Source organism: Taudactylus pleione, unplaced genomic scaffold (assembly GCF_031769625.1).
Source record: "Taudactylus pleione unplaced genomic scaffold, aTauple2 ptg000136l, whole genome shotgun sequence".
Taxonomy (NCBI): Eukaryota; Metazoa; Chordata; class Amphibia; order Anura; family Myobatrachidae; genus Taudactylus; species Taudactylus pleione.
The window spans coordinates 4,652,755-4,724,843 of NW_028284538.1; the positions used below are offsets into that span (position 1 = coordinate 4,652,755).

General features: G+C 46.6%; 1 long non-coding RNA gene across 1 annotated transcript; it reads left to right on the forward strand.

The window, feature by feature from the left end:
- The first annotated feature begins 319 nt into the window (after window positions 1-319).
- LOC148522931 (uncharacterized) lies at window positions 320-42,105 on the forward strand. The gene is made up of 4 exons (XR_015878484.1): window positions 320-378; window positions 14,555-14,710; window positions 34,956-35,070; window positions 40,768-42,105. It is a non-coding gene; the product is annotated as an uncharacterized LOC148522931 (long non-coding RNA).
- The last annotated feature ends 29,984 nt before the right edge of the window (window positions 42,106-72,089 follow it).

The window sequence follows — 72,089 nt, forward strand, 5'->3', positions numbered from 1 at the left end:
CTGTAACATGACAGTTGTGAGCTGACTGGTTGATTGTTTATCACTCTGCACTGTATCACTTTCCAGAGCTTCATACATCTGCCCCATTATATGATATGGGGGAGATGTATCAACCCTTTTTAAGAGGACAAGAGAAGTTGACCATAGCAACCAATTAGCTTCTAGCTATATTTTATTTAGTACATTCTATAAAATGACAGCTAGAAGCTGATTAGTTGCTATGAGAAATGTCTCCATTTGTTTAGAAGGTTTGATACAGCTCCCCTGTAATGTTTGTCCATAATGCATGATTTCAATTATATATTTTTTCTTTTTTTGCAGTACATAATTGCAGGAGCTGTTACAATTGCAGCTGAATGTAAGCCCAGCACCTGCTTGGTGAGTTAAATGGATCTATCAACAGCTTTAAAAATCTTTGTTAACAGATGTGTCCTTTTACACTGTCTGCCTGATTCAGAGAGATAGCACTTAACTGTGTACCTGGACAAACAATGTTGCAATGCAAGGAGTGTAAATACATAATTTGTTTTTGCATGTAGGGTAAATACTGTCTGCTTATACATGTAGCCCACAAATACTGCACAGCTTTATTATTACTCTACAATTTAGATGTCAGTTTGGACACACTACTCCCAAATCTAAATCTCTCTGCACATTTTACATCTGCCCCACCTGCAGTGCAGCATGGTTTCACCAAGATGATCAGTTGAGAGAGATCTCTCTCTTGGTCTCATTCAGACCCGCTCACGAGCAGAGGACGCTCGCAAACGGGTCGATGGTACCCAAATGCGCATGCGTACGATGGAGGGAGCTCCGTCGTGCGCATGCGCGAGACCCGTATAGCGACAGCCAAGCTGTCGCTCCGGGTCTCGCACCAAAGGGGGCGTGCTGTCAATGATGAGTGACAGCACGCCCCCTTTGGTGGGCGTGCTGGGGGCGGGGCTGCCAGACGGAGGCATTCCCATGGGAACGCCTACCGTCTGGGGCCGGCCCCACTGACATCACTAGTGATGTCAGTGGGAGTAATTTTGGCTCTGATAGAGGCAAAATCACTCCAGGGCTTGCGGCAGCGAGACCCTACCGCAGGGTCTCATCGCAAGCCCGATGGATGCTGTGGTAACCCACAGCTATGCGAGCATCCAAAAGGCCGCTCAAAATTTAAATAGGACTGCCCTGATGCAGAGCGAGCTCTCTGGTCAGAGAGTCCGGCTCTGAATCAGGGCCTCTATTCCCAACTCTGAATCAGGTCCTGTGTCTTCAAATATCCCCTTTTGGAGGGAACACAGAATTACCGCAGCTGTAATCAGCACTTTTGTGAACGTAACGACACATGCACAGCACTGATTACAGCTGCGGTAAGTTAGAGTAGAGAGGGAAAAGTATCTATTTTTTGAAAAGCTGTCATTGCAAAAATGGCAACTTTTCTAAATAAATACTTATAGATAGGAGCAATGATGAATTCCTCCAGTCCATGCGAGTTCTAACCCTAATTATCTCCATCAATTTTTTAGTAATGCTGAGGGGTCTATTCATCATCACTTAATATATACAACAGCATGTGAAAATGAACACTTTGTATAAATTAAGTGTCAAAGCCATTCATCAAGCTCATAAAAAGGTTTGTTTTTGTTTTCCCAAACTTGATGATGTTACTGAACTCCATCCTGAGATGCCATTCAGCCCCTGATAATCTTCACAGGCTGCTGATTACACAGCAGCCTGTGAAGATTTACAAGGCAGCCACTGCAGCCAGCAGAGGAATATATACAGATCCCTCCCTGCTGTGTTGACACTGCAGTGCCCCAGTAGCTGAGAGCTCTGGGACACTGCAGACCTGTGAGAGACTCACCTGGCTGCCTGTGAACCTCCTCCTTTCAATTGTACCGCTCTGGCAAGAGAGAAGACAGATGAGTGGAAGTGGGGAGGAGGAGAATGGGGGAGCAGGGGGCGAGGACAGACCGGACACCAGATTAAGCTAAGGGACACAGCAGTAGGGGAAGGGGGGTGGGGGCAAGGAGAGCCCACATCAGGGAAAGCATATGGGGCACAGCAGCAGTGGGAGGAGAGAGGATACAGGCAGGTGGCTGACAGACTGGACACTGGGGAGGGGAACACAGCAGCAGGGGGAGAGATGGGGCATTTACACACAGCAGTTGAGGTCATAGACATCATTGGCTGTGGCGTGGGGGGTACAGACTCCAGTGGTGGTAGGGAGATCAATAGGGCATGGCAGGTGTAGGGGGAAAAGTATCACTTTTCGAAAAAGCCAACTCCACAAAAAAAGCAGCTTTTCGGCAGTGATACTTTAGGCAGTGATACTTTAGGCAGTGAGGCATGATGAAGGCCTCCAAGCTGTTTTTTAAACTTACAGCGAGTTTAAAACATAATCACAAAAGTAATAATTATGTAATGAATAGACCCCTGAGCGACTGAGTCTGAATATGTGTAAAAAGGACTGCAATGTGAGTCACCGCTGCTTTTCCTCATGCCATTGTACTTAATCTGTGACTTTGTACATGTGTACAATTTATTCCTGTGCAGTTAATGTCACAGCCCAGCATCTCTAGTACACTATGAATGGCTTTTTGCTGAAATTGTGATGCGTATAAAATGCAAAATGTAAAGTACGGTACAATGCTCCTCTCTGAGTGTATCAGTTGCATCAGATGTCACGTGCCATATGGCGTATAGATGCTACAGATGGGCCCAGCTAGTTTGTTGCTCATAGCGTGCCATTCAGGCCTCTGTGTCCCGCAAAGGAACGTTACGTGATGGCTGGACTTCTTCAAGGAAAGATGAGCCACGGCATACAGCACTTAACTGCTGGGTGGAGAGTGCTCCACTGTTGTAATTTGTATTGAATACCATACTGTTAAATTGGATGGATATCACATTCATGCACTGTGGGCCTGATTCAGACTCGCTCGCGAGCGCTATGCGCTCGCAAGAGGGTCGATGGTGGCCCAGTGCACATGACAGAGCCGGCTCCGTCGTGCGCATGCGCGAGACCTGGATAGCGACGGACAAACCGTCGCTCCGGGTCTCGTACCAAAGGGCGCGTGCTGTCAATGTTGAGTGACAGCACGCCCCCTTTGGTGGGTGGGCTGGGTGCGTGGCTGCCCAGACTGAGGTGTTCCCATGGGAACGCCTACCGTCTGGGGCCGGCCCCATTGACATCACAAGTGATGTCAGTGGGAGTGCTTCCAGCTCTGTTAGAGCTGAAAGCACTCTGGGGCTTGCTGCAACGAGACCCTACCGCAAGGAGAGGTCTCTGTATTACAAACTGATTGTGAATTTAAAACCGCTTACGAAATTGTGTGGCGCAACTCATGGTGTAGTGTGTGGCGTGCCATGCATGGCATGCTACATGGCGTATGGAGCAACAAACTATCTGGGCACATCTGTATGTTGATAAGGACACATGTATATAGAGATTTATGTTCAGCATACTGTACAGTACATCTTATTTGTGTTCATCTTATATTTATGTATTACTTGTTATTTATATAGTGCACACATATTCTGCAGCTATAAAATATATGCCTTGTAGCTTGACTAGATTTCCAAACTTCCTTCCTTGTGGTGAGGAAAAAGATGAGTGGGACTTCATGATGTAATATGCTTCACCAAGTGAGAGGGGCATCCACATAAACCCCATCCACCTCAGTACAGGCTTAGAGTGGCAGGGGTGTAATGTTACAATACACACCATCACTTTTACTTGGTGTTTTTTGAAGGATCTCTGCCATGGGATTTCACTATATTTGAGCTTTCCGCCTCTCTGTATGGGTCACACCATCATTGTTTTCAATGGTGAGCACCGCGTGGTAACTTAAGGCTACTTTTGTGGTTCTCATCATTGAAGGCTCGCCTCTCTCAGCCAATGAAAGCTCAGCACTAGGATTTCTATAGTGAAATCCTGTGGCAGAGCGGTCATTCGGGTAGTACTGTCCTTAGAGGACAGTACCAAGTTAGTGGGTCCACGATTTTAAATTTTTTGTTTTGCCAAGACCCTGGATGCCTACATGGAACAAAGAGGACCCGATCCATGCATAGGAGGAGGTGAGTATAGATTTGTTATTACAAGTACCATATGGATTCCTACTGGACAAGGGGACATGCTGGCTTGTGGGATACATAGGTGAGTATGTGAGATAGTGAGAGTGAGTGTTCATGTGTATTTGCATGTATGTTTAAATAAACTTTTACCGTCACAGTGTGTGTGTTCTCCAAGTACCAGCATGCGGGGAATGCTTGCTGGGACCTGTAGTTCCACTGCAAATAACAATATTAGCTCATCTATTTTTATACACCACATTACACTATCAACCTGGCATCGACCCGCCAGGGGTGCTGGGGATAGCCCCGGGCTATAAGCCAAAGGCCTGCGGTGCCCTGGAGAGGGGGACCCCTTTATTGGGGGATCCCCAGCCTGGGCTGACTAGCGCTTTGGCTGGGGGACCCGGTGAAAGGGTTTCCCTGGCTGTGGCATTAGCCCCTGCTAGAAAATGTTTGGTGCTGGTTCTGGAAATTACAGGGGTACCCTATGCATTTTTTCTCCCTGTATTTCCAGAACCAGGACCGGCTCAGAGCCCAGCACTGGCTGTGCTAAATACAGGGGACCCCTACGTCATTTGTCCCCTTTATTTTGGCAACCAGGGCTGGTTCTCAATAGCCTATTGCTGGTTATTCTTTTGGGGAAGGGGCCTCGCAGTTTTTTTTTCATATTTTATCCCGTCCGTGCTTCTTATTTTATTTATTTACACTAGGGGTGTGCACCGGCCACTTTTCGTGTTTTGGTTTTGGATCTGGATCTTTCTTCGTGTTTTGGATCTGGATTGGTTTTGCCAAAACCACCCTTCCGTGTTTTGGGTTCTGGGTTTTGTGTTTTGGATCTGTATTTTTTTTTTAAAAAAGCATAAAAACAGCTAAAATCACAGAATTTGTTGGTTTTTCTGCTCCTATGCTATTATTAACCTCAATAACCTTAATTTCCACTCATTTCCAGTCTATTCTGAACACCTCACACCTCACAATAGTGATTTTATGTCCAAAAGGTTGCACCGAGGTAGCTGGATGACTATGCTAAGCGACACGAGTGGGCAGCACAAACACGTGGTCCATCTAGGAGTGACACTGCAGTGGCAGACAGGATGGCAGTTTGAAAAACTAGGCCCCAAACTGTACATAATGCAAAGAAAAAAAAGAGGTGCAAGATGGAATTTTCCTTGGGCCCTCCCACCCACCCTTATGTTGTATAAACAGGACATGCACACTTTAACAAAGCAATCATTTCAGCGCCAGGGTCAGCCACACAACTGTGGCTGAAATGATTGGTTCGTTTGGGCCCCCACAAAACAAGCTGGCAATTAATCTGTCCCTGCACAAACTGGCTCTATGGAGGCAAGATGCCGTCCTCATCCACCGATTCCTCACCCTCTTCAGTGTTGTGTACATCCTCATCCTCACAGAGTATTAACTCGTCCCCACTGGAATCCACCACCACAGGTCCCTCTGTACGTTCTGGAGGCTGGTCTCCCTGGAAGAGCTGATAATTCATTTTTATGAACATCATCTTCTCCACATTTTGTGTAAGCAACCTCCTATGCCTTTCGCTGACAAGGTTCCCGGCTGCACTAAACACTCTTTCGGAGAACACACTGGAGGGGGGGCAACTCAGGTAAAATAGAGCCAGTTTGTACAGGGGCCTCCAAATTGCCTATTTTTCCTGCCAGTACAGGTATGGAGTGTCTGACATGCCTACTTGGATGCTGTCACCGATGTAATCCTCCACCATTCTGTCAATGGTGACAGAATCATATGTAGTGACAGTAGACATGTCAGAAATTGTTGCCAGGTCCTGGCAACAATGAAGAAGGAGCTGTTGATGTGTCACGTTCTGCTTCAGCTGACAGTGTTTTCACCAGCAGGTCTTTGCACCTCTGCAGGCTTGTGTCGGCCGGAAAGAGAGACACAACATAGGCTTTAAACCTAGGATCGAGCACGGTGGCCAAAATGTAGTGGTCTGATTTCAACATATTGACCACCCTGGAATCCTGGCAAAGCGAATGAAGGGCTTCATCCACAAGTCCCACATGCCGAGCGGAATCGCTCCGTCTTAGCTCCTCCTTCACTTTCTCCAGCTGCTTCTGCAAAGCCTGATGAGGGGAATGACCTGACTCAACCTGGCAGTGTCTGAACTGACTTCACGTGTGGCAAGTTCGAAGGGCTGGAGAACCTTGCACAACACGGAAATCATTCTCCACTGCGCTTGAGACAGGTGCATACCCCCTCCTTTGCCTATGTCATAGGTGGATGTATAGGCTTGAATAGCCTTTTGCTGCTCCTCCATCCTCTGAAGCATATAGAGGGTTGAGTTCCACCGCGTCACAACCTCTTGCTTCAGGTGATGGTGGGGCAGGTTCAAGAGTGTTTGCTGGCACTCCAGTCTTCGGCACGCAGTCGATGAATGGAGAAAGTGGCCAGAAATTTTTCAGGCCACCCAAAGCATCTCCTGCACGCCCCTGTCGCTTTTCAGAAAATTCTGCACCACCAAGTTTATTGTGTGAGCAAAACATGGGACGTGCTGGAATTTGCCCAGATGTAATGCCTGCACAATATTGGTGGCATTGTCAGATATCACAAATCCCCAGGAGAGTCTAAGTGGGGTAAGCCACTGGGCGATGATTTCCCTCAGTTTCTCTAAGAGGTTGTCGGCGGTGTGCCTCTTACTGAAACCGGTGATACACAGCGTAGACTGCCTTGGAACGAGCTGGTGTTTCTGAGATGCTGCTACTGGTGACGCTGCTGCTGTTGCTGGGTAAGGTGATACATCTACCCAGTGGGCTGTCACAGTCATATAGTCCTTAGTCTGCCCTGTTCCACTTGTCCACATGTCCGTGGTTAAGTGGACATTGGGTACAACTGCATTTTTCAGGACAATGAGGACACTTTTTCTGACGTTTCTGTACAGTCTCGGTATCGCCTGCCTAGTGAAGTGGAATCTAGATGGGATTTGGAACCGGGGACACACTACCTCCATCAATTGTCTAAATCCCACTGCACTAATGGTGGATACCGGACGCACGTCTAACACCAACATAGCAGTCAAGGCCTCAGTTATACGTTTTGCTTCAGGATGACTGCTGTCGTACTTCATCCTCCTCGCTAAGGACTGTTGGAGGGTCAATTGTTTAGTAAAAGTAGTGGTGTTCCTACTTCCTCTCTGGGATGATGAACGACTCCCAGCAGCAGCAACAGCAGCAGCGGCAGCAGGAGGCGTAGCAATGCAGGATCCTCCGGAGGAATCCCGGATAGGAGAGTCAGTCATGCCAGTGACATGGCCTGCAGGACTACTTCCGATCCTGACTAAGAAGGAAATTGACGAGGAGGGAGTTGATGGTGTGGTTTGCAGGCGCTTGGCTACAACAGGACAACAGGATTTAGGTGTCCCTGGACTGCTTACGGTCTTAGCCAAAGTTTCTGAACTTGACAGTAACTTTTTATGAACGCGCTGCAAGGGAGGATGTTCCTAAGTGGTTAACGTCCCTACCCCTACTTATTTCACCTTTACATATGGTACATATGGCAAGACAGTTGTTGTCCGGATTTGGATAGAAATATTGCCAGACCAAAGAGGTGGAATGTTTGGTCTTCTGCCCAGGCATGACCGTGATGGGCTTTTTCATCCCACGGACAACAACTGTCTCCCCCGGAGCCTGATTTAAACAAACCACATCACCATCAGAATCCTTCTCGCCAACTTCCTCCTCAGCGCCAGCTACACCAGTATCCTCATCCTGTTGTACTTCAACAGTGACATCTTCAATTTGCATATCAGCAAGTGGACTGTGGGTGCTCCTTTCAGCACTTGCAGGGGGCGTGCAAATGGTGGAAAGAGCCACCTCTTCCCGTCCAGTGCTGGGAAGGTCAGGCATCGCAACCACCACCACACTTGGACTCTCCTTGGGGATTTGTGATATCTTCTTAGAAAGCACAGTTCTTCGCTGTGCTTTTGCCAGCTTAACTCTTTTGAACATAGGGATAGACCTTAGCCGTTCCTTGCCGTTATTGGCAAGTTTACGTTTCTCTTCAGATGATTTAAATGTTTTTTTCAAGGTCATTTTCCTGAACTTTGTCATTTGGGATTGTATGTGCCCTCTACTATGACATTGGGCATCGGCCTTGGCAGACGACGTTGATGGCATGTTATCGTCTATGTCATGACTAGTGGCAGCAGCTTCAGCACTAGGAGGAAGTGGTTCTTGATCTTTCCCTATTTTATTTTTATCGGAGAAAGTTTGGTCCTCCATTTATGTTATATTGATATATACGTGCGGCTAAGGCGCACACTTACACAGAAAATAATTTTTTATTTTTGGTGGAGACTAGTGCACTTTGTGGGTTACACCACACTTTAAGAAATGAGCCAGCCGGCCCTTTACTTATGGGACACAGGCGCACGCTTGGCGCTGCTCCTTTGTTGATGCACGTGCAGCCACAGTGCACACAATTCACAAACACAGAAATATATTTTTTTATTTTGTTTGGAGTGCCCTTTGGGGGTTACAGCACCCTTTAGTGGTCAATCCAGCCGGCCTTTACATATGACACAGGCGCACGCTTGGCACTACTTTGTTGATGCACGTGCGGCCACAGTGCACACAATTCACAAACACAGAAATATATTTTTTTATTTTGTTTGGAGTGCCCTTTGGGGGTTACAGCACTCTTTAGCGGTCAATCTAGCCGGCCCTTTACATATGACACATGCGCACGCTTGGCACTACTTTGTTGATGCACGTGCGGCTACTGCGCACACAATTCACAAACACAGAAAATATTTTTCTATTTTGTTTGGAGTGCCCTTTGGGGGTTACAGCACCCTTTAGCGGTCAATCCAGCCGGCCCTTTATTTATGGGACACAGGCGCACGCTTGGCACTACTTTGTTGATGCACGTGCGGCTAATGCGCACACAATTCACAAACACAAAAAAATATATTTTTTTATTTTGTTTGGAGTTCCCTTTGGGGGTTACAGCACCCTTTAACGGACAAGCCAGTCGGCCTTTTACTTATGGGACACAGGCGCACGCTTGGCACTGCTCCTTTGTTGATGCACGTGCAGCCACAGTGCACACAATTCACAAACACAGAAAAAGTATTATTTTTTTTTGCACTTGGGAGGGAGCACCCCTGACGGACAGAGCACCCCCTGGACAACACTACAGCACCCCTTTAGGACTGGGACACTGCACAGGACTTTGGAGTGGACACAGCAGCTATGGACAACTGACTGCACAACACAGTCCAGCCAGCCCCTATGGACTCTGAAGTAGTGGACACAGCCCCTATGGACAACAGCAGCACAGCACAACACTACACTGCACTACACTACACTACACTACACATCCCAGTCAGCCCTAACTCCCACCCTCCCTCTTCACTGTCCACAGCCGAGTGAGAAAATGGCGCCGACGCGGGTACTTTATATAGGATCCAAAACCCGCGAGACCCGGAAGGCGGGATGATGAAATTTTGCCTCGATTTCAGATCCGAGTCAGGCGGGAAAAGTCGAGCCTGACTCGGATCCGCCTCGGACCGGGGGGGGCCTCGGTGGGGTTCGGATTTCAGAAATCCAAACCTGCTCACCCCTAATTTACACACAGATGCATGTATCATGGATCTCCTGCATGCATCTGTTCATTCGAGCAAGTCAAAACTGAACGCTAAATTTAGATGAATAAAACGAATAATTACACCATCAAACAACACGAATGGCAGTGCCTCAGAAGCTTAGTAGATTCAGTAACCTGTTCAAAAAATTAAACACAGGAATCCAGATGATATCATCCAAGATCTTCGAGGACATTGAATAGAAATCATCATCATCTTAGTAACTTTACCCCTAACAGCCTTTTTACAGGCTGTACTCAACAGTGGTGTAACTATGGCCTTTGGTGTCAAGGGCAAGATAAAAAATAGCGCCCGCCCAACTGCGTGCGAGCACCAAAAAAATGGGCACAGCCGCATGCCACAAGGGGCATGACCACTGAAAATGGGGGCATGTCAACATGGACGCACCACCATTTCTAGTCACTCAGGGAACATTCCTTTCCATTCCATATGCACCTTAATGCCCCCCAGTAGTGCCCTTTATGCAGTGCCCCTAGTACTGTAGTAGTGCCCCTTATGCAATGCCCCCTGTAGTAGTAACCCTTATGCAGTGCCCCCCCAGCAGTAGAGCCCCTTATGCAATGTCCCCTGCAGTAGTGCCCCTTATGCAATGCCCACTGTAGTAGTGTCCCTTATGCAATGTCTCCAGTAGTAGTGCCCCTTATGCAATTACCCTTATACAGTGCCCCCAGTAGTGCCCCTTATGCAGTGCCCACAATAGTGCCACTTATGCAGTGCCCACAATAGTGCCCTTTATGCTGTGACCCTTATATAGTCTCCCCAGTAGTGCCACTTATGCATTGCCCCCAGAAGTGCTCCTTATGCAGTGCCCCTTATGCAGTACTCCCAGTAGTGTCCATTATACAGTGCCCCTAGTAGTGCCCCTAATGCAGTACCACCAGTAGTGCCAGACCCTCCAACATGAATCGTTCCATCAGGTACAAAATACTCTGCTCCTGGACTTCCCATCAAATTTATGATAGCAGCCACCTGTGGTGAAACACCTGTCTCATCAAATAACTAGATCAACATAGGAGTCTGCAATCATAAATTAGGTGGGAAGTCCAAGAGCATAGCATTTTGTACCTGATGGAATGGGTCATGTTGGAGGGTAGGTAGTGCCCAGTAAACAGGGCCCACAGTAGTGCCCCTTATTCAGTGCCCACAGTAATTCCCCTTATACAGGGCCCCCAGTAGTGCCCCCAGTAGTAGTACCCCTTAAACATAAAACACACAGGTACACAACAAAAAAAATTATACTTACCTGAATCCCCACTCCTGCCCCTGCAGTCGTCTGCTCTTCCCGTCCTGCTCGGCACTATGGGAGAGACGTCATGACTGCTAAAACAAACACACCACCGCCAAGTAGTAATACCCAGCACATGTTTTAGTTAGTGTGTAGTGCAACGGACTGCACTGCCCTTGACTGCTTGAATATGCAGATAGTGACTGTGCTTACTAAAAAACAATAAAGTTGTTTTTGTTTTAAAAACAGCCTGGGTGCCTTTGGGGATTTCTGACCTATGCATGTTCAGATTCATTACCGGTGATGGAGAGTGCGGTGAATCACACTCTCCATCACCGGTCAGATGGAGAGTGTGATTCACCGCACTCTTCGGCAAACCAATTACTTGGATCTGTTTCACCATGATAAAAGGCAAATCAGGTCCAGACATTTACTGCCCATTAGCCACCTCAGGGCCTGATTAAGGCTTGTGGGGGCCCCAGGGCAACTAAGTTTGCGGGGGGCCCCTTCAAGCCACTCAGAGTTGAGAACAGCCCAGCCGTGCCCCCAGTAGCAGTCTGCCCCAGCAGTGCCCCCAGTAGCAGTCCCCCTCAACATTAGTCCCCCCAGGAGTACCCCTAGTAGTAAACCCCTTCTAGGCTGTGTCCCCCAGTAGTGGTCCCACCAGTGTGCAGTGCCCCCAGTAGTAGTCCCCCAAGCAGTGCCCCTAGTAGTACCCCCCAGCAGTGCCCTTTGTAGTACCCCCTGCATTGCCCCTAGTAGTAGTAGATCCATCCCCAGCAGTGTCCTTAGTAGTATTAGTACCCCCCCCAGACACACAAGAAAAAAAACAACTTCCACTTACCTTAATCCCTGCTCTGTCGTCTGTTCTTCCGTAAGGTGTCCTCTCGGGCCGGCACGCTCTGCATGATGGGAAATCTCCCATCAGCCACTGCGGGAGCCAGAAGACTGAGGCTTTGGCAGTGGGAGCAGCAGCCAATGAAAGTCTGACTGACTCTCATCGGCTGCTAAAACAAACACACAGCTGCCGGCGCCAGCAGCTGTGTGTTTGTGCTGTGTAGTGCGGACGGCACTTATGTGCTGTCCGCACTACCGCCCTGCCCCAAGCTGATGCAGCAGCACTGATGCAGCAGCCGCCGGCACCTGTTCTCGGCAGGGTCACAACGACCCTGTGTGGGGGCCCAGGGACGACCGCCAGGGGCTGGCTGGCAGCTTTTAGCCTGGGGGGCAAATGCATGCATGCGGCCCTGGCAGAGGAGTAGCGTGTAGCCAGGGTGCCCGAAGAACATGCGTGCTACGGCGCCTCCCCACCTCAAGTGTTTCAGGGAGGAGGCGGGTCCATATGAGATTAATGTAAGGTAAAAATAAAGATTAGGGGCAGCCCCCTGTCGTGGTGCCCATATGCAGTGCCCCCGTGTGCCCCAGAAGAGAACACCCTTATGCAGGCCTCCAGTAGTGCCCCCAGTAGTGATCCCCCCTATGCATTGCCCCTTGTGCCCCCAGTAGTAAGCCCCTTTATTTAGTGCCCCCAGTAGTGGTCCCCCCTGTGCAGTGCCCCTTGTGCCCCCAGTAGTAAGCCCCTTATATAGTGCCCCAATAGTGGTACCCCCTATGCAGTGCCCCTTATATAGTGCCCCCAGTAGCAGTCCACCCCCCATGCAGTGCCCCCAATAGTGGTAACCCTTATGCAATGCCCCTTAAATAGTGGCCCCAGTTGTAGTCTCCCCCTATGCAGTACCCCCAGTATTGCCCTTTATATAGAGCCCCCAGCAGTCCCTTGATGCAGTGCCCCAGGGGTAGTCCCCTCCTATGTAGTGCCCCTAGTAGTAGTCCCCTCCCCTTGTAGTGCCCTTAGTAGTAGTCCCCCCCTTGTAGTGCCCCCAGTAGTAGTAGTACCCCCTTGTAGTGCCCCCAGTAGTAGTCCCCACCTTGTAGTGCCCCCAGTAGTAGTCTCCCCCTTATAGTGCCCCCAGTAGTAGTAGTAATCCCCCCCCATTGTAGTGTCCCCAGTAGTAATCCACCCCCCTGGTAGTGCCCCCAGTAGTAATCCCCCCCTGGTAGTGCCCCCATAGTAATCCTCCCCTGGTAGTGCCCCCAGTAGTCCCCCCCAGTAGAGAGAGACTTAATAAAAAAAAAAAACACTTACCTGAAACTCCCGCTCCTGGTCCCGACGCTTCTACCGGCTCCTCCGGCCGCTTTGCATTATGGGAGAGATGTCGTCATGATCAAGACGACGGCTCTCCCGTTACCCACTGCGGGAGCCGGAAGATGGCTCCCACAGTGGGAGCAGCAGCAGCCGATGAGAGTCTGAAAGACTTTCAGCGGCTGCTGATTACAGCAAACACACAGCTGTCGGAGCCGGCGGCTGTGTGTTTGTGCTGTGTAGCGCTGACCGAACTCCGTCCGGTCAGCGCTACACACGCGGGGCAGTCTGTGTCACAGAGACAGACTGCCCCGGCCCGCGGCCCGCATGACGCTGCGGCCCGGGGGGCACATGGCACCCTGCCCCCCGGCCCAGCCCACCACTGACGACCGCCCCTGTCGCCCCCCCCTTACCCTTAATCCGGCCCTGCACCCCATCATACAGTATATCTCCCCTATATCTCTCCAAGGTTTGATAAATCTTGAGAAAATGTAGGATGAATAAGTAGCAGGGGGCCATCCCATAGTCCAGTTTAAAAAATAAATACAAATTTCACTAAAACCACTTTCACACAGAAATTTTCCCAAAAAACGGCTTTTACCTGGCATTTGAGTGCTGGGTCGTTTTGTCGGTCCCAGCCTAAACCTCCTCTCAGATAGAAAAGTTAATTATGGGGTCAAGCATTTCTACCTGGTAATTGCTGATCAACACAGGTATTTTTTCTGTGTGAAAGGGTCAAACTGGGTCAAATATGCCTGGTCTCCGACCTGGTAAAAACCAGCATTGAATTCCTAGGAAGTTCGACCCAGATTGACCCTTTCACACAGAAAGAGGTCCCGTGTCGATCAGCAAATTACCAGGTAAAAGTGCTTTACCCAGTAATTTGCTTTTGTGAAAAGGGTAAGAGAAAATGAAATATTTTATATATTTCACTCACTTATAAATACAATTTTATCTGAAATATTAAAGAACTGAGAACTTTTTGCCAGGGCATCCACTGATGAAGTCCTGCATGATGAAACATCAGACAGATTATGGCTGTGAATGTACGGGGACTCTGCCGGGGCTGAACCCAGATGTAAAGTGATCTCTTGTCAGAATCCCTGCAAGAAAATATTGATAAATTGCCCTGATACAGTATTTCAGGGGTTCCCAACCACGGTCCTCAAGGCAAAGTAACAGTCCAGATTTTAGGGACAGCCATACTTGAGCACAAGTGACTTAATTAGTACCTCAGTTATTTTGATTTAACCATCTGTGCACAATCATGGATATCACTAAAGCCAGGACTGATAGTATGCCTTGAGGACCGAGGTTGGGAATCACTGCAGTATATAATGTCTTATTGCTGTGATATGTTTAAAAAGCAAATTATAAATATAGGGGCAAAAACTGTAATTAATAATAAATAGGCCCGTTGGAGCTATGACAAATAATAATGTAATATATATTTGCGTAACACATTGATTTTACCTTTTTCTTTGTACAGCTGAATGGATTGCTCTGGTTGAACATCATTAGCGCAATTTTCAGCATGTTTGCCTTCACCCTAAACTCAGTTGAGCTAGGAACACTTTATTGTAATTACTACGACAATAACAGTTATTATTATAAGGACTACTATATAAGATGCCAGCAACAACTTGTAAGTATAAATTCTTATTCAACACAATCTAAGTAATGAAGTAATAATGTGCTATTTAATGACATATTATATCCTTGAAAATAGTGTTAATCAGAGATTATATTACAGTTTGTAGAAAGTATATTTATATTTAAACTTAACGATAACTCCTTATATGCAGGGTCAGTGCCGGATTAAGATCCACATGGGCCTGGACCTGAAATTTATGAAGGGCCTATTGTATGTCGCCACAGGGGGTGTGACTAACACCGTGGGGGTGTGACTAATTATGTGAGGTTATGACCGGTATTTTGGGTGGTTGTCTGCAAATGGGGTGTGGCAGGTGCCGTCGGAAATGGGGTAAGCATGGGACGGATCAGAGCGTGGGGACGTGATGAAGCTGGGGTACAGGATGGGATGGAGCGTGGAGGGGTGGGCAGAGCAGCATAGAGGGGGGCAGAGCGAGACAAAGCTGCAGTTAGAGTGGGTGGGCGAGATGAGGCAGAGTGGGCAGTACTATGTGCAAAGCCAGCACTCATAGGAACAGTCGCACTGATCTTACCGGGTGCATTCCAAAATTTCAGCATCTGCTGGAGGATATGTACAAGTCTGCTTTGGCTGCACTCTGGATTATATGACAAAGTTCAGTACAACATCACGTTATGTTCAACTTTTCAGTGCCCTTTATTAAGTGCTTCCATTTTCTTAAGAAAGGATGCTGAAACATTGACATAATGTGATGTTGTACTGAACTGTTGGCCTGATTTAGAGATGAGATGGATTGCGGCTCTGCAATTTCGTCCATCTCAGATGCAATTGCAGAAGGAGGTGTCAGACACCTCCTTACTGTATCTGCATGATCCCTGTGCTTTGACCGAGGCCACAGCCTGGGATCACCATTGGAACATTCGTGACATTGGTCGCAATTGTTGTCCCTTTGGCCGATGTTTCCTACTCTCTGAATCCATCTCTGATTTAGGCCCTCTGTCATTTAATCTGACAAAGCATAGATAGATATTATATGTGTGTGTATATAATATACAGTATGCATGCATATATATTAGGGATGTGCAGGCTCGGATAGGTTCGAGTTTGCACGTGGAGTTCGGATTTTTCCCTCCAAAAAAACGGAACTCAGAACGAGGCAAAACGTCATCTTACATGGACGAACATCATCATTCCTGGACAAAAGACCAGGAATGATGATGTTCGTCCATGTAAGATGACGTTTTGCCTCGTTCTGAGTTCCGTTTTTTTGGAGGGAAAAATCCGAACTCCACGTGCAAACTCGAACCTATCCGAGCCTGCACATCCCTAATATATATATATATATATATATATATATATATATATATACACACACACACACACACACTATAGATATTAGGGATGAGCGGGTTCGGATTTCTGAAATTTGAACCCCTCCGAGCCCCCCCGATCCGAGCCGGGAACCGAGTCTGGCTCGGGTTTTCCCGGCTGACTCAGAACTGAAATCGAGCCAAAACATCATCATCCCGCCTTCTGGATCTCGTGAGTTTTGGATTCTATAAAAGGTCCCCGTGTCGGCGCCATTTCTCACTCCGGCTGTGGACAGTGAAGAGGGTGGGAGCTAGGGCTGGCTGGGCTGTGTTGTGCTGCTGTTGTCCATAGGGGCTGTGTCCACTCAGTACATAGGGGCTGACTGGGCTGTGTTGTGCTGCTGTTGTCCATAGGGGCTGGCTGGGCTGTGTTGTGCTGCTGTCATAGGGGCTGGCTGGGCTGTGATGTGCAGTCAGTTGTCCATAGGGGCTGTGTCCACAGCAAAGTCTATAGGGGCTGGCTGGACTGTGTTGTGCAGTGTCCCATTAAGGCAGTAGTCCTAAAGGGGTGCTGTAGTGTTGTCCAGGGGGTGATCTGTCCATCAGGGGTGCTCCCCCAAAGTGCACTCCAAAAAAAAAAATAATTTTTTTTCTGTGTTTGTGAATTGTGTGCACAGTAGCCGCACGTGCATCAACAAAGTAGCGCCAAGCATGCGCCTGTGTCATAAATCAAGGGCCGGCTTATTTTCTGTGTTTGTGAATTGTGTGCACTGTGGCTGCACGTGCATCAACAAAGGAGCAGCACCAAGCATGCGCCTGTGTCCCATAAACAAAGGGACGGCTGCCTCATCTCTTAAAGGGTGGTGTAACCCCCAAAGTGCACTCCAACAAAAATAAAAAATTATTTTCTGTGTTTGTGAATTGTGTGCACTGTGGCTGCACGTGCATCAACAAAAGGGCATCGCCAAGCGTGCGTCTGTGTCCCATAAGTCTTTTAAAGGGTGGTGTAACCCCCAAAGTGCACTCCACAAAAAATAAACAATTCTTCTTTTTTTTCTGTGTTTGTGTGCGAAATGTATGCTCAGCAGCCACACGTGCATCAACAAAGGAGCAGCGCCAAGTGTGCATCAGTGTCATAAATCAAGGGCCAGCTGGCTCGTCTGTTGAAGGGTGGTGTAACCCCAAAGTACTCCAAAAAATAAAAAACAATTTTTTTTCTGTGTTTGTGACTTGTGTGCACTGTAGCCGCATGTGCATCAACACAGTAGCAGTGTCAAGCGTGCGACTGTGTCATAAGTGAAGGGCCGGTTTGGAAATCTGGTCCGGATTGAAGGACGTGCCAACAATTTCTGACATGTCTACTGTCACTGCATAAGATACTGTCACCACTGACGGAATGGTGGAGGATTACATCGGTGACAGCATCCAAGTAGGCATGTCAGACAGTCCATACCTGTACTGGCAGGAAAAAGAGGCAATTTGGAGGACCCCGTATAAACTGGCTCTATTTTACCTGAGTTGCCCCCCCTCCAGTGTGTACTCCGAAAGAGTGTTTAGTGCAGCCGGGAACCTTGTCAGCGAAAGGCGTAGAAGGTTGCTTCCAAAAAATGTGGAGATGATGTTCATAAAAATGAATTATCAACTCTTCCAGGGAGACCAGCCTCCAGAACGTACAGAGGAACCTGTGGTGGTGGATTCCAGTGTAGACGAATTAATACTCTGCGAGGATGAGGATGTACACAGGAGGATGAGGACGACCAGAGGCGTATCTACCCATTGGCCAGGATGGCACTCGCCAGGGGCGCCGGTCAGGGTGGGGGCTCCGCCCGGTGGTGCTATCCGCAGCCAGGGGGTAGATATGCCCTTGCTCATGTACACATCTGCAAAGCCGGATTAGCCTGTAACAAAGGCATCCCGGTGCCGACGAACCCTAATGATCCTGCCTGCTGCCACCATCGGCGAGTGGAGGAGAAATTCCGGCAGCAGGAGTATACTAGTTACCCAGGGCTCTACTTCCCCATGGCTAGCCCCTCCCCCGGGACCTTCCGCAATGTGTTGCACGTCGGATCAAAGATGTGACCCGAGGGTGCGGCCCATTTAGGGTGGCTGAGAGACATAAACGAAGTTCAGAACCTGTTTTCAGCACCATAGAGTTTGACTTTCTACCTACATTACATACGGGGTAGAACATCCACGTTACTCAAACTCACTGACAGAAGGAGGGCGCTTTAGACTCTCCTCTCTATGGTCGGGATGAATGTACCTGCGCAATTATGCCAAGGTGTGCCTGCCCGAGACAACATGGCGGCCATAATGTACAGCCAGCTGTCAATGACGCTAAGGAGCTGGGTGCCTTGCCCTTCACTGCATTGGAATCTGCAGTGTTAGGGCAAGCTGGAGATGAACAGGGAGCGATGGGGTGTTCCGGGTTCTCTGCCGAAGTCCAGGGGAGATGGGAAGCAGCCGGGGCAGATGAGTTTAATGTGCCTGGTATAAGGTGTAAGTGTCGTCCACCTGTTTAGAATAACCAGCACGTGTAATAGGTTGCTCTTGGTTTCCTAGCTAGTGTCTTAGCGTCAGTCCCAAGTTTGTACACAGCCTGGCATGGAAGGGTTAGTTGTGTAGCTGTCAGCGCAGGCACTGAGTACTGAACTCTTGCCGCACTTGCTCTCCTGCTTTGCACACCATTTATTCTCCTCTATATACATGCACAAGGGCTAATCGTTGCATGTAGTCTATTTCCAAGTAATGTGGATAGACACAGTGCATGAAGTAATTGGCCAGTTTGGGTCTGTGTGTTCACTTTGTTGTAGGTGCATATACATATGTAAATGCCCTGTATGGGTATCAATCACCTGCAGTCATATACAAACAAGCACCTGTAGTGCCATTGATGTCAATTCTCTGGTTTTATGTAAATTAATCAAGTGTTTTGGGGCATTAGGGACGGCCCTGGTCCCACCACCCTTTCCTTCTCAGCTACTGCTCAGGTGCTGGTCAAGGGAACTTCCTTCACATGCGCCCAGCGCCTCACTCAGCACATAGGATCCCCGGTGGCCTCCATCACAGCCACCCCTCATTGAGCCAATGGTATCTGCACCTTTATTTTCTCATGGTGAGATGATGACATCACACCACTGCCGCCTGTCCAAAGAGCGCAGCCGAAGTGAGGAAAGAAAGGTAAGTCAGCTACATTTTGCAGGGACTCTGGGGGAGCACAGAAGATAAAGTAGCCACACAAGGGGAGGGGGGAATAAAAGGCAAATCTGGGAAAAGGTAGCACAGTAAGGAGAGTGAGGTCATGGGTGCAATACAGTACATACAGTCAGGTGTATAAATATGGGGACATTGTGGGAGGCACATATAGAAACCGTTGTAATTCCTACACCGTTCACCTGATTTGGATGTAATTACCCTCAAATTAAATCTGAAAGTCTGCAGTTAAAGCACATCTTGTTTGTTTCATTTCAAAGCCATTGTGGTAGTGAATAGAGACCAAAATATGAAAATTTTAAAAGTCGTCCCTGTTAGCATATTGCGGCAAACACAAGGGATTAAACTGTTATGGTTATTGGAAAGAGGAAAGAGTATACCCATGCAGGAGATATTTTAAGTCTTTTTAATGTATATGCATTGGTGGTGGTAGCGTGCACATAGTATATGTTTTGTAACTCTTGTTCTAGTGACGTGGAACAGCCTGGACTGTGATAGTTTCTCTGAGTGCCGCCCGCTGCTGCTGTGTATTTGGATATATAAATATATATATAATTATATATATATATATATATATTTATTATTACACACACAAAATATCTGAATTTGGGGACCTCCATTTAATTTCATAGCAGTCCAAAACTATTAACATATAACTTAAAATCTTGACTCTGCAGTCTGCACATTATTTACCTTTTGCAGGGACAGTGCAGGACTGCAGTCAGCTTTAGTTGAAACTCCTGGCTATGGGGCAGCTGGACGAGGTCTCGACGAGAAAGAAGTCCAGGCAGCCTTCACGGAACTCAGCTGGGACTGAGCCACCTGAGCTGCACACCAGCTATTGTGGCCACGGCATGCTTGTCCCTTCGGGAGTAGTGAGCCGGCACCTAGGCAATGTTATGCTGTGCATAGGAGGCGCTGATACCCTATGTAAGTATGTGGCGCAGGGAGGGCTTGTGAAGCCTTCCACTATGCCGCCATTTCTATTTTCCCCCGGCTCCCTGACCCTTTGCAGTTTGGCGTGGCTTAAATGGAACCTCAGATGGCCATGGAGAGGCTGTATAATGGCAAAAATAAAAACTTCTGACTCCAGCGGATACTATGGGCTGTGGGCCTATTTTCATGGGTGGCCTGGAGCTGAAGCTCCTTCCATCCCATTGTTAATCTGGACCTGTGCAGGGTGTTTGCTTCTTGGTGACCAGACAAGTTTTATATTTTTGATTGCCTACTAGTTTTACCAGACATAACATACATATATTTAGAAGCATATTACAATAAATAATTGTTTTAATTATTTGAGGAAATATAAGGGAAAATTGGTTGGGTACGGGATCCCAGCATTTGGGATGCCGGCGGTCAGAATACTGACAGTAGCATCCCGACAGTCAGAATCTCAACATGTACAGTTAAGTACCCCTACCCAAACACTCTCCCCTAACCCTCACCCAACTTTCCCGCAGCCTAACCCTAACACTCCCCCACAGTCTAACCCTAATCCTCTCCCCTGGCAGCCTAACCCTAACCCTCTTCCTAGTGCCTAACCCAAACCACTAAACTTAACCCTCCCCCTAACCCTAATACTTACCGCTGGATTGTCAGCAGATAGGGATTCTGGACCTCATTCAGAGGAGGTCGTTAGATGCAAGTGGTCGCACAGAATCAGGGCGGCCGCTTGCATCCTGAACAGCCGCCTCCTTGTTGATCGTTAAGCTGTGGGTTACCACCCACAGCTTAACGACTGACCAGGTTGATGGTCACGATGTTGATCACCATCGCGACCATCGGGGCTTATGACCAGACCCTAGGGTAGGGTCTGGGCACTCGTAAGCCTCAGGGAGCTTTCTGCTCTGATGGAGCAGGAAGCTCCCCACTGACATCACTGATGATGTCAGTGCGGCCGCCCACAAAACGGTAGGCATTCGTAAAGGAACGCCTCCATTTTGGAAACCACCCCCCAGCCCGCCTACCAAATAGGGGCAGCTGTCGATCAACATCGACAGCCACCCCTTTGGTAACGAGCTCTGTCGCTCCATGGCTTGCGCGCGCGCAGTGCGGCTGCTGTGCGTGCGCAGGCAAAACCATCGAGTCTGTTACGAGCGCATCGGCGCTCGCGACCGACTCTGAATGAGGTCCACTGTACCCAGAATTCAGACTGCCGGGAGTACCATCATCTCCTCCCACTGCCAACAACAGCATCAAACCTTTGGGTTTGGCCACCCCTCTGCTCATTTGGATACTGTAACAGCTGCTACAGCAATGTTTATAAACTTTGTCCATGTTCTGCAATATTATGTACTGTTATGGGGCCCATACATCTTGACTGTATCGTTACAATTCCCAGTTCTGCTGACACCGGGTTGTACAATTTTGATTCCCCAATTCCAATCTGAAAATAGTCAGAATCTGAGAGTGGGGGATTTTTAACATCTTGAATTTCACCTATTCGGAGGTGGATTGCTGATAATCGATGTCCACCGATTAGTATTTTTTTCAACTACCAATTGGCGGATCGAATCAGCATCGGCAGAACGTGAATTTGGGTTGTAGACTTAAGTAGTAAGTAATTAATAAGTAACTTTTTAGTTTTGTTCATATTGTTTTTGTTTATGTACTTTGTAAGACGCTGTGGTGCGATATAAACATCTAAATAAGGATAATAATAATAATATTATTATTATTATTATTATTATCAGTAATAATAATTTTTCAAGGAGAGACTTTAAAATGACAGTAGTTGATTGTTTGGTACTTTATCTCTCTCCAAGGATTGATACATCTCCCCTAGAGTGTTATGCTGCGAACACACGCAGCGATAATACTGCCCGATTTGAACAGTAATGATGTAGTTCATATCATTATAGTTCAAATCGTTCAGCAACCATTAAGGTTTTGGCACCTTCCAACCCCTGAACGATCGGTTCGTGGGCACATATGGATGTTAGCAATATCATCCATCGCCCGTGCATGCTGCCCAACCTGCTCGATATCGAGCAGGTGGTTACTATAGGGACCCACTATCGCTGATCTCCTCCCTTACTTCTGCTCTTGATTCTGCTGCTCCAGCAATAACCACTCACCCTCGCAGATCCACACCACAACCCTGGCATTCCAAATGCACCAGATACCGACAAAAGTCTTCAAGAATTGCAGAGCGTCAGTGGAGAAAGTCACGCTCTAAGGCTGACTTCCTCCATTTCAAATTTATTCTCTCTTCCTACAGTGCTGCCCTGCCTCTCTCCAAACAAACATATTTCAAGAACCTCATCTCCTCCCAGTCCTCAAACCCCCGGTGTCTCTTTGCCACTTTCAACTCCCTACTCTGCCCTTCCCCTCCTTGCCTTCCCTCCTCGCTCTCTGCCCTCGACTTTGCCACCTACTTTACATCTAAAATTGACTCCATACGTGAGGACATCATATCCCATCAGACCCTCAGCACTCCTCCCCCTACTTGCCCTTACCACCCCTCCCCTTCTGTCTCACCAACTCTGACATCCTTCTCCCCTGCTTCTGGAGAGGAAGTCATGGCCCTCATCCGGTCCCCCCCTCCTTCCACCTCCCCTCTTGACCCTATCCCTTCCCGTCTCCTCTCCCACCTGTCTCCTTCTGCCTGTTCCCATCTGGCTCACCTCCTTAATCTCTCCCTATCATCTGGCACTGTCCCTTCTGCATTAAAACATGCTCTTGTCTCCCCCATTCTTAAAAAACCTACCCTTGATCCTAACATACTTTCCAACTATCGACCCATCTCTCTTCTCCCTTTTGCTTCCAAACTCCTTGAGCGTATTGTCTACAACCGCCTTACCACCTTTCTTTCCTCCCACTCCCTCCTTGACTCATTTCAATCTGGCTTCCGATCTCTCCACTCCACTGAAACTGCCCTCACGAAAGTCAGCAACGACCTCCTTGCTGCCAAATCCAAGGGCCACTACTCTCTGCTCATTCTCCTTGCCCTCTCTGCTGCATTTGACACTGTAGACCACCCTCTCCTCCTGCAAATCCTTTACTCTCTCGGTCTACGTGACACTGCCCTCTTCTGGCTTTCCTCCTACCTCTCTGATCGTTCCTTCGCTGTGTCCTCTCATGACTCCTCTTCCCCTCCACTTCCACTAAAGGTAGGAGTTCCCCAAGGTTCTGTTCTTGGACCTCTCCTTTTCTCCCTATATACATCCTCTTTAGGTGAACTCATTAACTCCTTTGACCTCCAATATCATCTCTATGCAGATGATACTCAAATTTACCTTTCCACCCCTGAGCTCACCCCTGAGCTCCTTACCCATATCTCCAACTGTCTCTCTGCTGTCTCTTCGTGGATGTCCCAGCGCTTTCTTAAACTTAACATGTCTAAGACTGAGCTGATCATCTTCCCACCCTCTTCCACTACATCACTTTCCACAATTTCATTATCTATTGATGGCACAACTATCTCCTCTAGCCCCAAAGTGCGCTGTCTTGGAGTTATCCTAGACTCCTCCCTCTCCTTTAAACCGCACATTCAGCACCTCTCGCAGTCCTGCCGTTTTTACCTAAAAAATATCTCCAGGATTAGACCCTTCCTCACCCAGGATGCCAATAAAACCCTCATTAACTCACTGGTCATATCCAGATTGGACTACTGTAACCTTCTCCTAGCTGGCCTCCCAGTCTCTCACCTCTCTCCACTACAATCTGTTCTTAATGCTGCTGCGGCTCATCTTCCTCCTCAGACGTTCTACATCTGCTTCCCCTCTCCTTCAAGCCCTACACTGGCTCCCCTTCCCCTTCAGATGCCAATTCATGGTTCTTACATTCGCCTACAAAGCCCTCACCAAATCCTCTCCCGCATACATTTCTGACCTTCTCTCCCTTCACACTCCCACCCACCCACTTCGCTCAACTAATGCATGCCGCCTCTCTTCCCAACTGATTACTTCCTCCCACTCCCGCATCTGAGATTTTGCCCGTGCTGCTCCCTTCCTTTGGAATGCTCTCCCTCTCCCCATCAGACTCTCCACCTCTCTATAAATCTTCAAACAGGCTCTCAAGACCCTCTACTTTATCAAGGCCTTACAGCACTCATCCTAACCCACCTCATGGTCTTTCCTTCCTATCTTCCCCTTCTGTGTCACGCCTGTCTGTCTGCCCCTCCCCTTAGAATGTAAGCTCTCATGAGCAGGGACCTCTTCCCTCATGTGCTTCTCTTTACATTTTCTTCTACTCTCTACTCCCCATTAGGGCACCTAACACGGGACCGCCAACTCCCGGCAGCTTATTGTGAGTGCTTTAATCACTATTTCAGCAATGTATATAAGTTGTGTCCTTGTCCTGCACTGTAATATACTGTAAGTTACTTGTTTCTTGTTCACCTATTAGTTCCATGTACTATGTAAGGCGCTGCGGAACACTTGTGGCACCATATAAATAAAGGATAATAATAATAATAATAATCTCGGGTCGCTATAGTTGGTAGGCAGTTGGTGGTGTAGATCATCTAACACACCAGGCACAGTGCAGGGCGATCAGCCAGCGATATCGCTGGCTGATTGCTCTGTGTGTGTACGGAGCATTAGTCATGCCAAATAACAGTGCTTTTTGCAATGTCTGACAAAAATATGGTGGTAAAAACAAAGAGTACTCATTAGCTCTTAGTAAACTCTTCTGATGGTATGTATAGATATAGCCGCACTCATCTACAGCACGATGCGAGTGCATCGTGCCATGGATGGCGTGACTAGTGTGCATGCGCACGCTATAGACTTCAATGGGGAGAATTCCATCTGTGCCTAGAAGCAAGCCCACAGAGAGCTGCGCTATGCCGCAATGTGTGTGCCCATGCGCACGTATCGCGGCAACGATGTAGATGGCTACTTCTGTAATATTCACATAACATACCCATGAGCTTAACAGAAAGGGAGTCAGGGCCTGATTCAGAGCCGGACGCTATTTGCACTCTCTCGTTCAGAAAAAGGGTCCGGCAATTTAAATTGAGCGCTCGCTCTTTGCAGTCTGTTGACGCCTCTATGTCTGAGCGAGTGAACGAAACATGCGCTCGCTATTTTGAAAAGATGCCCCCTGGCTGCTCGCATCATACATCATCTCCGCTATTTATTAGATTAATCGAGTACATCGAAAGGCGTCTGAACTGCTCGCAGTGCTTGTGGTTGGATTTTCCTACCGCAATCATGCGAGCAGTTCAGGCTAAGAAACAACCAAGTGGCGTGGTCGATGACGCTACTTTGTTAATTATGCACACTCTTAAAACGCCCGTTTTGACCGTTTGTCACGCCTGCGTTTGGATCTCCACTCCCCGTTTTCAAGCACCTTCCCCTGTTACCACCCACAAACGCCTCATCCTGTCACTCAAATTAGCAGGCACTCGCAATTTTGCGAACACACGTTTACCAACCGCACTGACTGGTTGGCGCATGCGCATTACGACCCATACGCATGCACAGATGTGCGAACATCGCTCGGAGCGAACGAGCGGCCGCTTACGAGCGGATCTGAATCAGGCCCTCAGTGTCATGATACCAGGACATGTACAAGCAATTTGCTTGTGCCAAGTACAGTTTGTAACCAGAATTAACTAGTTGTGACTTCCATACCAAAGGCCTGATACTGAGGGCCTGATTCAGATCCGTTCGCGATCGCACAGCGCTCGTAAGCGGGTCGATGGCCCCCCACCGCGCATGCCGGAGCCGGCTCCGGTGTGTGGATGCGCGAGACCCGGCCAGCGACGGGTGCTCTGTCGCTACGGGTCTCACACCAAAGCGGGGCTGTCGATTTTGATTGACAGCTTGTCCAGGTTTAGAGGCGGGCAGGGGCAGTGGCTAGCCAAATGGAGGCATTCCTGAAGGAACGCCTGCCCTTTTGGGGGCGGCCCCACTGACATGACGAGTGATGTCAGAGGTGATCTTCCGGCTCTATTAGAGCCGAAAGCTCACTGGGGCTTGCGGGAACGAGACCCTACCACAAGGGTCTCATCGCAAGCCTGATTGTCACGATGGTTGTGACCATCGCGACCATCAACTGGCTGCTCGCTAAAGCTGTGGGTGGTCACCCACAGCTTATCGAGCGGCCAGGAGGCCGTCTTAAAAAAAAACAGGGACGCCCTGATTCAGAGCGGGCGCTCTCAAAGAGCGTCCGGCTCTGAATCAGGCCCTGAGTCCATTGAGTCCAAGTATTTTACGATTTTCCCTCAGCTGCGCATGCAGAAAAAAACACCTCACTCTCACAGGGCCTAATGTGAAATGGATGTTTCTTGGGTGGCAACTGGCTGGCAACCATGCAGAAGCATGGAACATATTTGTCTCATAGGAGTGTCATGGAAATGTTGTGTGCTTGTACAGTAGTCTGACTTCCATGCTCGGTTGCAGCATGCAGATGGAGATGGGATGCCTGTTACAGACAGATTATTTTGCACCCAGCATGGGGTGCTAATGGCGATTCTAATGATGATGGATACCACTGTGGGGGCAAAAACAGGAAGAAGATGCACAGAAACTCGCATAGATGAGGTAATACCAGCCTGACACCTCCCCCCCAGTGGCAAATGCAGCATTTCTAAAGGGGGGTTTCCAAATGCTTGACTTTAGAGCGAGTGTGCCCAGTACATGAAGAGGGCATAATTAGCACTTAACCAGCTTTTATATCTGTCATATATAGTGTATTGTTTTGTGTGTCATAATACCAGCATATACAGAACCAGCGATCGCAGTAAGTCATTAAATACGACAGTAGGGCCATCCTGCCTGAGCTGAGTGTTTTTATTTCAGATGTGGGCTCCATTCCAGAGCAATGGAGCAAGTCTGAAAGTCTGGGGGAGCAGCAGAAGAACCTAGTACTGCCCTGGATATATATGTACATATTGGTCTCGTTATGCACTGGATAGTGCATTATTATATGGTATTAATAAATAACTCTATTGATAGTCTATAGCAGTGCACCCCTAACAGTGCATGTTTTCCAGATCTCCTAGTTGGTGCGCAAGTGTATGTTAAAAGATCCACAAGTGGTGCTAATTATTAAATTTGTGATACTGAGTAGGTCATGCAGCACTAGTAAAATTCTAAATTACTATTTCTATTGTGGTCATGGTGTGGGCTGGGGAGGGGGAGTTTCCAGGCAACCGGATCCCCACTGCATTTGCCTATGCCCCCCCCCCCCCCGCAGTGCCATTTATATGGGAGTGTATTTTCTCACCCAATTAAATATCTGAATAAATAATGCTTTATATTAATTTTGCACAAACCTTTGCCCACTACAGTATAGCATTTATAAAGGAATGGTTATTTATCACACTGTAACATTGTAAATATCATACAGAAAGTCAGCACATTACGTCTACCTGTTTCTTTAGCCAATCCCAAACTTATCCATCTCACACTAAGGACACGATGTGTCAAACCTCAGTCATACCTCTAAAAATGCAGTTTTCGGAGGTTTGCTGTATACCCCATATGCATGAAAGTGCTCCGCAGTAGATATTAGAGATATCTGCTGTGGCCCTGAAGCACCACAGTCCCCATATAATGCAATGGGGCTGCAGTGAGTCAATATGCAGCAAGCTTGTTCCCGATAGGCAACGCCTATGGCCTTCTTAATGCAAAGATCAACTGAAAGGGATTTGAAACATCTCTCACTGATGCCCATGGCTTGCACATGCTCAGACTGATGGCTGAACATGTGCAGTCTGACTCCAGGAATACAAATAGTGCAGTCCTCAGGCAAAGGACAGATCCTATAGGAACAGCTTTCATTCGCATTTTTTAGTCGCATTTATTTTAGGGGTGTGCACCGGCCACTTTTCGTGTTTTGGTTTTGGATCTGGATCTTTCTTCGTGTTTTGGATCTGGATTGGTTTTGCCAAAACCACCCTTCCGTGTTTTGGGTTCTGGGTTTTGTGTTTTGGATCTGTATTTTTTTGAAAAAAAGCCTAAAAACCGCTAAAATCACAGAATTTGTGGGTTTTTCTGCTCCTATGCTATTATTAACCTCAATAACTTTAATTTCCACTCATTTCCAGTCTATTCTGAACACCTCACACCTCACAATATTGTTTTTATCGCCAAAAGATTGCACCGAGGTAGCTGGATGACTATGCTAAGCGACACGAGTGGGCAGCACAAACACGTGACCCATCTAGGAGTGATACTGCAGTGGCAGACAGGATGGCAGTTTGAAAAACTAGGCCCCAAACTGTACATAATGCAAAGAAAAAAAAGAGGTGCAAGATGGAATTGTCCTTGGGCCCTCCCACCACCCTTATGTTGTATAAACAGGACATGCACACTTTAACAAACCAATCATTTCAGCGCCAGGGTCTGCCACACGACTGTGGCTGAAATGATTGGTTCGTTTGGGCCCCCACAAAACAAGCTGGCAATTAATCTGTCCCTGCACAAACTGGCTCTACGGAGGCAAGATGTCATCCTCATCCTCCTCATCCACCGATTCCTCACCCTCTTTAGTGTGTACATCCTCATCCTCACAAAGTATTAACTCGTCCCCACTTGAATCCACCACCACAGGTCCCTCTGTACGTTCTGGAGGCTGGTCTCCCTGGAAGAGCTGATAATTCATTTTGATGAACATCATCTTCTCCACATTCTGTGGAAGCAACCTCCTACGCCTTTCGCTGACAAGGTTCCCGGCTGCACTAAACACTCTTTTGGAGTACACACTGGAGGGGGGGCAACTCAGGTAAAATAGAGCCAGTTTGTACAGGGGCCTCCAAATTGCCTCTTTTTCCTGCCAGTACAGGTATGGACTGTCTGACATGCCTACTTGGATGCTGTCACCGATGTAATCCTCCACCATTCTGTCAATGGTGACAGTATCATATGCAGTGACAGTAGACATGTCAGAAATTGTTGCCAGGTCCTTCAGTCCGGACCAGATGTCCAAACTTGGTCCTGCCTGCCCTGCATCACTGCCAGTGGGTTGCTTAGGATACCTAAGTTTTTTCCTGGCAGCCCCAGTTGCGGGAGAAAATGAAGGAGCTGTTGACATGTCACGTTCCGCTTCAGCTGACAGTGTGTTCACCAGCAGGTCTTTGCACCTCTGCAGGCTTGTGTCGGCCGGAAAGAGAGATACCACATAGGCTTTAAACCTAGGATCGAGCACGGTGGCCAAAATGTAGTGGTCTGATTTCAACAGATTGACCACCCTGGAATCCTGGCAAAGCAAATGAAGGGCTTCATCCACAAGTCCCACATGCCGAGTGGAATCGCTCCGTCTTAGCTCCTCCTTCACTTTCTCCAGCTGCTTCTGCAAAAGCCTGATGAGGAGAATGACCTGACTCAAGCTGGCAGTGTCTGAACTGACTTCACGTGTGGCAAGTTCGAAGGGCTGGAGAACCTTGCACAACACGGAAATCATTCTCCACTGCGCTTGAGTCAGGTGCATACCCCCTCCTTTGCCTATGTCATAGGTGGATGTATAGGCTTGAATGGCCTTTTGCTGCTCCTCCATCCTCTGAAGCATATAGAGGGTTGAGTTCCACCACGTCACAACCTCTTGCTTCAGGTGATGGCGGGTCAGGTTCAAGAGTGTTTGCTGGCGCTCCAGTCTTCGGCACGCAGTCGCTGAATGGCGAAAGTGGGCAGAAATTTTTCGGGCCACCCAAAGCGTCTCCTGCACGCCCCTGTCGCTTTTCAGAAAATTCTGCACCACCAAGTTTATTGTGTGAGCAAAACATGGGACGTGCTGGAATTTGCCCAGATGTAATGCCCGCACAATATTGGTGGCGTTGTCAGATATCACAAATCCCCAGGAGAGTCTAAGTGGGGTAAGCCACTGGGCGATGATTTCCCTCAGTTTCTCTAAGAGGTTGTCGGCGGTGTGCCTCTTACTGAAACCGGTGATACACAGCGTAGCCTGCCTTGGAACGAGCTGGCGTTTCTGAGATGCTGCGACTGGTGATGCTGCTGCTGTTGCTGCGTAAGGTGATACATCTACCCAGTGGGCTGTCACAGTCATATAGTCCTTAGTCTGCCCTGTTCCACTTGTCCACATGTCCGTGGTTAAGTGGACATTGGGTACAACGGCATTTTTCAGGACACTGAGGACACTTTTTCTGACATTTCTGTACAGTCTCGGTATCGCCTGCCTAGTGAAGTGGAATCTAGACGGGATTTGGAACCGGGGACACACTACCTCCATCAATTGTCTAAATCCCACTGCACTAATGCCGGATACCGGACGCACGTCTAACACCAACATAGCAGTCAAGGCCTCAGTTATACGTTTTGCTTCAGGATGGCTGCTGTCGTACTTCATCCTCCTCGCTAAGGACTGTTGGAGGGTCAATTGTTTAGTAAAAGTAGTGGTGTTCCTACTTCCTCTCTGGGATGATGAACGACTCCCAGCAGCAGCAACAGCAGGAGGCGTAGCAATGCAGGATCCTCCGGAGGAATCCGGGATAGGAGAGTCAGTCATGCCAGTGACATGGCCTGCAGGACTACTTCCGATCCTGACTAAGGAGGAAATTGACGAGGAGGGAGTTGACGGTGTGGTCTGCAGGCGCTTGGATACAACAGGACAACGGGATTTAGGTGTCCCTGGACTGCTTACGGTCTTAGCCAAAGTTTCTGAACTTGACAGTAACTTATTATGAATGCGCTGCAGGTGCCGTATAAGGGAGGATGTTCCTAGGTGGTTAACGTCCCTACCCCTACTTATTCCACCTTTACATAAGGTACATACGGCAAGACAGTTGTTGTCCGGATTTGGATAGAAATATTGCCAGACCAAAGAGGTGGAATGTTTGGTCTTCTGCCCAGGCATGACCGTGATGGGCTTTTTCATCCCACGGACAACAACTGTCTCCCCCGGAGCCTGATTTAAACAAACCACATCACCATCAGAATCCTCCTCGCCAACTTCCTCCTCAGCGCCAGCTACACCAGTATCCTCATCCTGTTGTACTTCAACAGTGACATCTTCAATTTGCATATCAGCAAGTGGACTGTGGGTGCTCCTTTCAGCACTTTCAGGGTGTGTGCAAATGGTGGAAAGAGCCACCTCTTCCCGTCCAGTGCTGGGAAGGTCAGGCATCGCAACCACCACCACACTTGGACTCTCCTTGGGGATTTGTGATATCTTCTTAGAAAGCACAGTTCTTTGCTGTGCTTTTGCCAGCTTAACTCTTTTGATTTTTTTAGTGGGAGGAGGGCTTCCATCGTCATGTGAAGCTGAACCACTAGTCATGAACATACTAGGGATCGACCTTAGCCGTTCCTTGCCACTCCGTGTCGGAAATGGCATATTGGCAAGTTTACGTTTCTCTACAGCTGATTTAAATGTTTTTTTCAAGGTCATTTTCCTGAACTTTGTCATTTGGGATTGTATGTGCCCTCTATTATGACATTGGGCATCGGCCTTGGCAGACGACGTTGATGGCATGTTATCGTCTATGTCATGACTAGTGGCAGCAGCTTCAGCACTAGGAGGAAGTGGTTCTTGATCTTTCTCTATTTTATTTTTATCGGAGAAAGTTTGGTCCTCCATTTATGTTATATCGATTTGATATATACGTGCGGCTAAACACAGAAAATATTTTTTTATTTTTGCTGGAGAGTAGTGCACTTTGTGGGTTACACCAGCCTTTAAGAAATGAGCCAGCTGGCTCTTTACTTATGGGACACAGGCGCACGCTTGGCGCTGCTCCTTTGTTGATGCACGTGCGGCTACTGCACACACAATTCACAAACACAGAAAATATATATTTTTTTGGTTTGGACTGGAGTGTACTTTGGGGGTTACAGCACCCTTTAATGGTCAAGCCAGCCGGCCCTTTACTTATGGGACACAGGCGCACGCTTGGCACTACTCTGTTGATGCACGTGCGGCTACTGCTACTACACACACAATTCACAAACACACAAAAAATATAATTTTTTTAGCACTTGGGGGGAGCACCCCTGATGGACAGAGCACCCCCTGGACAACACTACAGCAACCCTTTAGGACTGGGACACTGCACAGGACTTTGGAGTGGACACAGCCCCTATGGAGAACTGACTGCACAACACAGTCCAGCCAGCCCCTATAGACTTTGAAGTAGTGGACACAGCCCCTATTAACAACAGCAGCACAGCACAACACTACTCTGCACTACACTACACTACACAGCCCAGCCAGCCCTAACTCCCACCCTCCCTCTTCACTGTCCACAGCCGAGTGACGCGGGTACCTTATATAGGTTCCAAAACCCGCGATACTCGGAAGGCGGGATGATGACGTTTTGCCTCGATTTCAGATCTGAGTCAGGCGGGAATAGTCGAGCCTGACTCGGATCTGCCTCGGATCGGGGGGGCTCGGGGGGGTTCAGATTTTAGAAATCCGAACCCGCTCACCCCTAATTTATTTATTACCAGTTTTTTATATAGCGCACACATATTCCACAGAGCTTTACAGAGAATATTTGGCCATTCACATCAGTCCCTGCGCCAGTGGTGCATACAATCCAAATCTTACAATCTGAATTCCCATACACACTTGGGATAATTTTGTTGGGAGCCAATTAACCAATGGTGTGAAATGTGAATAAATGTTGCTAAGCATGCGATAAATGGCAGGATATATCACATGCAATATGTGATGCATGGTACAATCCGCCTATAGCCTGGGGGACACATGGACTCCCTTCCTCTCACTGCTATCCTGCTTTCGACAGGCACTCACAATGACAAAATCCACAATTTTTAGGTAGCTCAGTAGCTTCCAAAGTGCTGGGCTCACCCCTATTGTGACGGAAAACTGACGGTCATGCCCTAAACTGTCTACAAACAGGGGGCCTGACCTGGTGGACTTGAGACAATGCCCCATTTTGAGTGTGTGCCTTCTGTGCACCCAAGGAGTCCCACTATGGAAATCTAACATTTTGGGAGGTGCTCATATGGCTCCCCATATGTATGAATAGGTATTTAGCCAGGCTCCGGGCAACAGAAAGTTGCCTGAACAACTTTGCTAGTGATTACTTGTTGTTGCAGCATTCCAGGTTCCATGCTCCTTTCTTCTAGTGTATAATTCCTTGTGTTATTCTACAGTGTGTGTACCCAGTACGTCACCTGACTGCTAAGTCCTAGTGCCATTCTCCTCTACCAGTCTTGCGTTTGGATCAACAGTCTGTGTACTCAGTACGTCATCTGAGTACTAACCCCTAGTGCCATTTTCCTGTACCAGTCCTGCTTCTGGATCAACAATCTGTGTACTCCATACGTCACCTGACTGCTAACTCCTAATGCCATTCACCTCTACCAGTCCTTCGTCTGGATCAACAGTCTGTGTACTCAGTACGTCATCCGAGTACTAACCCCTAGTGCCATTTTCCTGTACCAGTCCTGTGTCTGGATCAACAGTCTGTGCACTTTGTACGTTACCCGACTGCAAACTCCTAATGCCATTCTCCTCTACCAGTCCTGTGTCTGGATCAACAGTGTGTATACTCAGTATGTCACCAAGAATTGACTCCTAGTCCCAGTGAGAACTAGGTGGTGACAGGTTGCAGCCCAGGATCGGCCATGACTCACCTCAGCGCTGGCTTCCCCTGACCTCCTGGGCAGTCAGAAACTAGGTGCAGCAGTGAGTGACTCACTGAGGAGTATTCCTGGGGTCTGCTAGGACATCCATGTGTTGCTCCGTGGTTTGGTTCCTGCGGTTACTATCATGGATGCAGCCTTGACAGTCTACATCATCTGATTAGCCCTTTACCCAATGGTAACATTGGTTGCTGTCAGCTGACACCATCCTCCAATGGATCGCTAACTTAGGTTATTTAGCCCGGGGTCCGGGCAACAGGAAGTTGTCGGAACAACTTCACTACTTCAAGGGATTACTTGCTGTTGCAGCTTTCCAGGCTCCATGCTCCTTTGTTCTAGTCTATTATTCCTAAAGTTATTCTACAGTGTGTGTATTCAGTACGTCATCTGAGTACTGACTCCCAGTGCCATTCACCTGTACCGTTCCTGCATCTGGATCAACGTGTGTGTACTCAGTACGTCACCCAAGTATCAACTCTTAGTGCCATTCTCCTGTAGCAATCCTGCTTCTGGATCAACAGTGTGTGTACTCAGTACATCACCCAAGTATTGACTCCTAGTTTGATTCTCCTGTGCTTTCCCTGTGTTCTTCTGTTTCCCACTTGTACCGGATACCTGACTAAAGGGCTGTGACCTGCCTGCTGGGTGCAGCTTAAACCCATATCCCGATTGGAGGGGTCACTGGTGAACACCTCCCAGTAGGTTAGACTCTGCACCTTTGGTCAAGTCTAGCCAACATCCGGTATTCATGGATGAGGAAGACATATATCTGGGCCCCTCGCCTCCATTTCCTTCCCCAACCTAGCACCCCGACTTCTAAACCATCTGTGGAAGTTCTTCTGAGCCTAAACATGACAGGAGGGTTCTCACTATTATAGATTTGTGCTGGACAGACATCAGGGTTATACTATAGGTGACTAGCTTCAACCAAATAATTAAAATAATGATATAGAAATGATGTTCTTGCTCTCTTATGATGACAACTTACACCAGGTTTCAATGGTAATAACTCAGGGCTGGTTGAGAACAAATAACATATACTGTCTGTGACGGCTCAGGATACAACAGGGATCATATGTGTGGAACTCTAAATTAGAATTGTTGCATAAATTACAACTTGACCAATAAGCTGCACTGTTATATATATATATATATATATATATGTATATATATATATATATATATATATATATTTATTTACTGTAATTATTATTTGTATTTACTTTGTTTTTACAGGTCGTTGGATATGTTGTTGAATCACTTCTCCTTTTGATAAATCTGCTGCTGTTCTCTGTATTCTGTTATGTCTCCTGTTGTATATGTCCTTCTGTACCACAAACTGATCCCCCCGGTAAGAGAAGGATGGATGTGAATGCAAATGTAACATAAGTATTGTCAGAGGAGAATGTGCCTAGTGATGCCACTTGCTGGGGATGGCAGTGAAATGCTTATTCTTTTACTGTCAGTGCAAAATTTTCCCGTAACTACAAAATATTTCCATTATAAAGCACCGTATTCCATCTTGAGTGTGAATGTGGAAGGATAGGACAGGTTACCATACAGGGGACATATTCTGAATATACAGGAAAAAGGATAGACCAATCAGCTTGTGTCCACGCCTGGGGTCTGGCCAATCAGCAGATGTTCCTGCTAGGGGTGTGCACCGGCCACTTTTCGTGTTTTGTGTTTTGGTTTTGGATCTGGATCTTTCTTCGTGTTTTGGATCTGGATTGGTTTTGCCAAAACCACCCTTCCGTGTTTTGGGTTCTGGGTTTTGTGTTTTGGATCTGTATTTTTTTGAAAAAAAGCATAAAAACAGCTAAAATCACAGAATTTGTAGGTTTTTCTGCTCCTATGCTATTATTAACCTCAATAACCTTAATTTCCACTCATTTCCAGTCTATTCTGAATACCTCACACCTCACAATAGTGTTTTTATGTCCAAAAGGTTGCACCGAGGTAGCTGGATGACTATGCTAAGCGACACGAGTGGGCGGCACAAACACGTGACCCATCTAGGCATGAAACTGCAGTGGCAGACAGGATGGCATTGAAAAACTAGGCCCCAAACTGTACATAATGCAAAGAAAAAAAAGAGGTGCAAGATGGAATTGTCCTTGGGCCCTCCCACCCACCCTTATGTTGTATAAACAGGACATGCACACTTTAACAAACCAATCATTTCAGCGCCAGGGTCTGCCACACAACTGTGGCTGAAATGATTGGTTCGTTTGGGCCCCCACAAAACAAGCTGGCAATTTATCTGTCCCTGCACAAACTGGCTCTACGGAGGCAAGATGTTATCCTCATCCTCCTCATCCACCGATTCCTCACCCTCTTCAGTGTGTACATCCTCATCCTCACAGAGTATTAATTCGTCCCTGCTGGAACCACAGGTCCCTCTGTACGTTCTGGAGGCTGGTCTCCCTGGAAGAGTTGATAATTCATTTTATGAACATCATCTTCTCCACATTTTGTGGAAGCAACCTCCTACGCCTTTCGCTGACAAGGTTCCCGGCTGCACTAAACACTCTTTCGGAGTACACACTGGAGGGGGGGCAACTCAGGTAAAATAGAGCCAGTTTGTACAGGGACCTCCAAATTGCTTCTTTTTCCTGCCAGTACAGGTACGGACTGTCTGACATGCCTACTTGGATGCTGTCACCGATGTAATCCTTTAACAGACAGACGCACGCTTGTCGCTGCTGCTTTGAGGATTCAAGTGCGGCTACAGCCCACACAATTCACAAAGACAGAATAAAAAAAAGAATATTTTTATTGTTTGTGGAGCACACTTTGAGGGTTACACCACCCTTTAACAGACAGACGCACGCTTGTCGCTGCTGCTTTGAGGATGCAAGTGCGGCTACAGCCCACACAATTCACAAAGACAGAAAAAAGAAGAAGAATATTTTTATTGTTTGTGTAGCACACTTTGAGGGTGTCACCACCCTTTAACAGACAGACGCACGCTTGTCGCTGCTGCTTTAAGGATGCAGGTGCGGCTACAGCCCACACATTTCACAAAGACCGAAAAAAAAAGAACAATATTTTAATTGTTTGTGTAGCACACTTTGAGGGTGTCACCACCCTTTAACAGACAGACGCACGCTTATCGCTGCTGCTTTAAGGATGCAGGTGCGGCTACAGCCCACACAATTCACAAAGACAGAAAAAAGAAGAATATTTTTATTGTTTGTGTAGCACACTTTGAGGGTGTCACCACCCTTTAACAGACAGACGCACGCTTGCCGCTGCTGCTTTGAGGATGCAGGTGGAATCTAGATGGGATTTGGAACCGAGGACACACTACCTCCATCAATTGTCTAAATCCCACTGCACTAATGTCGGATACCGGACGCAAGTCTAACACCAACATAGCAGTCAAGGCCTCAGTTATACGTTTTGCTTCAGGATGACTGCTGTCGTACTTCATCCTCATCGCTAGGGACTGTTGGAGGGTCAATTGTTTAGTAAAAGTAGTGATGTTCCTACTTCCTCTCTGGGATGATGAACAACTCCCAGCAGCAGCAACAGCACTAGGAGGAAGTGGTTCTTGATCTTTCCCTATTTAATTTTTATCAGAGAAAGTTTGGTCCTCCATTTATGTTATATTGATATATATACGTGCGGCTAAAGCGCACACAAACACAGAAAATATTTTTTTATTTTTGCTGGAGAGTAGTGCACTTTGTGGGTTACACCACCCTTTAAGAAATGAGCCAGCCGGCTCTTTACTTATGGGACACAGGCGCACGCTTGGCGCTGCTCCTTTGTTGATGCACGTGCAGCCACAGTGCACACAAGTCACAAACACAGAAAATATATATTTTTTTGGTTTGGAGTGTACTTTGGGGGTTACAGAACCCTTTAACGGTCAAGCCAGCCGGCCCTTTACTTATGACACAGGCGCACGCTTGGCACTACTTTGTTGATGCACGTGCGGCTACTGCGCACACAATTCACAAACACAGAAAATAATTTTTTTTTTGGTTTGGACTGGAGTGTACTTTGGGGGTTACAGCACCCTTTAACGGTCAAGCCAGCCGGCCCTTTACTTATGACACAGGCGCACGCTTGGCACTACTTTGTTGATGCACGTGCGGCTACTGCGCACACAATTCACAAACACAGAAAATAATTTTTTTTTTGGTTTGGACTGGAGTGTACTTTCGGGGGTTACAGCACCCTTTAACGGTCAAGCCAGCCGGCCTTTTACTTATGACACAGGCGCACGCTTGGCACTACTTTGTTGATGCACGTGCGGCTACTGCGCACACAATTCACAAACACAGAAAATAATTTTTTTTTTGGTTTGGACTGGAGTGTACTTTCGGGGGTTACAGCACCCTTAACGGTCAATCCAGCCGTCCCTTTACTTATGACACAGGCGCACGCTTGGCACTACTTTGTTGATGCACGTGCGGCTACTGCGCACACAATTCACAAACACAGAAAATAATTTTTTTTTTGGTTTGGACTGGAGTGTACTTTGGGGGTTACAGCACCCTTTAACGGTCAAGCCAGCCGGCCCTTTACTTATGACACAGGCGCACGCTTGGCACTACTTTGTTGATGCACATGCGGCTACTGCGCACACAATTCACAAACACAGAAAATAATTTTTTTTTTGGTTTGGACTGGAGTGTACTTTCGGGGGTTACAGCACCCTTAACGGTCAAGCCAGCCGGCCCTTTACTTATGACACAGGCGCACGCTTGGCACTACTTTGTTGATGCACGTGCGGCTACTGCGCACACAATTCACAAACACAGAAAATATATTATTTTTTTAGCACTTGGGGGGAGCACCCCTGATGGACAGAGCACCCCCTGGACAACACTACAGCACCCCTTTAGGACTGGGACACTGCACAGGACTTTGGAGTCGACACAGCCCCTATTAACAACAGCAGCACAGCACAACACAGCCAGCCCCTATGGACTTTGAAGTAGTGGACAACAGCAGCACTACATTACACTACACTACACTACACAGCCCAGCCAGCCCTAACTCCCACCCTCCCTCTTCACTGTCCACAGCCGAGTGAGAAAATGGCGCCGACGCGGGTACCTTATATAGGATCCAAAACCCGCGAGACTCGGAAGGCGGGAAGATGACGTTTTGCCTCGATTTCAGAATCCGAGTCAGGCGGGAAAAGTCGAGCCTGACTCGGATCGGACTCGGATCGGGGGGGCTCGGGGGGGTTCGGATTTCAGAAATCCGAACCCGCTCACCCCTAGTTCCTGCAGGTACCAGGTATGTCAGACTGGCATCACTCTAACTTGACTGCAGGAGAAATTTGATATGTGACCCGTCCACACTCCACTCAAGATGGCCTATGGTGAATATTTGGGCTGACAGACTGTCACCAGGTATTAGTGTGTTTTGTTACTGCCAGCAAGTTTTGCACATATCATATAAAATATTGTTTTATGAGTATTTTTATATTAAAAATCACCAATTTAGGGCTTGGAACCAGATAATGAAATTAATAAAATTAGGGGGAGAGGGGGGGGATGTCCTATGCACATAGGGGTTGCCTAATCTCTAAATCTTCCCTTGAGCAAAGTGCTCTGTTGTGAAATGAGCAGCCATTCCAATAAGTGTAATAATATGAAATATAATAAAATATACTATATTATAAAGTAAGTCAACACAGTTTATAAATCTAAATATATTCAGATTGAGTAGAGAACTCTTTGCATAGGGTCTACTTACAATAGATATCATTGGCATGAGGTTTTCTTTTTTTATGAAGATGTGATGTGCAGAGGTGTCTAGAGAGACAGGTACACAGAGGCATAGCATGGAGCCACAGCACCTGGGACAAGGGCATGTCACGGAACCTCCCACACCCCCAGTGGGCATCTGGCGCCACCCTGTAATTTTGAAACCCTCAGATATTATCTGTCCACCACTGTGACTTATTCCTCTATTCCCCAGTAACTCCTCCCCTGCCCAATACACCCCAGTGACCATGCTGTAGCTCCCTAGGTGACACCACCTCTCCTTCATTGATTACAGATCCCCCTAGTGCCATGCCTCCCTCCCATTCCATACTTTGCACAGCAGGGTGCTGCAGAGCATGTGACAAGAAGCTTAGAGGGGACCTATCAGTCAGTCCCCACTGAGCAGGAAGCAGCACTCACACATCAGCCCACTCTGAGTGCCTTCAGCCAGAGATCCAGTGCTTACAGAAGGGAGCTTCAGTTCTCCTCTAAGCTCTATTGCAGTGCTGGAAACTGTGCACCTCCAGAATGCCAATTGCAAGGAATTCTGGGGCGCAGAAACTAGATGTCGGCGGTCATAGGGCCGGTTTCAGCATGGAACACAGTTGCAAAGACGCACGCATTTGGCAAACTGTCGTATACTGCGCATGCGTGAAATAGCCAGTGCATTCGGGACTGCGAATGCAGCAGCTACGCAGCTCCACCAGTAAGTGTTCGACAGGAAGTGCCAATTGTGGGTGGTAACAAGGGGGTGGTCGGCCAGGCACAGGTGTGCCAGTGCATTCACATGCCGTTGCAGAGTCGTGCATAAATTACCCACTGCGATCCCATACACAGCTTGAGGTCTATCTAATGTGAGCAATTCCTGAGTGAGGTCTGGGTTTGTGCAAGTGTGCGTATGAGTCCGATGGCACTCGATGTGTCCAATGGTTTCATTGTATTGCTAATTATTACGGATGTGAGACAAGGGGAAGTGTGTGGCTGCTTCCGCAATGCAAATGCAATTTTCATGCATCTTACAGCTGATTTAGCAACTGCATTGTGTACGTATAAGTAGAATAGCGATTCATGCTGAATCAGGCCCACAGACCGCTGACATCACAACCCATATATATATACAGGATTTGTAGTTCCACAATCGGTGGTGACACAGTAGTAAGCAGTGGTAACGTCACATCTGTAAAGCTCAGTGACAAACAGGACACCCTACTCTTAAGGCTGGAGGGATCAGAGATCGCGCTTACACAGTAAGCACACCTCGGTTACTATGGGAATGTTAATGTAAGTTTGATGTCATTTGTTATCTCTGCTCACAGGTCTATCTGATACAGAATGATGTTTTGGCTTCCATGAATCCTTCTACAACAATTCCAGCATTTCCTCCACCTGCACAACCACCACCGCGGTATACAGCCAAATACTCACAGCTAGACCAGCAACATAATTGTGCTAAAGGTACCTGCCAACTGCACACAGAGAAGGTAGATTCTGTGACCTGAGACAATATATTAACAATGCAGCCTATTATCTGGCTAGTAACCAATGTCTGATGTGTGTTGGTCATTCGGGCCTCGGTGATGTCGCTGGACCCTTGCAGGCTGTATTCTCATTATGGTTCATCTCACAAAATGTCTGCTATCCCTGGGTGTAGATATTGTAACAAATGAAAGTTAAACCTGTATAACCAGTGATTTTGTAATAATTTATAAACTCCCTATCGTCAGATAATGCGTGCTACCATAAAGTTATTAAAACCAAGCTTAAATAAAGTAAAGAGACAGACCAAGTATATATGCGATCAAAAATATATGGTCAGCTTTATTTAATTTACAATCAGAATATGGTGGCATAAGAAAGAACGGCCAGTAACCTGACGCCCCACACTTGACATATGCAAGGATGTAAAATACTCACTGAACGGGCCAATATCCCAATTCAAGTGTAATAGTGATATAAAACTTGCAAGGGCCGATATCCCTCTCTGGCAAGTTAAACGGTATCCAGCCCCATCCCAAAGCACTATTTTAGCCCTCTCCGAAGAGAGGTGCCTCTGACCCCTGTAGGGTAAAATCAGCCTAACCAGTGCATTGAAGGGGGCGCACCGCTCGTACTGCAGCAAGGTGGACGCTTTATAGACACTGCCGTTCTTTCCCGCCACGCATGTTCCCAGTAATGGAACGTGCCCGCCACCATACCACCTACTCTCTAAACCTCTCAACACTGACAAAAAACACTCTATAATTGAAATTTGCCCCTACTCCACGAGGTGAACCCCACCCCTGCGAAATAGCTAGGCATCTTGTACCCCCCATCAAAGGTGGATGCACCACAATTCTACTCTCCCCCCGACCATATACCTCCGTAACCAGGAAAAACCTAGCACAACATCGGACAGTATCATAACAGCTTCAGGCCCAAAGACCAAGCAAAATACTCAAATCACGCACCATAGTGCGCCGCAAGTCAAGCGATATCCACCGGTACAAATCAATCCCTCCTAGGTGAATCGCTAAGACCAAAAGAGAACCAAAGTCCTCCGCTGCTGTCTAAAAACAGGGCACTAATGGCTTCCAACCCATACTAGCAAAACGGGCTGACCCGACCAATATAAACTAGTGTCTGATAAACAAAATTAGCTGCAATCCTGGAAACCACCTGCCATACATGAAATACACATGAGTACGGTGACTATGACGTATAGCATAGGGAGGAAGTGGGGGGAGGGGAAGAGGGGGGGAGGAGGACTTGACCCGAGGTAAAAACCTACAAAAAACCTGCTGGATCTTTTATTTTCGTAGATAATGTCATTCTCATGTTCATTTTGTTATATGTCATGCAGTTTAACTATTTGTATAAGCCAAACGTTGTCCTGCGCTGGGCAAAAAATAGGGCAAAATCCCTCGAGACCCCCACCGTAAAGGTGGCAAGTTGGCCGGAGCACTCAAGTCCACAAACAAACATTACACATCATTAGTCCACATGAATATAGGCACAGGACTTCCATCATCATAGAGACAGAATCTCCTGCCGAGCTGAGACTGCCAGAAAGACTCTCACTGCTGCCACAAAGTCTGATAGGCAATCATAGGACTGAGGAGCCAAGGACCAGCATGCGAAAAACTCTCCATGGCGGCTTGAGGAGTGAAACAGGGTATCATCTGCGCTGAGGACTCCATGCCTGGCAACCACAGAAGCGATAATATCGATCCCTGGTGTGGTGGTAGGAGAGGACCCGGTCCCATCGATGCCTGAAACAAAAGAAAACATGGGCAGTATCGAAATTCAGGGTCCTTTGCCTTAGGCAATAACTGTATGCGCAGGCGTAGCAGTGTAAAGAGCAAACGAACACAAGAACAACAGCCTACCATCATAATGAGCTACTTAATTAGTGGGCTCAGCACGCCGACATATCGGATGCTGGGGGAGCAAACGATGACAACCCTTGTTGTAAACATCGCCCCCGACTGTTATGACAGCGGGGGCCTAAAAAACACCCCCATCGATACAAGCAACACAGCGATGGCTCCTGAATCCAAGGATGTAGTAATCCCCGATATATGCAAACCCACATAAACAGTGACCGGGCTACTCCCAGCCATTAGGAGACCACAACCCACGGCCCGGGGAAACCCAAGTCAGGGGCGTGTCCCGTCATTACATAGGGCTGTGTATAAGATATGGTGTGCTTAGCAGAACGTTATATGTGGGGGTGGTGGACTCGGGTCAAACCTGTTTCTTTATGTAAGATTTATATATAAATATATGATTAGTTATATATGAACGGGGATCAGATGCAATGTTAGCTGTGTAGCTCACCTAAAATCCTATGAACATGTATTTGTGGGGGGTGTGTGTGTAGAAAAAATAAGCTGTATTTGAAGAGCGTTGCATATGGGTATGGACTCTGGTCGAATCCTGTGTCTGTATATAAAATTAATATATATGAGTAGGTCTCAAATGGAATAGGGATGAGACTACCATGCAAATGTGTAGCTCGCCTGACCCTATGAACCATATTTGGCATATAAAAACATTTTCAACACCAAGATGTAAAGAATAAAACAAATATTCCCAAAAGCCAGATACTGAGTCTGAGGAGGAACTGGACCACTGAGGGAATAATTGAAATCCCTCCAGCAGTTATCACATAAATGTCCTATGTATGACCTCACAATGTATCAGGACAAAGCTCCCCAATTAAAACGGTATGGAAAAACACCCACTCATGGGCAAGCAAAACCAACCGCGGGCGCCGGTTATAGGGAAAGGGCCAGAAAACCCTACGTGAATAAAATGCAATAAACTACTGACAGTATGAGGTAAATTTATATGGACAAAAAGAAAAATTACCCCAGAACGAAGTGGTCTGTAGCGTGCACAAGCACCAGCTACAGGTAAAAGGCATAAAATACTGTACAGGGATTATACAATTCGACAACCAAAAGTATAAGAGTAAATCATATGGATCCAAGAAAAATGACGCACCGACACGTGGTATTCCTATGTATGCACACTTATGACCAAAAGGTGGCCCCAAACATTTTATACCAGGGAAAGTGAGTAAACAAGTGAAAAATAACAGAAGGGGAGATGATAGGCTCCTGATACTTAATTTTAGACAATGAGCTTGTGATACCATTAACAGGCTGGCTCCCCCTTGAGCACATGGATGGAGGGGGAGAGGCGCACGCTGCAAGTCCCTACGTGGTCATAGGGTCCCAATATACTCCCAACTCTATGAAACTTAGGGATACCCATGTAATGTAATTTAGTACATTTATGAAATAGAATGAATGTAATAGCGTGAAACTAGTAATATTGTACAATCACGCATTTGTGATCGATTAACTGATGAATACTCCATGATACATATTTTCTTTCTACATACTTCCCTGCCGCACTTAATTTCTTACCTATGTGCATGACCAAACATGAATGTTTTGCAGTAAAAATAAGTTTAATGGACGATACTGTGTTATAAATTCTGACATAATTAATTGCTTCCATTAATATAATCAATGTATCATTAATGTGCGCACTGACTTATAATTTTTGAATGTCAACAATGTGCATGCCTATAACACGGATGCTTGCTGTAAGAAATGAAGGTAATATGCCAAAATCTTACACCATAATATAATGAGGAACCGTGCAGAAGCACCAAAGAACAAAGCTCCAAAAGCACCGTGGTTCCTGACATGTTGGCTTATGATAACGTGTGCTATAACGCATTGAACATGTATCAAACATCACTGCATAATTTATGAAATAAGTGCTCTACCAACAGTAATATGACTAGATGAATAAAACTGGTTTGTTGCCAATGACGATCCGGCTGCAAATAGACCAAATACAGTATGTTTGGAGTTGGGCTGGAAAAACTACTGAGGTAACGGCATATGGTAGAGAAACTAGATACACCACGACCTTGAAGTCGTGGGTTATGCATGAAATGAGCCCTCACAATAACAAAAAACAACAACCGAGCATAAAGCCGCCGTCTCCTGAACCTCCCAGCACTGTATATATATATTCCCCCAGCTCAAGAGCTGCGGAGCTGCGGCTGACATGAGCGCTAGCGAAAATGCTTTTTGACTGCAACCAGATATAAATATAAATGCTTCCCTACAGTTGTATATATAATATATAATACGCTGCGGGCTTACCAATACATAACTTGCCACAGGCGTAACCTTATACTTAAATAATGCCAGGATGGACCACTTAAAAAACGCCTTTACTGCTGTATGTATCATTCAGCCTGTCATTATTGAATGTGCATGCACTATCAATACTTTTTGTTTCGTATAAAAGAAAAAAGCGGTGGGCGAGGCCGCACGCATTTTTGAAATGCTGAGCTCGTATAACTTATGCCGCCGGCCCAACCGAGGTGCTAAAAGCCTACCCCACACCCCCAGACTGCGGAGACCGTAGGGGTGTAAGAGCACCCCCACTGCCACCAGCTGTCCGGCAATATACCTCATCTACATGATGGCATCACCAGCGTAACCATCTGGAACTATATTATGATTGGAGACCATGAGATGAGAAACCCGTGACAGCAAGCATGCCTAGCTGCGCTGTGAGGGCACAAGGCTGGTAAAATCTCACCCAAAGACAACTCATGCGGAGCTAGCTCACACAGAGGTAGCTCATTAACAGATTGGGATATGGAGGGCTGCCATGAGGGATCCCATGTCAGTAAGCAGACCATGCTGCCCTTTATTTTATATTTTAAGATGGCTGCTGGCCTCTCCCCCCGGCCTAATAAGATGGCTGCTGGCTCCGCCCCCCCACTGTTATGGAGTGAGCCGGAGCCATGACAGGCTCCTGACTGACTCCTTAGTGCTGGCGCTTGATCCCCCGGCTGTTTGGCACCCCGGCTTTAGCGGGAGTCAGCCGGGGTGACCAGCACTGTTGTGCTATACTGGGCAGGTCGCGCGCGTCTGCGCGAGCAGCGCCCACGAGGACTCTTGACTTCCGTCCCCCGGCTGATTAGATCCCCAGAGCGGGACTCAGCCGGGGTGACCAGGGTCCTTCAGGAAGTGAGCGCCGTGCCGCACGCGCCCATGAAGCGGCGCGTGAACAAACTGAAAAGGCAATGCCACTTAGTGTCTGCCAGCACCTCCAGATCTATGGGAGGACCGGCGGGGCTAACTAGTGAGGAACGGGGGTGGGGTGCTGATGACTAAGGGCATGAGCCCCAGCCCGGTATTATCCACCACCCGGGCGGGGACCGAATGAGCACGCTGGGGGTGAGACATAGCTGGACCCAAAGCAGCCTACAGGATAGGAAAAGAAAAGACAGAGTAAATAGGGAAAAGAAAGATGTAAGATAAGATGTTAGAATAGAGAGAGGAAAGAATATATACATTTTGAAATGTAACAATCAAAAAACACAGAAATCTACAACCTGTGTCTGTACAGCTAGGAGATCAGATCCAAAGAGACAGTTTAACCTTACAGACCTACCCATACTCCTGTTAACCACACCCCTTGCACAACACTCCACCAATCCTAACCTAATGTCAATCTGACCATAAAAAACTAACACTCCCCTACCTAACTTTATTAACCTCATGCATCCCTGACTAGGGGTTTATGTGCCCTCTGATCTATCCGAACTTCGGTTATCTTTCTAACTGACCAAAAAATCTGTACAGAAATGACTAATTTATAGCCCGATTTAGAGTTACACAATAAACTGCAACTTTGGACACAGGCATAAATCCAAATAATTACATTACTGTGACTATATATGTATATATCTTTTAAGATATACACGTGTCATCCTCATCAACTCAGGAACTTGTCACAGGACTATACACTAAGCAAAGATACCGTATACCTCCAATCTGGTGTCTATTAAAGATACTGTACTTGTAACCTGTGCTTAAAGTGGTCTTAGAGATGTGGTGAAACTCACCCCCCACCCCTGTCCTCGGTGCCCCCCTGCAGATATTACATATATAAATTTGCGCCCTCTCTCCCATTCCACATAATGCCCACAGCAATAGTGCACCTGACCACTATTGTGATGCCCCATATGCAATTCCCCAGTACTGGTGACCTTTATGCATTGCCCACAGTAGTCTTGTCCCTTATGCAGTGCCCCCATTAGTAGTGCCCCTTTTGCAGTGTCCCCAGTGGTAGAGCCCCTTCTGGAGACCCAGGAGTGGTGCCCCCATGCAATGCCCCCATTAAAAGTGCCCCCAGTAGTAATGGCCCCAGTAGTAGTGCCCCCAGTATTAATGCCCCCATTAGTAATGTGCAAGTAGTAGTGCCCCCAGTAGTAATACCCCCATTAGTAATGTGCTAGTAGCAGTGCCCCCCAGTAGTAATTAGTAAGGGGCACTACCATTAGTAGTGCCCCTTACAAAAAAGAAACTTAATACTTACCTTAAGCCAGCTCCTGTGTCCGCTACCATCCGACTGCTCCTCAGATCTATGGGAGAGACATCATGACATCTCTCCCTTCAACCACTGCTGGAGCTGGAAGGCGGAGCTCAGGAGTGAACTTCAGTCTACGGCTGCCACTTTAGGGAATGAGCCGACCACCCACTAGTAACAAAATCTCAGCGGATGCCCGTCAAATAGAGTAGGCAGCGATGCAGGGCTGGCTGAGTGACTGGACAGGTAAGGTGGGCTGAAGGAGGCAGAACTCGTTCCGCCTCCAAATAGAACTAATAGAATGCAGTTCCACTCCATTCCAACCAACTTTAGCCCCTGCTTGTAACGATACGTGTATGGTTGATGTGAATTCCCTCACCTCTACTGTACGATACTTAACGTACATGTGGAAGCTTCAGTCCCAACTTTGCAAGGGAAAGAATGGTAGACACAAGTATATAAAGTTTGACACAAAATACTGGGCCAAGCGGTGCACATGGGCAGTGATACACAGTATATGCCAGTTGCAATATATATATATATATATATATAAACAACGAAAAAAACAGCGGCACTCAGGGTCTTGAAAAAATCAAACTGGTGTATTTAGAAAATATCACAACATAAGACCAACGTTTCGGAGCCCCTAGCTCCTTTGTCAAAGGGGCTACGGGCTCCGAAACGTTGGTCTTATGTCGTGATAATTTCTAAATACACCAGTTTGATTTTTTCAAAACCCTGAGTGCCGCTGTTTTTTTCGTTGTTTGGATCATCTCTACAGAGGGCACCTTGGTTAATTTATATTAATAACAGGAGTGCCGGGCCATTTCCGCTTTATATATATATATATATATATATATATATATATATAATGTGAACATGATTTATGTCCAACTCCATATCAGGCAATTATTTTGCAATAATTCTGCTGAAAATTATTATATTTAGTAAAAGAAAAAAAATCAACTAACTGCATAAGCTGGAAATGATTGTAATGACAAATTTCTATAAATACTAGTGTTTTAGAACTGATGAATGAATTCACAGAGATCACAATAAAAATAATCAAAATGCTGAGCACACTGATCATATATTTGATGTTATAGTGTTATTTTTAAAAAATTGTGTTACAACTATTTGTAAAGGCACAGTGTAATTGCTGTATTGGCATCACATATTGACTTTCCAATAAATCTATTTCATCCTGATAAGTGTATAAAGACAGAGTTTCTCATGGTTTGTTATGTTATGCTTTATGTACTAATGTGCTGAGTAAAGCATAGGGTAAGATTACAACAAGGAAATTAATTTGGGAGAATGAGAACATTTAGGTGTTATTGCTGATGAAGGAAATCTGAGAGGACATGATGTTTCTGGGACAAAAGAATATGAAGCTCTGTTTTGTATCATTAAAGCATAAGGTAAGATTACAACAAGGAAATGAATTTGGGAGAATGAGAAAATGTAGGTGTTATTGCTGATGAAGGAAATCTGAGAGGACATGACGTTTCTGGAATTAAAAATTGTTCCTGATATTTAAAGCACACAGGCCCACATTGGTGATGGCATATGAAGGGGGTGCATAGGCCATTTTCAAAGACCCCATCCCAGGGGTCTCTGAGAGCACCCTAGATACAATCATTGTAACTTAAAAAGCCTGCCAATATGTGATAAAGATCCCCTGTGGGAGCGCAGTGTGGTTGAGTATGAAATCCCGGCTGTCGGGATGCCGCAGGTAATAATACAGACAGCGGCATTCCGACAGCCAGAATCACACCCATAGGGAAGAACGATAAGTCTCTTGCTAACTTAACCTCTACCATAACCCTAACCTTCCTTCCCCGGTGCCTAACCCTAACCTACCCCCCCAGTGCCTAAGCCTAAACTCCCCCTCCCTGCACCCTAAATGTAACACTCCCTTCCCAGTGCCTTAACTTAACCTCCCCCCAGTGCCTACACCTAACCTCTTCCTCTCCACACCCTATTCCTAACCCTCCTTCCCCAGTGCCTAACCCTAACCTACCCACCTAGTGCCTAAGCCTAAACTCCCCCTCCTTGCAGCCTAAATCTTACACTCCCTCCCCAGTGCTGACTACATCCAGTGCAGTATAATATTCAACACGTATTGTGACACTGTAAGTGGTAGTACAGTGTATTCAAAAAAATATTGTGACACTATAAGTAGTAGCACAGTGTATTAGTCATAAACAATATTGTGACACTCTAAGTGGTAGCACAGTGTAATATTCAATGCGTATTGCGACACTAAGTTTTAGCAGTGTGTTCATAAAAAATATTGTGATACTGTAAGTGGTAGCGCAGTGTATTCATAAAAAATATTGTGACACTGTAAGTGGAAATCAATGTAATATTCTACATGTATTGTGAAACTGTAAGTGGTAGCACAGTGTTTTACTCTAAACAAATATTGTGACACTGTAGGTCATTGATACTGGAGTGTAATATTTAAAATTGGTACAAATTGACATGTGTGCTGTACCCCACTTCCTCTGTGTTTGGTGATATGAAGAACGATCAGTTGAGACGAGAGCAGGAACCACATACTAGTGCTGGAGCTGCTGCCAGTGCCACCAGTCATGATGATACTAGCCCGTCTACATCATCTACTAAGCCAATTCCCAAGGGCATACAGAGCTTAAATCAGGACATCTAAACTCACAGAACCAATCTTTTACAATGGTAAAGAAAAAAACAAAGGGAAAGTTAGTTGCAGAAAGACATAAATTTGGCAATATGCTTTCCACCACATTAAGTGGCAAGGAAAGGCCTTTATTTATGACTGCTGGTTCTGCCTCTTATGATGATGTAAGCCCTTCTCTCTGTAGACATTTAATCATTAAGGCACAGGAACCAACTGTACACTCAGAAATGTCTGAGGAGAGTCTAAGGGTCTTATTCAGACCCGGTCGCAAGTGCTGAGCGTTTGCAACCACGTTGATGTTTGCCCACTGGGCATGCACACGTCGGAACCAGCTCCGACGTGCGCATGCGCGAGACCCGGCTAGCGACGGGCGCTCCGTCGCTATGGGTCTCGCACCAAAGGGGGCGAGCTGTTGAAGGTGATTGACAGCACGCCTCATTTGGGAGGCGGACAGGGGTGTGGCCGGCCAAACGGAGGCATTCCTGACGGAATGCTTGCCATTTGGGGGTGGCCCCACTGACATCAGCAATGATATCAGTGGGGAGCTTCCTACTCGATCAGAGCAGGAAGTTATCTGGGGCTTGTGCTTGCCGAGACCCAACCTTAGGGTCTCGTCGCAAGCCCCGATGGTCACGATGGTCTTGACCATCACCACCATCATGCTGGTTGGTCACTAAGCTGTGGGTGGTAACCCACAGCTTAGCTAGCAACCAGGAGGCCACACTAAAAATAAGAAGTGGCCGCCCTGATTCAGAGAGAGCGATCGCTTCTTGCGACCGCCTCTGAATGAGGGCCTAAGTGTGTTGGCCGGTACCATGTGTGAGCCTCAAATACATAGACGATAAACTGCAGTCTGGCCAGCAGTGTCACCAAACAATACAAGTGCAGCTAAGTTGCTAACATACACATGCAGAAAAAATATATTTTTTTTATTTTTGTGGATTGATAATATTAATTTTATTTCACTTTTATTTTTTTTACAATGGGGAAACAACAGAGACAGAATCACTTCTTTATGGACAACAAAGCACCCCTGTCAAGTGCAGAGTCACAAATATGTGGATGATAAACTGTGGTCTGGCCGGCCATGTCATCAAACAATAATAACGCAGCTAAATTGCTAACGTACACACACAAAACAAAAAAAGAAAAAAGCACTTTTTTTACACTAGGGAGGAGCACCACTGATTGACAGAGCACCCCCCTGGACAACACAGCACCCTTTTTTGGACAGCAGCCCTAGCTCCTTGATGGGCAGGACAATAACACAGCAGCAGCACTTATGTATAACACAGCAGCAGCCCCGTGATTGATAGGACAAGTGACACAGCAGCTGCAGCACTCACTGAAGCCCCCATTTATATACTGCAGCCCAAGCCACTTTATGGACAACACAGCAGCAGCATTCAGCCCCAGACCTCAACAGGACAAGTTGGACAACATACTGACACAGACAGTGGCAGCAACATTTCTGTTCAGTTCACCATCCACACCCGGAGTGAAAATGGCGCCGATCACTGGGACATTTATAGAATTCAAAACCCACGAGAATCCGACAGTGGGTAGATGATGTTTTGCCTCATTTTGAGATCCGAGTCAGGTGAGAAAACCCGAGCAAAGTTTGGTTCTCACCTCAGATCTGGAAGTTCGGGTGTGTCCGGTACTCTGAGAACTGAACCTGCTCATCTATAATTAAAATAGTCTTCGACCACTCTTTGAAAACTTGGTTGTGTTGACTCTGCTTCACCAGTGGGTCTTTTTTGGGGAAAGTTTAGTTTTTTCCTGGCAGCCGCACTTGATGGAGAAACTGAAGGAGGAGCCAGCGCTGCATCACGTGCCGCTTGAGCTGACAATTTTCTTACCAACAGCTCTTTGCCTCTCTTCAGATCTGTGTCTGCTGGGAAGAAAGACACAACATATGACTTAAACTTAGGGTCCAGCAGGGTCGCCAAAATGTATTGATCCGGATATAAGATCCTGACAACCCTTGGATCCTGGCAAAGCAAATAAAGGACTTGATCTACAAGTCCAACATGCTTAGTGGAATCATTTTGTTTCAGCTCCTTCTTCAATTTCTGAAACTGCTTTTCCAGTAGTCTAATTGGGGTAATTACCTGACTCAAGCTGGCAGTGTCTGAACTTGCTTCACAGGTGATTACGGGTTTCAGCACTTTGCACGACACGGAAAGTATTTTCCACTGAGCTTGAGCCAGGTACATTCCCCCTCCTCTTCCTATGTCATAGATTGTTGTGTAGCTTTGGATGGCTTTTTGCTGTTCCTTCATCCACTGAAGCATATAAAGGGTGGAGTTCCATCCTTGTAACTACTTGCTTCAGCTGTTGACATGGCAAATTCTACATTTCTTGCAGGTGCTGCAATCTTCTACATGCACCTGCTGAATGGCGAAAATGTCCAGAAATTTTGCCACCTGCACGACCGTCATTTTTAAACAAAATTTGCACCACCAAGTTGATTGTGTTAGCAAAACATGGGAAGTATTGCAATATTTGTGGCATTGTCAGAAATCAAAAATCCAGAGGAGACTCCATGTGGGGTAAGCCATTTTGCAAAGACTTCCCTAAGTTTTTCTAAGAGGTTGTCAGTGGTAGGCCTCTTAGTGAAACTGGTGACACACAGAGTAGCCTGCCTCTGAATGAGCTGCTGTTTCTTAGATGCTGCTGCTGCTGTTGGTGGTGCTGAAGGCAATACACCCACCCAGTGGGCTGTTACAGTCATGTAATCTTGTGTTTGTCCTATTCCACTTGTCCACATATCTGTGGTTAAGTTGACAGTGGGTACAACAGCATTTTGGAGGACAATAATTACGTTTTTTTTAACATCCCTGTACAGGCAGGGAATTGCTTTTCTAGTGAAGTGGAACCTAGACAGGATTTGGTAGCAGGGACACAGGACCTCAATAAACTGTCTAAAACCCACTGCACTAATGGTGGATAATGGACGCACATTTATTACCAGCAAAGATGTTATGGAGTCAGTGATGCGCTGTGAAACTGGGTGACTGATGTCTCACTTGCTCCCCCATGCAAAGGATTGTTTATCAGTCATTTTTTTTTAACTACTACTAGTAGTCTTCCTGGTCCCCTTCTGGGATGAAGATCCACTCCCAGCAGCAGCAGATTCTTATGAGGAATCCAGGATAGGGGAGGAGTGAGTTAGCCTTATCAAATTGGATGCAGGACTAGTTCCATGATTGAGGATATTGTTGATAAAGGTGTTGGTGGTGAAGATGCCAGGTGCTTGGATCTAGCAGAGAGAAGGGAGCTAGCTGATGATAGACTGTTTGTTACTTTTTTAGCCAATTTCTGAATTTTGCAAACATTTCAATGGTTGAGCTGTAAATGATGTAACAAGGAGGAGTTTCCTAAATGGTTAAGGTCCCTACCTCTACTTACTCTGGCATGACAATGTGTACAGATGGCTTCACAATTGTTATCCTGATTTGAAGAAATTATTCCACACATAAGAAGTGGATTTTTTTATTTTATGCCCAGGTATGACAATGGGCTTTTCCTTATCATGGGAAACAACTGTTTCCACTGGGGCCTGATTTATACAAACAACATCCTCATCATCAACATCCTCATCATCAGCATCCTCATCATCAATATCCTATCCTTATTAGCGTCAGCTACACAAATATCCTCCTCATCCTGGTGCAATTCCATAGAAGCATCCTTGACTTATATGTTGGCATGATGACTTGTGCTGCTCATCACCACAATTGCAGAGGATGCACAAGTGGTGAAACAATGCTCCTCTTCGAGTACAGTTTTAGAAAGGCCAGGCTCACACATGGTACCATCTGACACACTTAGACTCTCCTCAGACATTTCTGAGTGCACAGTTGGTTCCTGTGCCTTAACAATTTTTTTTTTTTAATGTCTACAGGGAGAATGGCTTACATCATCATAAGAGGCAGAACCACCAGTCATAAATAAAGGCCAAGACCCTAGCCTTTCCTTGCCACTTCATGTGGTGAAAGGCATATGGCCAAATTTATGTCTTTCTGCAACTAACTTTCCCTTTGATGTTTGGTCTTGGTCACATTATCCCTAGCAACCTCCCTGAGTACAAAGTAAATGTCTGATTACAGTATGCTAGCAGCACCTCCACAAGCAAGGCCACCTCATTTCTATTAGATGTATTAAAATTAAAAAACTTTCTCCAGATCAAAGATGCCTTTTAGGAACTGAAGAACTTGATCCTAGATTGATGTTCCCTCTTAATTTTTTTTAAGAATCAAAACATTAAAATAAATAAATTAAAAACTAATCAAACCTTCTGTAATCAATCCTTTGGTCCTTTCCCTGTCTTCCGTCGATAAACATATTCCAACTCCATCAGGCCTCTGACCTAGCTAAGGAAAACATTGTTGATTTTTAAACTTCCTAGGGGTCGTATAATTTATTAAACTGCCATCATGTCTACCACTGCAGTGCCACTCTGTGCCATGTTGGAAGCTGAACTGCCATTTGTTAGTGTCACCCATTGCTGTCGCTTAGCTTATTCAGCCAGCTAGCTGGATGCAATCTTTTTGCCTAAACTAGATAAAATCAATATTTTGATAAGTGAGGTGGCCAAAATTGACTGGAAATAAATATTATAGAGGTTAATAAAATATGTTTTTAAGATTTTTTAGAAAAAAATACAGATCCAAAACCAAAACCAAAATCAAAACACGCAAGGGTGGTTTTATAAAACCAAATCCAGAACCAAAACTGAAGGAGATACAGATCCAAAACCAAAACACGGGGGTGGGCGCACATCCCTAATATAAACACTACATAAATTAGTGGCAATCGCAAATAACAGATATATTGCAAGATGGTATAGCAAAAAACTCAGATACACATGCAGCTGGCAGAATGGAATTGCAGCATGACATATAATGCAGAATGGAATAGCAATATATTAACCTGCATATGTTTTGCAGAGTATAATAGTAGCAAGAGATATGTACATTTATTGCAGGATGGAATAGCACTGGTACACAACACCAATGGCTTGCAGAGTGGATGTACAGCACAATGAATGTTCCAGGTAAACTTGCAACAGGTACAGGTAATGCAAGGCAGAGCCAAGACAGGAACCAGGATTACCAAACAGCAGATACAGGGACCGGATAGCACGACTTCCACAAGAAACTATCTCCAGCAATGCAAAAATGGGCTGGCTGTTCTCTAACAGACAGGGCCAGATTAAGGCTTGTGGGGGCCCTAGGCCAACTAAATTGTGGGGGCCCCCATTAAGCCACATGGAGCCCCCCTTCTCCCTACCCCTAGCCACCCTGAGCCTCCCACCCCCAAACAACATGGAGAGCCTACTGCTCTGCTGGCACCGCTGACTTACCTCAGTGACAGCGTGTGGGTGAGACATCCGGCAGAGCTGCTTCCTAGTCCTCTCATCAGTGTCACGGACGTAATGTGTCACGTAACGTCGGTGAGAGGACACGGGAGCCGCTCTGCATTGTATGCAGCAGCACTGACTGTTCTGCTACATACAGTAACACCGAAGCGTGGCAGTGAGCCTCAATCCGAGAACATGTGTCATTGGACACCTGTTCTTGGCAATGTTACACTAACCCTGTGTTGAGGCCCCTCCATGTGTGGGGGCCCAGGGACGACCGCCCCTGTTGCTCCCCCCCCTTAATCCGGCCCTGCTAGTAGAGGTCATAGTCAATCCCATGTAACAAGACCAGTTTCAGGTAATTACCACTTTAAACAGCTGAGTGCTGCATGTTCACAGAGTATTTTCAGCTGGGACCAAACCTCACAGTTGTTATGTTTGCCTGTTAACCCTCTCAGCTCTGGCTGGAACCTGCAGCAGTTATGAGCTCTCACGATGGGTCATTACACAAAATAGTAGACAGCAGAGATTATTCGCACAATCCCCCACACATGCTTTTTTTATCAACCAGAAGGTCCACAATGCAAACTCATTGTGTATTATTAATCAATGATTATTAATCAGTACCAGCTACCTTTAATAGACTTGAGTGATACTAGCACCTGGAGACATCTAAAGCTGGCCACACATCTAAAGATTATCTGTCCAACCAGCCAACTAGTTGATTGGTTGGAATGAAAATCTGGTAAGGAATACAATCAGCAATTTGCTCCCAAACACTGGAAAATGGACCAAAACTGTTGTTTGAACAAATAGTTTAGATCAAACATTTAACAAACTTGTTTGAATTACCATATTCATCTGTTTTCTGGCATTTAGGAGCAAATTGCTGATCATTATTTACTCCCATACGTTACCAGATTTTCATTCCAACCAATCAACAAGTTGGATGGTTGGATGTAAGTTGGTCTAGTGTGTGGCCAGCTTAACTCTGTGTTATGGTTCTCGCACGGTTGTGTAAGACTCTAGAGCCAAGGAGAGGCTAAATATATTACATAGTTACAGGAACTAATATAGGCATTATGTAAAATAATTTAATGGATTCAATAAACTGAAAGTAGGGTATTTTTAACATCAGCATGAACAAGAATTACCCTGGTTGGACTTTGACAGTACAGGTTCTTTACTATTATGACACTTTGCTTCATTTTAAGCAATTTTCATGTATGTTTTTAATAGTTTTATTCTTAAGGTGCATACACACGTAAAGATTTTCTGTCCGACTATCCAACTAGTTGATTGGTTGGAATGAAAATCTGGTAAGGTATGAAAGCAAATGTCAATGAGCAATTTACTCCCAACGCCGGAAAATGGACAAAAACTGTTGTTTAAACAAATTGTTTAGATCAAACTTGTCTGACCGACCATTTTCATCTGTTTTCTGGCATTTAGGACCAATTTGCTGATCAACGGTTACTCCCATACATTACCAGATTTTCATTCCAACCAATCAACTAGTTGGATGGTTGGACAGAAAATATTTACGTGTGTATGCAGCTTTATATTTGTTTATATTTAATGACAACAGATACTACCAGATATTTTCGATAGCTTTATTGGTCTGTTAGCAACTGCGATCCAAAATGAATCAGGCCCAAGGTTCATTAGCAGCGGCAGATGACGAAGGTTTCAGGTACATCTTGGGACTATGGTGCAGTTACGGCATCATGCAAGAAGCAGCTAGACAATGAATACAAGCTGCAGAGCAGGAGTGACCTTGACTGCAGGATTTACAGACAAGGACTAGACAGGCAAGACAACCAATGCCAGGGAGCCGCATACAGACTACGACAGGACGGACAGGAAATGCACTGTAATGTGGCTGGGCCACTGTCTGAAGTAACAGACTAGGATAAAGGTTCCACCTTGCGGGCCAAGGCATGGCAAGAACAACATGATGTGTCCTTGAGGGCTGGGGTGTGACAGGAACAATACAAAGCAGCCTTGAGAGCCCAAGTGCGGCCTTGAGGGTCGAGGAGCAACAGGAACAACATGGAGCGGCCTAGAGGGCTGAGGTATGGCCTGGAGGGCAAGGTGCAACAGGAACAACATGAAGTGAACATGGGGGCTCTGAGGTGCAGCAGGAACAAAACAGAGAGGCCTTGAGGGCCAAGGTACGACAAGCCATTGACACAAGCAGGCATTGCTGGAAAACAGGCTGGAGGCAGCGAGTTAGAGAACACTGCTGGCTTGAATCAGCTGGACACAGGTTGACACAGCTAGACTGCGGCTGCAGTCATTGGTCTGAGAAGTGCCAACAGCAAGGACATGAGCAGATGGAATCACAGCAGATGACTCACGGCAACTTCTGATTGGGCAGATGGGCACAGGACACAGGAGAGATAATCTTAGCACGTAGGAAATGCAGAATGAGGTAAGACCAGCTAAAACTGAGGCTTCTGGGCACAGAACCAAAACATACTCTGAAAGTCAGACAATATCCTGGCATAAAATGTTGGGCTGGCTAAAATTTTTCAGAAGCAGGAACCAATCACCACAATCCCTGCAGAGAGCCTTCCTAATCACAGGATAGTATGCAGCTAATCTCTGCACACAAACTGACAGGCAGGAATGCAGCAATAAGCTGCACACAGACACAGACAGATTTCCAGCTACCTACAAGAGCCAGAACTGGAATCAAGACATGATGTAGTGTCCCAGTCACCTAATACAGCTGGGACCTGCCACCAAGATGATCCACTGCCGTGATTCATAACACTCTGCCGCTGAGCACAGCGCTGGAAGGCCGAGCTACTCAGCCAATCTGGCCAATCAGATCATTGGCCCAGCTGACATTTACCACTACAGCCAGATGGCCAGTCTGCTCATGCATTCATGTATAAATAGAGAAAAGACACTTGGGCTCATAGATAGTAGAGAAGGAGGGAGTTTAAAGGAGGAGTAGTACATTTGGATGCCTTCAGCTGGTGGTAGTGTAGGTCAAGTGTGCCCTTCAACACTGTATTATTTTATTATTGTATCTGCTGTCTCTATCTTACTTTGTGGCTGCTTTTGTGTGTCACACTAGTGCCTATTAAATTAAAATCCGATTACATCATAGATACACAGAGATTTACACTGGATAATGGTCACCATCATAGGCTTTGAATGTCTTCCATGTTTTGTAAACAAACAAAATAGAAATGAGATCAGCCTGTTTTGGCCATACCTTTATTTTCAGGCAGCAGAAGCTGAGTGTGCCCTACGATGCTCTAGGCGATTTCCTGCTGGGACTAGGCATAGGCTGAGCTTCTGGAGTATTAAAAGGCTAGGGGTATATTTACAAAAGGTTGATTTAATCGATTTTAATTGATTCAAAATCGATCAAAATCGATTTTGTGTTTCTGAATCTAAATCACACATTTACAAACAGACAACTTTCAAATTTAGATTTTTAAGTATCAGTATAGTATATGATTTAGCACCAGAAAGAAAAGATCGATGTTGATCGATTTGATAGATTTTTAAATAGATTAAAATTAGGGGTGAGCAGGTTCGGATTTCTGAAATCCGAACCCCCCCGAGCCCCCCCGATCCGAGGCAGATCTGAGTCAGGCTCGACTTTTCCCGCCTGACTCGGATCTGAAATCGAGGTAAAACGTCATCATCCCGCCTTCCGAGTCTCGCGGGTTTAGGATCCTATATAAGGTACCCGCGTCAGCGCCATTTTCTCACTCGGCTGTGGACAGTGAAGAGGGAGGGTGGGAGTTAGGGCTGGCTGGGCTGTGTAGTGTAGTGCAGAGTAGTGTTGTGCTGTGCTGTGCTGCTGTTGTCCACTACTTCAAAGTCCATAGGGGCTGGCTGTGTTGTGCTGTGCTGCTGTTGTTAATAGGGGCTGTGTCCACTACTTCAAAGTCCATAGGGGCTGGCTGGACTGTGTTGTGCAGTCAGTTCTCCAAAGGGGCTGTGTCCACTCCAAAGTCCTGTGCAGTGTCCCAGTCCTAAAGGGGTGCTGTAGTGTTGTCCACGGGGTGCTCTGTCCATCAGGGGTGCTCCCCCCAAGTGCTAAAAAAATAATATTTTTTGTGTGTTTGTGAATTGTGTGCGCAGTAGCCGCACGTGCATCAACAAAGTAGTGCCAAGCGTGCGCCTGTGTCATAAGTAAAGGGCCGGCTGGATTGACCGTTAAAGGGTGCTGTAACCCCCAAAGTACACTCCAGTCCAAACCAAAAAAATATATATTTTCTGTGTTTGTGAATTGTGTGCGCAGTAGCCGCACGTGCATCAACAAAGTAGTGCCAAGCGTGCGCCTGTGTCATAAGTAAAGGGCCGGCTGGCTTGACCGTTAAAGGGTGCTGTAACCCCCGAAAGTACACTCCAGTCCAAACCAAAAAAAAAAATATTTTCTGTGTTTGTGAATTGTGTGCGCAGTAGCCGCACGTGCATCTACAAAGTAGTGCCAAGCGTGCGCCTGTGTCATAAGTAAAGGGCTGGCTGGCTTGACCGTTAAAGGGTGCTGTAACCCCCAAAGTATACTCCAGTCCAAACCAAAAAAAAAAATATTTTCTGTGTTTGTGAATTGTGTGCGCAGTAGCCGCACGTGCATCAACAAAGTAGTGCCAAGCGTGCGCTTGTGTCATAAGTAAAGGGCCGGCTGGCTTGACCATTAAAGGGTGCTGTAACCCCCAAAGTACACTCCAAACCAAAAAAATATATATTTTCTGTGTTTGTGAATTGTGTGCGCAGTAGCCGCACGTGCATCAACAAAGTAGTGCCAAGCGTGTGCCTGTGTCATAAGTAAAGGGCCGGCTGGCTTGACCGTTAAAGGGTGCTGTAACCCCCAAAGTATACTCCAGTCCAAACCAAAAAAAAAAATATTTTCTGTGTTTGTGAATTGTGTGCGCAGTAGCCGCACGTGCATCAACAAAGTAGTGCCAAGCGTGCGCTTGTGTCATAAGTAAAGGGCCGGCTGGCTTGACCATTAAAGGGTGCTGTAATCCCCAAAGTACACTCCAAACCAAAAAAATATATATTTTCTGTGTTTGTGAATTGTGTGCGCAGTAGCCGCACGTGCATCAACAAAGTAGTGCCAAGCGTGCGCCTGTGTCATAAGTAAAGGGCCGGCTGGCTTGACCGTTAAAGGGTGCTGTAACCCCCAAAGTACACTCCAGTCCAAACCAAAAAAAAAATTATCTTCTGTGTTTGTGAATTGTGTGCGCAGTAGCCGCATGTGCATCAACAAAGTAGTGCCATGCGTGCGCCTGTGTCATAAGTAAAGGGCCGGCTGGCTTAACCGTTAAAGGGTGCTGTAACCCCCAAAGTACACTCCAGTCCAAACCCAAAAAAATAATATTTTCTGTGTTTGTGATTTGTGTGCGCAGTAGCCGCACGTGCATCAACAAAGTAGTGCCAAGCGTGCGCCTGTGTCATAAGTAAAGGGCCAACTGGCTTGACCACTAAAGGGTGCTGTAACACCCAAAGTACACTCCAGTCCAAACCAAAAAAAAAATTATTTTCTGTGTTTGTGAATTGTGTGCGCAGTAGCCACACGTGCATCAACAAAGTAGTGCCAAGCGTGCGCCTGTGTCATAAGTATAGGGCCGGCTGGCTTGACCGTTAAAGGGTGCTGTAACCCCCAAAGTATACTCCAGTCCAAACCAAAAAAAAAATTATTTTCAGTGTTTGTGAATTGTGTGCGCAGTAGCCGCACGTGCATCAACAAAGTAGTGCCAAGCGTGCGCCTGTGTCATAAGTAAAGGGCCGGCTGGCTTGACCGTTAAAGGGTGCTGTAACCCCCAAAGTACACTCCAGTCCAAACCAAAAAAAAAATATTTTCTGTGTTTGTGAATTGTGTGTGCAGTAGCCGCACGTGCATCAACAAAGTAGTGCCAAGCGTGCGCCTGTGTCATAAGTAAAGGGCCAGCTGGCTTGACCATTAAAGGGTGCTGTAACCCCCAAAGTACACTCCAAACCAAAAAAATATATATTTTCTGTGTTTGTGAATTGTGTGCGCAGTAGCCGCACGTGCATCAACAAAGTAGTGCCAAGCGTGCGCCTGTGTCATAAGTAAAGGGCCGGCTGGCTTGACCATTAAAGGGTGCTGTAACCCCCAAAGTACACTCCAAACCAAAAAAATATATATTTTCTGTGTTTGTGAATTGTGTGCGCAGTAGCCGCACGTGCATCAACAAAGTAGTGCCAAGCGTGCACCTGTGTCATAAGTAAAGGGCCGGCTGGCTTGACCGTTAAAGGGTGCTGTAACCCCCAAAGTATACTCCAGTCCAAACCAAAAAAAAAATTATTTTCTGTGTTTGTGAATTGTGTGCGCATTAGCCGCACATGCATCAACAAAGTAGTGCAAAGCGTGCACTTGTGTCATAAGTAAAGGGCCAGCTGGCTTGACCGTTAAAGGGTGCTGTAACCACCAAAGTACACTACAAACCAAAAAAAAAATTATTTTCTGTGTTTGTGAATTGTGTGCGCAGTAGCCGCACGTGCATCAACAAAGTAGTGCCAAGCGTGCGCCTGTGTCACAAGTAAAGGGCCGGCTGGCTTGACCGTTAAAGGGTGCTGTAACCCCCAAAGTACACTCCAGTCCAAACCAAAAAAAAACTTAGTTTCTGTGTTTGTGAATTGTGTGCGCAGTAGCCGCACGTGCATCAACAAAGTAGTGCCAAGCGTGCGCCTGTGTCATAAGTAAAGGGCCGGCTGGCTTGACCGTTAAAGGGTGCTGTAACCCCCAAAGTACACTCCAGTCCAAACCAAAAAAAAAATTATTTTCTGTGTTTGTGAATTGTGTGCGCAGTAGCAGCACATGCATCAACAAAGTAGTGCCAAGCGTGCGCCTGTGTCATAAGTAATGGGCCGGCTGGCTTGACCATTAAAGGGTGCTGTAACCCCCAAAGTACACTCCAAACCAAAAAAATATATATTTTCTGTGTTTGTGAATTGTGTGCACAGTAGCCGCACGTGCATCAACAAAGTAGTGCCAAGCGTGCGCCTGTGTCATAAGTAATGGGCCGGCTAGCTTGACCGTTAAAGGGTGCTGTAACCCCCAAAGAACACTCCAGTCCAAACCAAAAAAACAATTATTTTCTGTGTTTGTGAATTGTGTGCGCAGTAGCCGCACGTGCATCAACAAAGTAGTGCCAAGCGTGCGCCTGTGTCATAAGTAAAGGGCCGGCTGGCTTGACCATTAAAGGGTGCTGTAAACCCCAAAGTACACTCCAGTCCAAACGAAAAAAAAATTATTTTCTGTGTTTGTGAATTGTGTGCGCAGTAGCCGCACGTGCATCAACAAAGTAGTGCCAAGCGTGTGCCTGTGTCTTAAGTAAAGGGCCGGCTGGCTTGACCATTAAAGGGTGCTGTAACCCCCAAAGTACACTCCAGTCCAAACCAAAAAAAAAATTATTTTCTGTGTTTGTGAATTGTGTGCGCAGTAGCCGCACGTGCATCAACAAAGTAGTGCCAAGCGTGCGCCTGTGTCATAAGTAAAGGGCCGGCTGGCTTGACCGTTAAAGGGTGCTGTAACCCCCAAAGTACACTCCAGTCCAAACCAAAAAAAAAATTATTTTCTGTGTTTGTGAATTGTGTGCGCAGTAGCCGCACGTGCCTCAACAAAGTACTGCCAAGTGTGCGCCTGTGTCATAATTAAAGGGCCGGCTGGCTTGACCGTTAAAGGGTGCTGTAACCCCCAAAGTACACTCCAGTCCAAACCAAAAAAAAAATTATTTTCTGTGTTTGTGAATTGTGTGTGCGCTGTAGCCGCACGTGCATCAACAAAGTAGTGCCAAGCGTGCGCCTGTGTCATAAGTAAAGGGCCGGCTGGCTTGACCGTTAAAGTGTGCTGTAACCCCCAAAGTATACTCCAGTCCAAACCAAAAAAAAAAATATTTTCTGTGTTTGTGAATTGTGTGCGCAGTAGCCGCACGTGCATCAACAAAGTAGTGCCAAGCGTGCGCCTGTGTCACAAGCAAAGGGCCGGCTGGCTTGACCGTTAAAGGGTGCTGTAACCCCCAAAGTACACTCCAGTCCAATCCAAAAAAATATATATTTTCTGTGTTTGTGAATTGTGTGCGCAGTAGCCGCACGTGCATCAACAAAGTAGTGCCAAGCGTGCGCCTGTGTCATAAGTAAAGGGCCGGCTGGCTTGACCGTTAAAGGGTGCTGTAACCCCCAAAGTACACTCCAAACCAAAAAAATATATATTTTCTGTGTTTGTGAATTGTGTGCGCAGTAGCTGCACGTGCATCAACAAAGTAGTGCCAAGCGTGCGCCTGTGTCATAAGTAAAGGGCCGGCTGGCTTGACCGTTAAAGGGTGCTGTAACCCCCAAAGTATACTCCAGTCCAAATAAAAAAAAAAATATTTTCTGTGTTTGTGAATTGTGTGCGCAGTAGCCGCACGTGCATCAACAAAGTAGTGCCAAGCGTGCGCCTGTGTCATAAGTAAAGGGCCGGCTGGCTTGACCGTTAAAGGGTGCTGTAACCCCCAAAGTACACTCCAAACCAAAAAAATATATATTTTCTGTGTTTGTGAATTGTGTGCGCAGTAGCCGCACGTGCATCAACAAAGTAGTGCCAAGCGTGCGCCTGTGTCATAAGTAAAGGGCCGGCTGGCTTGACCGTTAAAGGGTGCTGTAACCCCCAAAGTACACTCCAGTCCAAATCAAAAAAAAAATATTTTCTGTGTTTGTGAATTGTGTGCGCAGTAGCCGCACGTGCATCAACAAAGAAGTGCCAAGCGTGCGCCTGTGTCATAAGTAAAGGGCCGGGTGGCTTGACCGTTAATGGGTGCTGTAACACCCAAAGTACACTCCAGTCCAAACCCAAAAAAATAATATTTTCTGTGTTTGTGATTTGTGTGCGCAGTAGCCGCACGTGCATCAACAAAGTAGTGCCAAGCGTGCGCCTGTGTCATAAGTAAAGGGCCAACTGGCTTGACCGCTAAAGGGTGCTGTAACACCCAAAGTACACTCCAGTCCAAACCAAAAAAAAAATTATTTTCTGTGTTTGTGAATTGTGTGCGCAGTAGCCACACGTGCATCAACAAAGTAGTGCCAAGCGTGCGCCTGTGTCATAAGTATAGGGCCGGCTGGCTTGACCGTTAAAGGGTGCTGTAACCCCCAAAGTATACTCCAGTCCAAACCAAAAAAAAAATTATTTTCAGTGTTTGTGAATTGTGTGCGCAGTAGCCGCACGTGCATCAACAAAGTAGTGCCAAGCGTGCGCCTGTGTCATAAGTAAAGGGCCGGCTGGCTTGACCGTTAAAGGGTGCTGTAACCCCCAAAGTACACTCCAGTCCAAACCAAAAAAAAAATATTTTCTGTGTTTGTGAATTGTGTGTGCAGTAGCCGCACGTGCATCAACAAAGTAGTGCCAAGCGTGCGCCTGTGTCATAAGTAAAGGGCCAGCTGGCTTGACCATTAAAGGGTGCTGTAACCCCCAAAGTACACTCCAAACCAAAAAAATATATATTTTCTGTGTTTGTGAATTGTGTGCGCAGTAGCCGCACGTGCATCAACAAAGTAGTGCCAAGCGTGCGCCTGTGTCATAAGTAAAGGGCCGGCTGGCTTGACCATTAAAGGGTGCTGTAACCCCCAAAGTACACTCCAAACCAAAAAAATATATATTTTCTGTGTTTGTGAATTGTGTGCGCAGTAGCCGCACGTGCATCAACAAAGTAGTGCCAAGCGTGCACCTGTGTCATAAGTAAAGGGCCGGCTGGCTTGACCGTTAAAGGGTGCTGTAACCCCCAAAGTATACTCCAGTCCAAACCAAAAAAAAAATTATTTTCTGTGTTTGTGAATTGTATGCGCATTAGCCGCACATGCATCAACAAAGTAGTGCAAAGCGTGCACTTGTGTCATAAGTAAAGGGCCAGCTGGCTTGACCGTTAAAGGGTGCTGTAACCACCAAAGTACACTACAAACCAAAAAAAAAATTATTTTCTGTGTTTGTGAATTGTGTGCGCAGTAGCCGCACGTGCATCAACAAAGTAGTGCCAAGCGTGCGCCTGTGTCACAAGTAAAGGGCCGGCTGGCTTGACCGTTAAAGGGTGCTGTAACCCCCAAAGTACACTCCAGTCCAAACCAAAAAAAAACTTAGTTTCTGTGTTTGTGAATTGTGTGCGCAGTAGCCGCACGTGCATCAACAAAGTAGTGCCAAGCGTGCGCCTGTGTCATAAGTAAAGGGCCGGCTGGCTTGACCGTTAAAGGGTGCTGTAACCCCCAAAGTACACTCCAGTCCAAACCAAAAAAAAAAATATTTTCTGTGTTTGTGAATTGTGTGCGCAGTAGCAGCACATGCATCAACAAAGTAGTGCCAAGCGTGCGCCTGTGTCATAAGTAATGGGCCGGCTGGCTTGACCATTAAAGGGTGCTGTAACCCCCAAAGTACACTCCAAACCAAAAAAATATATATTTTCTGTGTTTGTGAATTGTGTGCACAGTAGCCGCACGTGCATCAACAAAGTAGTGCCAAGCGTGCGCCTGTGTCATAAGTAATGGGCCGGCTAGCTTGACCGTTAAAGGGTGCTGTAACCCCCAAAGTACACTCCAGTCCAAACCAAAAAAACAATTATTTTCTGTGTTTGTGAATTGTGTGCGCAGTAGCCGCACGTGCATCAACAAAGTAGTGCCAAGCGTGCGCCTGTGTCATAAGTAAAGGGCCGGCTGGCTTGACCATTAAAGGGTGCTGTAAACCCCAAAGTACACTCCAGTCCAAACGAAAAAAAAATTATTTTCTGTGTTTGTGAATTGTGTGCGCAGTAGCCGCACGTGCATCAACAAAGTAGTGCCAAGCGTGTGCCTGTGTCTTAAGTAAAGGGCCGGCTGGCTTGACCATTAAAGGGTGCTGTAACCCCCAAAGTACACTCTAGTCCAAACCAAAAAAAAAATTATTTTCTGTGTTTGTGAATTGTGTGCGCAGTAGCCGCACGTGCATCAACAAAGTAGTGCCAAGCGTGCGCCTGTGTCATAAGTAAAGGGCCGGCTGGCTTGACCGTTAAAGGGTGCTGTAACCCCCAAAGTACACTCCAGTCCAAACCAAAAAAAAAATTATTTTCTGTGTTTGTGAATTGTGTGCGCAGTAGCCGCACGTGCATCAACAAAGTAGTGCCAAGCGTGCGCCTGTGTCATAAGTAAAGGGCCGGCTGGCTTGACCGTTAAAGGGTGCTGTAAACCCCAAAGTACACTCCAGTCCAAACGAAAAAAAAATTATTTTCTGTGTTTGTGAATTGTGTGCGCAGTAGCCGCACGTGCATCAACAAAGTAGTGCCAAGCGTGCGCCTGTGTCTTAAGTAAAGGGCCGGCTGGCTTGACCATTAAAGGGTGCTGTAACCCCCAAAGTACACTCCAGTCCAAACCAAAAAAAAAATTATTTTCTGTGTTTGTGAATTGTGTGCGCAGTAGCCGCACGTGCATCAACAAAGTAGTGCCAAGCGTGCGCCTGTGTTATAAGTAAAGGGCCGGCTGGCTTGACCGTTAAAGGGTGCTGTAACCCCCAAAGTACACTCCAAACCAAAAAAATATATATTTTCTGTGTTTGTGAATTGTGTGCGCAGTAGCCGCACGTGCATCAACAAAGTAGTGCCAAGCGTGCGCCTGTGTCATAAGTAAAGGGCCGGCTGGCTTGACCGTTAAAGGGTGCTGTAACCCCCAAAGTACACTCCAGTCCAAATCAAAAAAAAATTATTTTCTGTGTTTGTGAATTGTGTGCGCAGTAGCCGCACGTGCATCAACAAAGAAGTGCCAAGCGTGCGCCTGTGTCATAAGTAAAGGGCCGGGTGGCTTGACCGTTAATGGGTGCTGTAACACCCAAAGTACACTCCAGTCCAAACCAAAAAAAAAATTATTTTCTGTGTTTGTGAATTGTGTGCGCAGTAGCCACACGTGCATCAACAAAGTAGTGCCAAGCGTGCGCCTGTGTCATAAGTATAGGGCCGGCTGGCTTGACCGTTAAAGGGTGCTGTAACCCCCAAAGTATACTCCAGTCCAAACCAAAAAAAAAATTATTTTCTGTGTTTGTGAATTGTGTGCGCAGTAGCCGCACGTGCATCAACAAAGTAGTGCCAAGCGTGCGCCTGTGTCATAAGTAAAGGGCCGGCTGGCTTGACCGTTAAAGGGTGCTGTAACCCCCAAAGTACACTCCAGTCCAAACCAAAAAAAAATTATTTTCTGTGTTTGTGAATTGTGTGCGCAGTAGCCGCACGTGCATCAACAAAGTAGTGCCAAGCGTGCGCCTGTGTCATAAGTAAAGGGCCAGCTGGCTTGACCATTAAAGGGTGCTGTAACCCCCAAAGTACACTCCAAACCAAAAAAATATATATTTTCTGTGTTTGTGAATTGTGTGCGCAGTAGCCGCACGTGCATCAACAAAGTAGTGCCAAGCGTGCGCCTGTGTCATAAGTAAAGGGCCGGCTGGCTTGACCATTAAAGGGTGCTGTAACCCCCAAAGTACACTCCAAACCAAAAAAATATATATTTTCTGTGTTTGTGAATTGTGTGCGCAGTAGCCGCACGTGCATCAACAAAGTAGTGCCAAGCGTGCACCTGTGTCATAAGTAAAGGGCCGGCTGGCTTGACCGTTAAAGGGTGCTGTAACCCCCAAAGTATACTCCAGTCCAAACCAAAAAAAAAAATATTTTCTGTGTTTGTGAATTGTGTGCGCATTAGCCGCACGTGCATCAACAAAGTAGTGCAAAGCGTGCGCTTGTGTCATAAGTAAAGGGCCAGCTGGCTTGACCGTTAAAGGGTGCTGTAACCGCCAAAGTACACTACAAACCAAAAAAAAAATTATTTTCTGTGTTTGTGAATTGTGTGCGCAGTAGCCGCACGTGCATCAACAAAGTAGTGCCAAGCGTGCGCCTGTGTCACAAGTAAAGGGCTGGCTGGCTTGACCGTTAAAGGGTGCTGTAACCCCCAAAGTACACTCCAGTCCAAACCAAAAAATAAATTAGTTTCTGTGTTTGTGAATTGTGTGCGCAGTAGCCGCACGTGCATCAACAAAGTAGTGCCAAGCGTGCGCCTGTGTCATAAGTAAAGGGCCGGCTGGCTTGACCGTTAAAGGGTGCTGTAACCCCCAAAGTACACTCCAGTCCAAACCAAAAAAAAAATTATTTTCTGTGTTTGTGAATTGTGTGCGCAGTAGCAGCACATGCATCAACAAAGTAGTGCCAAGCGTGCGCCTGTGTCATAAGTAAAAGGGCCGGCTGGCTTGACCATTAAAGGGTGCTGTAACCCCCAAAGTACACTCCAAACCAAAAAAATATATATTTTCTGTGTTTGTGAATTGTGTGCGCAGTAGCCGCACGTGCATCAACAAAGTAGTGCCAAGCGTGCGCCTGTGTCATAAGTAATGGGCCAGCTAGCTTGACCGTTAAAGGGTGCTGTAACCCCCAAAGTACACTCCAGTCCAAACCAAAAAAACAATTATTTTCTGTGTTTGTGAATTGTGTGCGCAGTAGCCGCACGTGCATCAACAAAGTAGTGCCAAGCGTGCGCCTGTGTCATAAGTAAAGGGCCGGCTGGCTTGACCGTTAAAGGGTGCTGTAAACCCCAAAGTACACTCCAGTCCAAACGAAAAAAAAATTATTTTCTGTGTTTGTGAATTGTGTGCGCAGTAGCCGCACGTGCATCAACAAAGTAGTGCCAAGCGTGCGCCTGTGTCTTAAGTAAAGGGCCGGCTGGCTTGACCATTAAAGGGTGCTGTAACCCCCAAAGTACACTCCAGTCCAAACCAAAAAAAAATTATTTTCTGTGTTTGTGAATTGTGTGCGCAGTAGCCGCACGTGCATCAACAAAGTAGTGCCAAGCGTGCGCCTGTGTCATAAGTAAAGGGCCGGCTGGCTTTACCGTTAAAGGGTGCTGTAACCCCCAAAGTACACTCCAGTCCAAACCAAAAAAAAAATTATTTTCTGTGTTTGTGAATTGTGTGCGCAGTAGCCGCACGTGCCTCAACAAAGTAGTGCCAAGTGTGCGCCTGTGTCATAATTAAAGGGCCGGCTGGCTTGACCGTTAAAGGGTGCTGTAACCCCCAAAGTACACTCCAGTCCAAACCCAAAAAAAAATTATTTTCTGTGTTTGTGAATTGTGTGTGCGCTGTAGCCGCACGTGCATCAACAAAGTAGTGCCAAGCGTGCGCCTGTGTCATAAGTAAAGGGCCGGCTGGCTTGACCGTTAAAGTGTGCTGTAACCCCCAAAGTATACTCCAGTCCAAACCAAAAAAAAAAATATTTTCTGTGTTTGTGAATTGTGTGCGCAGTAGCCGCACGTGCATCAACAAAGTAGTGCCAAGCGTGCGCCTGTGTCACAAGTAAAGGGCCGGCTGGCTTGACCGTTAAAGGGTGCTGTAACCCCCAAAGTACACTCCAGTCCAATCCAAAAAAAAATATATTTTCTGTGTTTGTGAATTGTGTGCGCAGTAGCCGCACGTGCATCAACAAAGTAGTGCCAAGCGTGCGCCTGTGTCATAAGTAAAGGGCCGGCTGGCTTGACCGTTAAAGGGTGCTGTAACCCCCAAAGTACACTCCAAACCAAAAAAATATATATTTTCTGTGTTTGTGAATTGTGTGCGCAGTAGCCGCACGTGCATCAACAAAGTAGTGCCAAGCATGCGCCTGTGTCATAAGTAAAGGGCCGGCTGGCTTGACCGTTAAAGGGTGCTGTAACCCCCAAAGTATACTCCAGTCCAAATAAAAAAAAAAATATTTTCTGTGTTTGTGAATTGTGTGCGCAGTAGCCGCACGTGCATCAATAAAGTAGTGCCAAGCGTGCGCCTGTGTCATAAGTAAAGGGCCGGCTGGCTTGACCGTTAAAGGGTGCTGTAACCCCCAAAGTACACTCCAAACCAAAAAAATATATATTTTCTGTGTTTGTGAATTGTGTGCGCAGTAGCCGCACGTGCATCAACAAAGTAGTGCCAAGCGTGCGCCTGTGTCATAAGTAAAGGGCCGGCTGGCTTGACCGTTAAAGGGTGCTATAACCCCCAAAGTACACTCCAGTCCAAATCAAAAAAAAATTATTTTCTGTGTTTGTGAATTGTGTGCGCAGTAGCCGCACGTGCATCAACAAAGAAGTGCCAAGCGTGCGCCTGTGTCATAAGTAAAGGGCCGGGTGGCTTGACCGTTAATGGGTGCTGTAACCCCCAAAGTACACTCCAGTCCAAACCAAAAAAAAAATTATTTTCTGTGTTTGTGAATTGTGTGCGCAGTAGCCGCACGTGCATCAACAAAGTAGTGCCAAGCGTGCGCCTGTGTCATAAGTAAAGGGCCGGCTGGCTTGACCGTTAAAGGGTGCTGTAACCCCCAAAGTACACTCCAGTCCAAACCAAAAAAAAAATATTTTCTGTGTTTGTGAATTGTGTGCGCAGTAGCCGCACGTGCATCAACAAAGTAGTGCCAAGCGTGCGCCTGTGTCATAAGTAAAGGGCCAGCTGGCTTGACCATTAAAGGGTGCTGTAACCCCCAAAGTACACTCCAAACCAAAAAAAAATATATTTTCTGTGTTTGTGAATTGTGTGCGCAGTAGCCGCACGTGCATCAACAAAGTAGTGCCAAGCGTGCGCCTGTGTCATAAGTAAAGGCCCGGCTGGCTTGACCATTAAAGGGTGCTGTAACCCCCAAAGTACACTCCAAACCAAAAAAATATATATTTTCTGTGTTTGTGAATTGTGTGCGCAGTATCCGCACGTGCATCAACAAAGTAGTGCCAAGCGTGCACCTGTGTCATAAGTAAAGGGCTGGCTGGCTTGACCGTTAAAGGGTGCTGTAACCCCCAAAGTATACTCCAGTCCAAACCAAAAAAAAAATTATTTTCTGTGTTTGTGAATTGTGTGCGCATTAGCCGCACGTGCATCAACAAAGTAGTGCCAAGCGTGCGCTTGTGTCATAAGTAAAGGGCCGGCTGGCTTGACCGTTAAAGGGTGCTGTAACCGCCAAAAGTACACTACAAACCAAAAAAAAAATTATTTTCTGTGTTTGTGAATTGTGTGCGCAGTAGCAGCACATGCATCAACAAAGTAGTGCCAAGCGTGCGCCTGTGTCATAAGTAAAAGGGCCGGCTGGCTTGACCATTAAAGGGTGCTGTAACCCCCAAAGTACACTCCAAACCAAAAAAATATATATTTTCTGTGTTTGTGAATTGTGTGCGCAGTAGCCGCACGTGCATCAACAAAGTAGTGCCAAGCGTGCGCCTGTGTCATAAGTAATGGGCCGGCTAGCTTGACCGTTAAAGGGTGCTGTAACCCCCAAAGTACACTCCAGTCCAAACCAAAAAAACAATTATTTTCTGTGTTTGTGAATTGTGTGCGCAGTAGCCGCACGTGCATCAACAAAGTAGTGCCAAGCGTGCGCCTGTGTCATAAGTAAAGGGCCGGCTGGCTTGACCGTTAAAGGGTGCTGTAAACCCCAAAGTACACTCCAGTCCAAACGAAAAAAAAAATATTTTCTGTGTTTGTGAATTGTGTGCGCAGTAGCCGCACGTGCATCAACAAAGTAGTGCCAAGCGTGCGCCTGTGTCATAAGTAAAGGGCCGGCTGGCTTGACCGTTAAAGGGTGCTGTAACCCCCAAAGTACACTCCAGTCCAAACCAAAAAAAAAATTATTTTCTGTGTTTGTGAATTGTGTGCGCAGTAGCCGCACGTGCATCAACAAAGTAGTGCCAAGTGTGCGCCTGTGTCATAAGTAAAAGGGCCGGCTGGCTTGACCATTAAAGGGTGCTGT